The sequence below is a fragment of the Anastrepha ludens genome, chromosome 3 (assembly GCF_028408465.1).
Source record: "Anastrepha ludens isolate Willacy chromosome 3, idAnaLude1.1, whole genome shotgun sequence".
Taxonomy (NCBI): Eukaryota; Metazoa; Arthropoda; class Insecta; order Diptera; family Tephritidae; genus Anastrepha; species Anastrepha ludens.
This window is the reverse complement of record NC_071499.1, coordinates 2,612,195-2,673,142: the sequence shown is the minus strand read 5'-3', so window position 1 is coordinate 2,673,142 and position 60,948 is coordinate 2,612,195. Positions and strand designations below refer to the sequence as shown.

The following is a 60,948-nucleotide window of genomic DNA, read 5'->3' as shown; positions in this document are numbered from 1 at the left end:
TGAATTGAAGCCAAGAGACGTTGAACGCCGTTTTATGGCATGCGAACAACTGCTTCAACGGCACAAAAGAAAGGGTTTTTTGCATCGAATTGTGACTGGCGATGAAAAGTGGGTCCATTACGACAATCCAAAACGTCGGGCAACGTATGGATACCCTGGCCATGCTTCAACATCGACGTCGGCGCAGAATATTCATGGCCTGAAGGTTATGCTGTGTATCTGGTGGGACCAGCTGGGTGTTGTGTATTATGAGCTACTGAAACCGAATGAAACGATTACGGGGGATGTCTACCGACGACAATTGATGCGTTTGAGCCGAGCACTGCGAGAAAAACGGCCGCAATACGCCGATAGACACGACAAAGTTATTTTGCAACATGACAATGCTCGGCCACATGTTGCACAAGTGGTCAAAACATACTTAGAAACGCTCAAATGGGATGTCCTACCCCACCCGCCGTATAGTCCAGACCTTGCGCCATCCGATTACTATCTCTTCCGATCGATGCAACATGGCCTGGCTGACCAGCACTTCCGTAATTACGATGAAGTCAAAAAATGGATCGATTCGTGGATTGCGGCAAAACCGACCGAATTTTTCACAAAGGGAATCCGTGAATTGCCAGAAAGATGGGAAAAAGTAGTAGTAAGCGATGGACAATATTTTGAATATTAAATTTGTAACCATTTTACGTCAATAAAGTTTCAAATTTCGAAAAAAAACCGCACGAACTTATTCATAGTCCTATTATATAGGTATAAACTTATACATATATATAGACATATGGTGCATTTACAATATATACATATGCGCATATATATAGAGTTTTGTTTAGGTCCAAAATTTCAGCTGTTGCGTAGGTAGGTAGGCAGAGGTAGGCAGGTAGAAGTGGCAGTCGGTCTTTCAACCAACTCACTGAGACCGTTGCCGATCCATTATGATACCGCAGTAGCAGTTTACCTGCTACTCCTCGTTAAACCATTTTGATTTTAGTGTAAACCCATTGACCCAAGATCATCAACATCATTCAATAACGTTGAGCCAAAGTATCTAAAACTAGTGGCATGCCAAGCAGAACAGTGACAGAGAACATTTCTGACAGTCTCTTCCTCCTCCTCACTCTTGCAGTTTCAGCAATAGCCGAAAAGGGGTACGTTCAATATTTGAGCATGTCGACTTCGGAGGCAGTGGCCTGTGGTCAAAGCAACTAACTTAGGTACCTTTTTCCTTGACTGACTACGTAGCGCCTTTGAGCGTCTGCCATTCCATTTTGGTCATATTCGTTTTGTGAAAGCTTACTATTAATCTCATTTTATTAATTTTAATAATTTGCTTAGATTTCATTTCCTATGCGTTACGAAATCAATGATTTGTGCTCGACGCTACATGAAACTTAAATGCCTACGGAGCTGGGCATCAGCAGGCACATCTATTTGATAGCGGCATGAAAATTCGTTTGCAGGATAAAACGCAGCATAATTCGATGCGATAAACGTGCCACGCGGAACGTAATTATACATTTTGCTAACAATAATTGGTTTTATTTTGAACTTGCCTAGGTCTGACCTCACTCTATATCTACCAAGATATTTTTACACAAACCCCTCCTCTTTAGAATTTAACGTTCAGATACTTTCTTGCGTTTTTTTCGTTGCTAAAACGATGCGGTCAAATGTATCCAATTAAATTTTAATGTTCATACAAGCCTCCTTTTTCACTGCGATGTGCCACACATATTTATTTATGCGGGTTATTTGTTTACGCATATACATACAACTCCCACCCATGCAAACATATGTTTGCACCAATCAATACATGGCTATTGTGTTATTTTCTTGACTTTTCAGCATCTCAAATGTTATCGTTCATTGAAGCAGTTGACACGTTAATCTCATCTGGAAAATGTATTGGCCACGCAAGCCCCGTATCCACGTATTTATGTACATACAAGGAATTGAACACACCCGCACACATACATATAGGTATGTGGCGTACTCAAAAGCGCACTCAAGCAGCAAACATTACTGGAGGCCGAGTGGGCAGTGAGTGAAAAGCCTTTCTCTCCGCTTGACATACGGCAAAGGGTTGCCCAAACTTCAAAGTTTACTGATAAGAAGATTTTCCAGAGAAATCCTTTTTTTTTGCCTTTTAACTTTAGAATAACTTCGTTGGGAGCGGGGTGTGGGGATACCTTTTTTGGTCCATTACGGTGTTTCAGTTTGCTCAACTCAAAGGTGTTTAAGCTTTGGAAACGTTTGTATGTATACGTGTGTGTGCTTTAGTTTTAGGTTTTGTGTTTTTCACTACGCTTGTCGAAAGATTGCATTCGTATTTTGCAAAATACCCTGAAAGATTTCCTGGACTCTTATGTTGATTTTGCTCTGTTGATGCCTCTGTGCTTTGCAGAAGCCAAAGTTTTTGACACATCAGCAAAGCTGCAGCTTTTGCGTGCATTGACAGGTCGTTTGTCGATTAGCTGCATTGACAACTCAGCGTTCAACATGACGCAGCGTGTGAAGGCGGGAATAGGATTTGAGTTATTGTTACTGCCTTTGCTTGGTCATGTGATTCGGGTATCAAAGGCTTAATGGGGGTTTGTTTCGTTGGCAGCATCGGCGCTCCCTCTCGCCATCTCTTATTCATGGTGAATGGACAGGGCAGATAGATTGGTTTTATCCATTATTGAAAACGTACACATGCACACTGTACAAGTATATTGAAGTCGAACAGTTGAAGGATTAGTTTTCTTTCAATGTAATCTTGCAACTTTCATAGAAGATGAGGATGAATTGAGTACAAATACATAGTTTTGTTTATGAAGCAAATATGCAAAGTGGGAGGCGGCCGAATGATCTTTGTGATAAATGATCTAATAACGCCAAATAAACTACTAGAATGTGTTGTACATAAGTTTGTTTTATCTATCATTCATAGCAGGCATTTAGTTTTTGATAAAATCAATGGAAATCTCCTCTTAGTGTTCTTATAAAAGTTACTATTTTCGCACATAGCCATGCATTTGTATTTCGTTGTTCATTATGCGCGTATTTTTATTTATAAGTATTAGTTTAGGTATTTGGTCTAACTCCTCCTCTTATTAGTGGTGTGCGTCTTGATGTTGTTCCACAAGTGGAGGTACTTACTGTTTTAAGCCGACACCGAACGGCAGATATTTTTTATGAGGAGCTTTTTCCAGGCAGCAGGAGATTCTATAAGCGCCACTGGGGAGAATAAATCAGACTTCACTTCCTCTTCTTTTGGTGGTTGCAGAAAAAAGCAGTTTTGGGCCAGTTGCTGTTGTGCCTCCGCCCGCGTCAGTTGGTAACGCTGAAATTCCTTAAATAGTTGCGACGGCTTAGTTGTTTCTAGCAGTGAGCGTGCATTCCATGTTCCTATTCGTACAAAAATCATTTTACTTATTTGGAATTATCGAACTGCACTTCATTTGAAGGTAGCAAGTAGATGTGGCTTCTGTGGACTACCTGTTGTTAATGAACGCCTACTTGTAAAAATGAGGAATAAATATTTATTTATTACAAATTTCTGTATTTTGAAACTCGTCGTCTATTTACCTACTAAATCTATGAGTATATACGTTTAAGGCTTAGTAAATAACAGCTTTTCGTTCACAAGATGGCGAGTTGCTGAATTCCGTACCATTTTGCATTTCAGAGATTAAAATGGCTTACAACTTAATGACTTTTGGTTGAAAACAATTTGGACGAAATTGCGAGAATAGTTTGTTTTCAGAAAATGCAATATCACTTACAGTTACTACCTCTAGCAAACCTGTGCCATATTAGAAATATTTGAAACGTCTCACACATATGGAAACGACTCAAAAGCAAACGCGATGGATGCCGTAAGAGTTGAAGCTGAGTGCTGTGGAAAGACGATTCTTTGTTTGTGTACAGTTGCTACCAAGGCAAAAATAGAAAGGATTTCTATATAACATTTTAAAACTGAGGACAACACCTTTACGGGGTTGTATTTGTCGTATTTGTTGTATTCTGTAAATAGTGTTAATCACAGGAAACAGCAGAGGCGATTCTGGTTGAATGGCTTTTTGTAAGCAGTCCTTTTCTCATAAATACGGTTCCAAAGCAAAAAAAGTTAATTTTTGATGTCTCGCCAAACATAGATGAAATGCGCATTTTTGCGAATAACACAACGAACTTCAATGAAATAAAATTAGTTTTCTAAGGACCCAGATCTTGCGCTACTTGACGGCACTTTTAATTTGGCGATTTTTTCTTTTAATTGTTGAATAAGCAAATTTTTTGTTTTACCTCTTTCTTCATGCTGCGCAAGCTCTGTTTAGCTGCTTTCAGTTCGCGATTTCTACCGTCCTTTTCTAGTTGGTTTTACTTGTTTTTCGTTTTTTTTTTTAGCAAATCTATAGAACTTTTGGATATATGTAAAGGCAAAACCAAAATTTATGAAAGGCTTTTCGAGGAGTTTTTCGCGACTAACTTGCCTCGAAAGTTTTCGAAACACAACTACATATTACAATTTTCGATAGTTGTTTTTCGAGGGTGTAATCTTCTAAATTTCGAGGCGTTTAAGGAAATATCCTAACTACATAGGATATCCTGCTTCATTTAACAGCGACATTTTTTTTACTAATATATTTCTGGATAGAAAACCCGTTAGCCCTTTCAAGTGCAATGTTTGCTCCATGAACTTAGCGATGATGTTTGCTTTTTTTAGGCTAAATTTGGGAGCTAATATTTTAGGTGCATGACAACTATCGATATCGCTAACTATGGTTTGACAGCTGAGAATGGCAAACTTTGTTGACATTTCTGTTCAGTAGTGAATCGTTTAACGCTAGGAAAACCCTTTCAAATTGTGGAAATTTACTTTGAAAAAAAAAATAAAATAAAAATCTGTTCGCGAAGTTCACAGAGCACTGGCGGCATCATCGGTGCTTATTTCTTTCGAAATAGGGAAGAAGCTGCCGTTAAGGTGAATGACGAGCCCTATCGAGTCATGCTGACTGAATTTTGACATCGACGTCAAAATCACTTAAGCGGTTATTGCGCCAATCAAGAAGAAGAAGAGTCCTTTAACGACATTTGGTTCTACCAAGACGACGCAACTTGCCATATAGCGCGCATAACTATCGAATTATTGCAATATTCTGGCTAATATTGACGCCATACGGCCAGATTTATTGGAAAAAGTTGTGGAAAATGGGACTAATCGAATGGACCATGAAATTCATAGACGCGGCAGACACGTGCCGGAAATTATATTGCAAAAACAAATGCTATGAAATTATCTACCAGACGATAATAAAAAAAATAATCATTTCTCTATTATATTTTTATTTTAAGTTCTCAAGTTCTTAAAAAAGCACCTGATAGATGTCTAAATAGAATATATGTATAAGTCATCATCATTATATTGGCATTACAGTCCCGGGTGGACCATTTCCTCCTCTACAATACGCCTCCATTATTCTCGACAGCCCGCTTTCGCTCTATGTTGTGAGACCCTCATCTTTCGTATATGTCTACGTCTTGCAACCATCGCCGCCTTGGCCGGCCTCTCCTCCTTGCTCCTTCAGGATTTGCTTCAAACACTTCTTTGGTCGCTTTTTCGCTGCTCATTCTTAGGACGTCACCATTCCACGGTAATCTTTGCGACTTTATAAGCCGCTTTGCAGTTTTTCTCGCTATTGAAACACTGAGCTCGTGGTTATACCGTATACGGTATGTACCGTCTTCTAATTCTATTTATACCTATATTATCGAATATTTTTCTGGGATTTTTTTTTTCAAATCGCATCAGTAAATGAAGACTTCAAGTTTGATATGGCCAAAGTATACTCTATTAGGTGACTGAATATGGTCTTACGGATTTATGCTGAGTACTATGCCTAAGTAAAGGGTGGTTAAGTTTTAAGGGCCTGTGTTGATTTTAAAAAAGATACAATTTTTGTAGGAAATTATTGTCATTTCTCTTTATTATGATAATCCTGGTATGGCTCAAATGGCCGCCGCGGCACGCCTCCATCCGATGGTCCAAATTTTCGATGACGCTGAGGCATAATTGAGGCTCTATGCCGTTAATGTGCCGAATTATCTTATCCTTTAGCTCTTGAATTGTTGCTGGCTTATCGACGTTTACCTTTTTTTTTTCAAATAATCATTGGTTTTTCGGCAATCACTCTTGGATTATCATTCGCCCAAATGCGGTAATTCTTCTTATTGACGAATCCATTGAGGTGAAAATGTGCCTCATCACTGAAGATGAAGTGCGCGATATGCATTTTGATTTGAACGCCTGTTTTCATAATAAGCCTGAATAACTTTAGCGCGTTGCTCGATTGTTTATCATTCAATGGTTCAAATTGAGTTAATCTGAAATTGAAAAATGTCAAATGAAATGCACATGGTTCACATTCAACATCGGACCTTGAAATTTAACCACCCTTTTTTTAAACTCTTTATATAAGTAATGAGTGCGATTTGACACAATATGGCGGATGAAAAGGGCACTTTTTTCAATTGACAGTCATTATCTGAAATCTTCTCTCTATGGAAACTGCAATTAACCAGTCGTACTTTTTTTTTATTTATGTTTTACTGATACGAATAATCTGGTGTCCCAATGATTGTATCATGCGATGATATCGAGAACAGCGTGGTCGAATTTTTTATTTCCCAAAATAGTGGAAGAGAGCATTCGTTAGGTCAGCACTTTCGCACTTGCAATCTGAGGGTGGATATGGCGAAAGAGACGGAATTCAGGTTATGAAATCAGCGAAATTTTAAAATTCTTGATACCAATATTCGTTGCTGTTGACTACATTGACGATTTACTTTCGTCATGTCTCGTCATGCATTTGCCATGACGCCTTTTGAATTAAGATTGACCCTCCTTACACCATTGGTCACTGACATTGTTTCGATTTTAATGTTCACTGCTACTCACTATTTAGAGTTTTGCGATTCAAAGAAATCTGCCCACTACAAAAGAAAAATGCCCTGGTTAACTAAGTGACATTGACTTTGTGCAATCACATAAGTCGTGCACACATATGGGAAGGATTATGGCTGGTGCCACTCTTTTGTATTTGTATAGCACCATATATCAGTTCTCTAGGTGCTGAGAGAATATGAAATAATCCGTTTTGTGAAAGTCAGAGATGTGACAACAATAGACATTTTGAGTATTTTCCCCTTCTACCAAGACACATTTACGTAACGCAGAAAGTGTTTTAGATCGAGTGAAAATGCGAGTTTTGCAAGTTGGATTGTTTATTTGCGATAGAGTAACTTTGAAAAATGTTAGGGAAATAGAAAGTTAATCCTCGACTTTCATATTGAGTCGAACTGCATACTAGTTTTGAGTAATTTCTCGGATATATAAATACGAGTTCTCCACGGAATTGACCTTATTAGTCAACTACAAATATTAGTGGCAATTTTTTAAAGAGGATTTAATTTATTGCATAATTTTTGTTCATCAGAAATAGTCCGCTTAAAATGGCTCCTATTTTTGAATCGAATTTCTCAATACGCAAAATTCTTGCGAACAATACCACTGCAAAATCTGAAACATGGGATGGGAATAATCTATCGCTAACACCACCACACCCTGAAGCCATGACTGATTCAGGCGACGCGGGATCACCAAACAGCGAGCTATTGGATCAAAGACCTGCTTTTACCTTCAGTGCTTTGGTGTCCATGGCAATTCGGAGTAGTCCGGAAAAGCGTTTGCCATTGAGTGCAATTCAAGACTGGATCACGGAAAACTATCCTTATTATCGCAAAGACCAACACGGCTGGCAAAGTCAAGTGCGTCATACTCTTAGCACTAATTCTTGCTTTATCAAAATGCCGCGACCTCTGGACGACCCCGGTCGGGGAAATTATTGGGCCTTAAGTCCAGCAGTTGAAGGTATGAAAGTAAATTCCGCAAGTGGTCGCCTACAGTTTGATCAAAGCAGTGCTGCACGTGCACATTTTGCTATTCATAGCTATGGGTATCCAATAAATCACGTCATGGCCCACGGCGTAGCGATGAGCCATCCACAAGCACCCACCGCAGTTTACTTTCCAACGCCAGCCGAACTTGGACAAGCCCGATATGCTATGATGATGCAGGCTCTGCAAGAACAACAAGCGTGGTTTCTTTTTCATCAGCAAAGAAAACAATTTCTACAACAACAATTGATGCAAGCGCAGCAACAACACCAATTTAATAACACATATCATAAAATGTACCAACAAATGACATTCCACCAACAACAATGCGAGTTCTTGATGTCCAAAAAGTTGCCAATGTAAGAAAATCATTGGAAATATTCGCAAAAAGAGATACGTACAAATGTATGTATTAAGAAAATACATACGCATATTCATTTATATATAACCACTTTTTTTAAAATTAATTATTTTATTTTAATTAATTATTTTAATTCAATTAATTTATTTACAAATGTTGCAGTTTCAATATAAATAAAATTAAAAAAATAAATATATAAAAAAGCTTGCCCTTCAGTGGGTGGGTGAAAAAAGCCCAATTGCAGTTTTATTTACAAGTGAAGTTACATAATTAAGAACAACCCATGCCCTCATTCACAGAATTGTCTACAAATTTGTACAGTGTCGTTCATGCGCGCAAAACATTTTTCAAAGTCATGGAACTGTGGCGAAAAGATATTTGCGTCTCTTCCCACAACAACGTGCGAGAATGAAGGAAAAAGTAAGCTGGTATCAAAAAAGGGAATAATTTGGAGGTACAATTGCATTAATTCATGCGATTAATGCAGCTTGGTCACGTTTTCTATAATCCTATTATGACTTTATTCGAAATGTCATTTTCGAAGTAACTGCAAAAGTAATTGAAAGAAAGGCGCATTATTAAATAAAGTGAATAAACGTTTACAACAAAAACGTCTTTTTATCTCAAAACTTTCTCCATCCGCTTTAATAAAATGAATCAAAAATTGTCTTTTTTCCAGGCAAAGGTTTTAATTTAGCGGAGATTTTTTTAAGAGGATGTTCTTAGCAGTCACTTTTCTTAGAACATCATAATTAAATTATTTGCAAAAACTATATTATTTTTTTTTATTGACGACTCTGAAAAAAAATTGGGCACAATTACAAACGGAAAGTATTTGGCTTTATTCATGAGAATGGAGTATACGTATCTGTAGCGACTCAAATTCGCCCTTTGGAAATAATTTTACAAAAATTTGCTGCAAACAAGCGACGAGCCGATAGCTTATAATTTAATAGTTTTTCTTATTTATAGTATTTTATTTATTCCATTGTAATTTGGAGGATGGTTCCATGTGTAGAAGTCCACGCAAGTGGGGAAAGTTACTGATCGCCATTCACTTGGGAATGGCCAGGACGATTCTTCTGCATATGGTTCAAGCAGCTCACAACGGCCGGGATTAGCCCACGTATCCTCTGGGTAGCTTCCGAACACCCGTTCGGGAGTGAGCTAACGTGAGAAGGCGAAACATTCCAGGATAGCTGGTTGTGCGTTGGGTTTGGGACCCGCCACTTAAAAATCTCCCCCAATGAAAAGTTTGAAAAAGCCTCGGATGAGACCTCCCTATACTACGACCCCTGCAAACGAAATAAGGAATATGATTTGAGGGCATGCACCTGGAATGTCCGGTCCCTTAATGGGGAAGGTGCCTCTGCCCGGCTGGTTGATGTCCTCGTGAGAGTAAAGGCTGACATCACTGCCATCCAAGAGATGCGATGGACGGGGCAAGGTAAGAAAACCATAGGACCTTGCGACGTCTACTACAGCTACCATGTAAAGGAGCGCAAATTCGGTGTCGGATTTGTTGTGGGAGAGAGACTTCGTCGCCAAGTACTGTCGTTCACTCCGGTGGACGAGCGTCTCGCAACAATCCGCATCAAAGCCCGTTTTTTTAACATATCGCTAATTTGCGCCCACGCCCCGACGGAAGAGAAGGACGATGCGACCAAAGATTCTTTCTATGAGCGCCTGGAACGCTCCTATGAGCGCTGCCCCCGCCAGGGTGGGCAAGGAGGGAATTTTTGGTCCCACAGTCGGAAAATTCAGCCTGCACAACGAAACATCCGGTAACGGACAGAGGCTGATCGACTTCGCCGGGGCCCGAAATATGGTAGTCTGCAGCACCAGATTCCAGCATAAGAAGATTCACCAAGCCACCTGGCTGTCTCCTGATCGAAAAACACGAAACCAGATCGATCATGTTGTGATTAATGGAAGACACGCTTCTAGTGTATTAGATGTACGTACGATCCGAGGACCCAACATCGACTCGGATCACTACCTACAGCCAGAAGATTCGCCACTCGACTCTCACTCCTGCTCTCAGAGAGTACTGCCCAACAAACCGGCATCCACGAACAATAGAGCAACATTTCTCGTTCTCTACGTACCGCCGCCGAAGAAGAAATCGGATTCCGGCGAGCCCGAAAAAACAATTGGTACGACGAGGAATGTCATGCTGCCGCAGAAAGAAAGGATGCCGCCTATAGAGCCACGCTGCGATCGGGCGCAACGCGAGCCATGTGGGATCGCTACAGAGAGCAGAAAAAGGAAGAGAGACGTATTATCCGAAAGAAGAAACGAGAGGCCGATATACGTGAGTGCGAAGAGCTTGAGATGCTGGCCAACAGGAACAACGCCCGAAAATTCTACCAGAAAGTTCGGCGGCTTACAGAAGGTTTTAAGACCGGGGCGTTTTCCTGTAAGAACAAAGACGGCGAACTGGTGACTGACGTACAGAGCAATCTTAAATTATGGAGGGAACACTTCTCGAACTTATTAAACAGTGACAGCTGCGCATGTCACCGAGAAAGTGAAGATCCCGATACCCCAATCGTTGACGACGGAATTGTCGTTCCGCTACCCGATCATGACGAGGTGAGAATAGCGATAACGCGGCTAAAGAACAACAAAGCCGCGGGCGCCGACGGACTGCCGGGTGAGCTATTCAAACATGGCGGCGAGGAGCTGGTAAGGTTCATGCATCAGCTTCTATGCAAAATATGGTCGGATGAAAGCATGCCTGCCGATTGGAATTTAAGTGTGCTCTGCCCAATCCATAAGAAGGGCGATCCTTCAATTTGTGCCAATTACCGCGGGATTAGTCTTCTAAATATCGCCTATAAGGTTCTAGCGAGCCGCAGAACTTAATCGCTCAGGCACAATTTTTTATAAGAGCGTACAATTGCTGGCGTATGCCGATGATATTGACATCATCTTCCTTAACAACCGCGCTGTTAGTTCTGCCTTCTCCAAACTGGACAAAGAGGCAAAGCGAATGGGTCTGGTGGTGAACGAGGACAAAACGAAGTACCTCCTGTCTTCAAACAAACAGTCGGCACTGTAGACAGTTATAATGACTGTAGACAGTTATAATTTCGAGGTTGTAAAAGACTTCGTCTATTTAGGAACCAGCATTAACACCGATAACAATGTCAGCCTTGAAATCCAACGTAGAATCTCTCTTGCCAACAAGTGCTACTTTGGACTAAGTAGGCAACTGAGCAGTAAAGTCCTCTCTCGACGAACAAAACTAACACTCTACAAGACTCTCATCATGCCCGTCCTAACGTATGGCGCAGAAGCTTGGACGATGACAACATCCGATGAAGCGACGCTTGGAGTGTTCGAGAGAAAGATTCTGCGTAAGATTTTTGGACCTTTGCACGTTGGCAACAGCGAATATCGCAGACGATGGAACGATGAGCTGTATGAGTTTTACGACGACAGAGACATAGCGCAGCGAATAAAGATCCAGCGGCTACGTTGGCTGGGTCATGTCGTCCGAATGGATACAAACGCACCGGCTTTGAAAGTATTCGATGCGGTACCAGCTGGTGGTAGCAGAGGAAGAGGGCGGCCTCCTCTGCGTTGGAAAGATCAGGTGGAGAAGGACTTGACTTCACTTGGTGTGTTCAACTGGCGCCGGTTAGCAGGAGAAAGAAACGACTGGCGCGCTTTGCTAAACTCGGCCAAAATCGTGTAAGCGGTTATAGCGCCAATTAAGAAGAGAAGAAGAAGATTGTAATTTGGTTTTAAAAAAAGTTATTTTATTTTTGTTTTATTACAAAATATTTTTTAGAACATTCAGAGGATTTTATGCAAAACCCTCCGAAAAAAAGTCCTGGCCGCGCGTCTTGGTGCCGTTTGGAACCGCATAAGGAATATTTTTGTTTGTACTCCGAAATTTATGTATTTTTGGATCCGATATATAGTGAATCAAAAGTAAACTGCGACTCTTGTTTGTTCTGATCTCAATACGTTATAACTTGAGAGCAGTTCAGTTCAATAAATTTTCATAAGGCAAAAGCCAATATAACCTATTCAATTCCAAATTCTATTATAAATATCGGAAATAAAAATTTTTAAATTATTTGGAAGTTTTCCAGTAAAAGAAACATAAACTTAATTTTACAACTCAAACATAAAGTGGGACAGTAACGAAAATATGGAAATAAAGAAAAATGTATGAACTAATATTATATTTTGTAAAGTATCCCTTTCCAGTAATTACTGCTTGTAGACGTCATTACTCGAAGCCTTCTAGAGTTTTGCTGACATATCTTGGCATATTTTCCCATATCTCTTCCATGGCTGATTTTAGGTAATTTTTACCACTAATCTGCCAATGCGATTGAGATCTGGTCTCGTTTATTAAATGTTTAATCCTTCTTTTAATTTACATCTGAGTTAATTTTCGAAACTCTTCCAGTACCACTTTCCCTAAGAAAAAATTGGTTCTCGTTATATTTTTTCAATATATTAAAAATACTGTCGACTTGGGTTTTTCAAAATATCCACGGTTTGGCTCAAACTTTTCCCTTCGGAATGGTATTTCACCATAAGTTCTTTTAAATCACTCGATGTTAGTTAGCCGATGGCAAAATGTGCGAAATAAAACTTCTTCTGCAGTTCAGTTATGAAGGGGCTCCATTTTTTATTTGTTAGTTAAATAAACGGAGTTACCGTTAATAATAAAAAAACAGTTATGCATATGGAATAGTTAAAAATGAAATATATTCAAAGCAAATGATTTCTTACAAATTCGTGAATAATTTCTTTAAATTTTTTGAATATTAGTGACCCACTTTCTCTTTGGTGCACTTTATGCACCTTTCATTATTCCCATGAATGTAATATAGCTGATACAAATGTATACTGTAGAATGTATGCACCACATATTGATAATAAGTTCTGCTTATTTATTTATTAATTTTGTAATGTCAATCATTTTTTTTTATAAAAATATAGTTCATACTACAACAAGAACTATATAAAGCAAAGTTTCATTATCAAATAATTTTTATTCAAAATTAAAAATTTATTTTTGCTCGATATGATCACCTCTCGCCTTGACTATGACCTCCAGAAACGGATCGCAAGCTACTCGAATGTGACTTGCAGGAATTTAGGCCCACTCGCGGACAATGGTTTTTTTCAGCGCCTCGGAATGTTTTTTTTTTGTCATTCTTGGGTCTCTCGAGCTTTGTGAGACGGTGCCGAGTCCTGTTGAAATGTTCATGGACTGCCACCGAAAAGTTTGTCTGCCAATGGCTTCAAAGAAACCTCCAGAATACTTTCCCGATAATATTTCGCATTTGCCTTGACGCCAGGCTCGATGAAAACGATTGGAGAGCGCACATCTGCGGTTACAGCGGCCCAAACCATTATCTGTGGCGGGTGCTGCCTCGTGGTGGCCAATCGATGACTCAAATTCTCGTATGAACGGTTGGTCAAATAAACCCTATCGTTTTGGTAGTTTACGAATTGCGCAATTTGAAAAATTTTCTCGTCAGATAATGTTCCGAAATTGACCGCTTTCGGCCAAGCGAAGCAACTCCTACGCTCTCTCAAGTCAAGCTTGATGCTGCTTTGATGTGAGACCATGCGCCTTTTGGATCTTGTAGGGATTGACTTTCAGATTTTTCCAATATGCGGCGGAATCTACGGTCAGATACTTTCAGTTCTTTCGCCATTTACTTGGCACTTCGTCGAGGATTTCGCTCAAGTCGCTTCTTCACTTTTTGAACCATTTTACGTGACGTTGCAGTCTTTTGACGACCACCTCCATGACGTTTCGTGATGCTACCAGTATCATTGTAATGAGTAATGGTGCTATAAATAAAAACTTTATTTACTTTAAGGTACTCGAGCTCACGAACAATCGGTGATTGTGATTTTCCAGCCAAATATAATGCAATCACACTATTACGTTTGAAATCCATTACTGATTTTTTTTTTTGCGTTTACTCTCGGCAAAATGCGTCCGCGTGCTTGAAACAATATTCGGACTGTCATTTAGCCAACTAACAGACAGCTTACACTTCGAGTGCTGAACCCTGTATATAAACATTTCATGAGCCTACTTCAAATTTTTTTAGAAATTGTGAATAAAAAGTTTGAACTTTGTAAGAAACTTTGCACGAATTTTTATACGAAGTGTGAAACTTTGCTCTATATGGTTTTTGCAGTAATATGAACTATACTTTTGTATAAAATTAATTAAAAAAAGAAATATAAATAGTCAAAGCTTATCAATATATGGAGTACACTTTCTTTAGGTTACCGGGAAAACCGTCCTAGAAATTTGAGGACATTAATATTTAAGCCATTCCTGATTAATTTGGTTGTGTGACATGATATCCAAAACTTAACCGTTTTTTAGATATTTGACTGTAAAATTATTAAAAAAAAATATTTTTTTTGTGCTTCTCACTATTTTTACATTTTAGTTCTATGATCTGTTTATCTATAAAAAAAATTGTTTAATAATCTTAATTTTCTAATATCTCGAAAACAAACACATTTTCCCGGTAACTCTGTATAATCGCAACCAGAATGCACGTTTATCGTTATTATTATAGTCCACCTGCGACTTGGGAAAAGTGTCTTGTACTGCTCAGCATAAATCATATACATACAAATGTACGTACGTGCATCCGCCTAAATTTAGTATATACAAATGTAGCTAAGTGCTTGCTCATTTCTCGCTACATTTATAGTTACTGAAACTGCCTTTTGATGACTTCATATGCACGAAAAGTTGATGGCGGTGTTATCGGCGCAAAATTGTATTCTACCGCTTAACCTTCGATTTGTGGCTTTTTCATTTCCTTTTTGTCGTATTTCTTGGCGGACTTCTTGATGAACTTTGGGACGTCAAAGACGCCAGCATCTACATATAGCTTGCGGCACAAGTTTGAACAAATCACAAAACGTCAGCTAACATCAACAAAACCAGTGCGGCTACGAGTAAATCACAAGCATCACAAACGTGAGCGACTTCCACTCCGACAAATGAACTGGTTTACTTTTGAAAACAGAAAATTGTATTAATGATGGCTTGTCAAATGCCCAATGTCCAATGCCCAATGCCCAACATCTAATCATGGCAGACATTCAGCGGCAGCAACTAACGCTTGAAGAGCGTACCGCCACAATATATAAACCTATAATTAGATCGCATTAGTAATCGTAGTGTTGGGCTCAGCTACTCTACCTATTCGATTTGGTTTCTGCCCGACTGTTTGCTTTCCCTTAGCTCACTTCCGAACTAAACCATAATCACACAATAATAAATAGCTCGCGAAAATCAATCCATGCACAAGTAAATACCTAATTTAGTCAAAGCCGACACATTTCTTTGGGTATTTATGTATGAGCGTGAAAATCTGTTTATATATTTATGTGTACTTATGTATGTATTATGCATTTCGGATCTTTGGAAAATGCTGCAAGCAGTAACGCTGATCAACCTATTTGTTTGACGTTGTGTGTTCGAAAGAGCATAGGTTTATGAATAGTTTTGCATATACAGCAGTAACGCGATTTAAATGGCTGCATTCCTTTGCAACGGATTTGCAACCGAACAGTAGTATTTAAGCGCATTACCGGAAAAACCACGAGCCAAATAAACTGATGATTTCTGAGTCCTCTTAGGACGAGCTGGAGCCAGGGATGCCATTTTGATATAATTCCAGCAAAATTGGTAACTTTTACCTTCACAAATTTGAGTTGGTAAACGTGAAAATACAGAAGAAAGAGAAACGATAAAAAAGCAATTCAAAGAAATATGCCCGAAAATTTTGAACTAAAAGTTCTAAACGCCATAAATCCCAGATTTATAATCACCAATATGACATTCAAACATGAGAATGATGAGCGCATATAAGAAAATAGAAAACCAATTACAGTTGTAGAAAACAGTTACTTAAAAATGGTTCAACAATATGAAGTGAAAGGAGGAAATACTCAGTTTTTCAATGCTATAATTGAAATAGATTTCGAAACCTTCCCAAAAGGAATATCGCTGAAAAAAATTAGTGTCACATGGGTGGGGTGTCGAGCGCTTGATGGTACAGAAATTTTATGTTGTTTCAAATGCAAAGGTTTTAATCATAAGGTCGCTGAAAATAAACTGTCTTGTTATTGAAATGATGGACAGAATGAAGAATTTATGTAGTTGTCGTAATAGACAAAAATATGAAATTTATGAGTACGTCGAACATACGAATATGCAAGCAATTCGGAAACAAGATTGGTTTTCTTAAAAAGATGCGAAGTAAAACCGGCACAATAATTGCAATAAATATTTAAAATGTTATTATTAAGCCACATTTTTAATATTTGCAACCAAACACAATTAAATATATTAAAATAACTACAAAATAAAGGGATGGGATTTAACATCTACAGACCTGACAAAATAATGCATGAAATGCGAAAATAACGAGTTTTCCAATAAGAGGTGTTAGGTAGGTAGGGTGGTTGTCGTAAGACACACTTAGACCTTCGGCAGGTCCATTGTGATACCACTGGAGCTTATCCTTACTCTACGTGTTCCTTTTCAAACCATCCGGTTGCTTTAATAAACGAGCAGAGCTTCGTTAGTTTTAGATGGGCTATGTCCGCTACATCGGTTAGAAATGCTGTATCGAGAGTGCGCAGCCTTCTCATAGCTAGGCTTTCACACTCACATAAAAGGTGTCTGACTGTTTCCTCTTCTTCTGTATTAAGACAGCTTCTACAGAAATCGAAGTAAGGGAGTCCTAACCTTCTAGCGTGGCTGCCTATTAAACAATGACCAGTTAAAACACCTATAATTTTTCTTATAGATTCTCTGTTGAATCTTAGCAAGATCTTCGATCGACCGCTGTTCCAGTTCGGCCATGTCTGTCTGCTTAGTTCGCATGTTGTGAGGTTTTGCCAGATTGTATTTACCTTTTTGATGGTTTCCCTGTCTATAAGTAATTTACAAGTGGCTATGGGCATGGGTATCAGCGTCTTATCCGGTTCGAGATCGAGCTTTGTACCGGTTCTTGCAAGTTCATCCGCCTTAGAGTTTCCTGCGATGTTCCTGTGGCTTGGTACCCAGATAAGGTGCACCTTGTAGCACTTAGATACGTCATCTAGTAGTTTAAAACATTCTATAACTGTTTTTGACGAGTGCGTTTTTGATTCCAGCGCTTTTATTGCTGCTTGACTGTCCGAGTAAATGAAGACTTCATTTGCGGATAATACTCTCGTTTTTATCTCTTTAAGTCCCTCTTTTATGGCAGTGACTTCCGCCTGAAATACACTGCAATGATCAGGCAAGCGAAATGATTGGAATACTCCGAGTTTGTCGGAGTAGACCCCTCCGCCTACTTGGTTGTCTAGTTTTGAGCCATCTGTGTAGATGTTTAAGTCATGTATCTTGACAATGAGCCCGTTATCCCATTCCTCTTTGGAAGGAAATACTGTGACAAAGGATTTATCGAAATTGATGTCCTTGGTCCTACAGAAATCCGTTGTGCTGGGAATGCAGGGGAATTGTTCTAAAATTGAGGAGTGCCCTCTTTGGTACGTTCTGAGTAGGCCGATTTCTCTTAGTCTGAGAGTTGCTTTGGCAGCTGTTTGCTTACCGTACTGCTCTATTGGTAAAATGTTAAGCATAATATTTAGTGCATCTGTGGGTGTGGTTCTGATGCACAGACTGACCATTCTTTGTACGTGTGCCATGGTTCTTTTGATGTACAATTTATCTAATATGCCGTATGTTAGGATTGGTCTGACAATTGCCGTGAAAAGCCAGTATACGATAGATGGGGAGAGACCCCAACTTAGTCCTATCAGCTGTTTACAAGAGTATAGTGCTATTGTCGCCCTTTTTACGCTATCTTCGACATTTGCCTTCCAAGTTAGCTTTCGGTCTAGTATTAGACCTAAGTAGCGGGCCTCATTACTAAATGACAGTGCCGTTCCACCTAGGGTCGGAGGAGCTATATTTGGAATTTTATGCTTCCTGGTAAATAGGATGAGTTCAGTTTTGTTGGGGTTGACTCTTAGCCCATTTGCTTTTGACCAGTTTTCAACCATGTTTAGTAAATCTTGCATGACTTCTCTAAGTGTATTGGGGAATTTCCCTCTTACTACCATTGCAACATCGTCCGCATATGCTACGACGTGTTGTCCTCTCTCCTCTAGGCTCTTTAGCAATGAGTTTAGTGCCAACACCCATAGGAGAGGGGACAGCACACCGCCTTGAGGTGTTCCTCTGCTAACTTTTTTCTTGATCTCTGAGGCCCCTAGGGTTGCGATCACAAATCTGCTCAAGAGCATGTTTTTGATGAACTCAACCAGAGCGCCAGAGATCCCGAAATCCGTCAGTGCCTTTATTATGGTATCCGGTAGGATGTTGTTGAATGCGCCCTCGATATCTAGAAAGGCTACCAGTGTGAATTCTTTATTATACATTGACTTCTCGATTTCTGTAACAAGTGAGTTAAGTGCTGTTTCAGTTGATTTCCCTTTACAGTACGCATGTTGTGAGATGCTGAGCTTATTAGGGCTGATGTTAGCCTTAATATGCTCTTCTAAAATTCTTTCTAATGTTTTTAGCAGAAAGGAGCATAGGCTAATTGGCCTGAAATCCTTAGGTGTTGTGTGTGAACTTTTTCCCGCTTTAGGGATAAAGACCACTTTTACCTCTTTCCATACTGATGGGACACTTTTCAGTTTCAGAGCAGCCTTAAATATGGCCGTCAGTAACTCCATGATGTAGTTGAGTGAATGTTGTATTTGGGCCGGGAATAATCCATCTGGGCCCGGTGATTTAAATGGTTTGAACGTGTTCACTGCCCAGGTTATCCTAGTTTCAGTGATCATTTCTTCAATGTCAGAGTTTGGTCTTTCTGTACCATTGTTGATTAACACGTTAGATGATTCGTTGCTGGGAAAGTGTGTGTCCACTAGCAACTTCAGAGTTTCATCACTCGAAATAGTCCAACTCCTGTCCGGTTTTTGGAGGTATCCGGTGGTATAGTGTTTTTTTGAAAGGATTTTACGCAGTCTGGAAGCCTCTGTGGTTCCTTCGATTTCTCCACAGAACGTTCTCCAACCAGACCTTTTCGCTTTCCTAACTTCTTTTTTGTAAATTTTTAGCTTACTGTAGTAGCAGTCCCAGTCTTTACTCTCTCGTGTCGCTTTCGTTCTATTAAACTGTCTTCTGCTGTCGTTTCTTAATGTAGACAGGTCTTCTGACCACCAGGGCGGCTTTTTCTTCCCCTTATACTTAATTAAGGGGAAAGCCTTGTTTAGCGCAGTTCTACAGACCTCCGTAAGGATTTGTACGTGTTCGTTCAATGATTCTCTATCGTCAATAGTAATATTTTGGGAATTTGGAAGTCTTTCTTTAAGTTCCCGTTTATATATATGCCAGTTGGTCTTTTTCAAGTTCCTGCTGGCGGGCGGGGCCCGTGAGTTGTTTCCCCCAAATTTTATTTCTATATAGCGATGATCGGAGTAAGAGTGTTCATTCAGAACCCTCCACTGCGTCATCTTTAGGTAGAGGGTTTGACATGCTAGCTTAATATCAAGAACTTCTTGTCTATTGCGCGTAATAAATGTAGGTTCGTTGCCTTTGTTACACACTAAAAGCTTACTACATATAATATAATTAAAGAGAGACTCACCTCGTTCGTTTGTATCCGAGCTCCCCCATACGGTATGGTGGGCATTGGCATCACCTCCTAGGGCTAGTTTGCGGTTGTGTGCTTTGCAGTCTTCCACAAGGCTTCTTATTAGCGGCGACGGCAGTGGACCTGTGTCGTCTCCGGCAAAATAGAACGAGGTTAGCCAGATGTTGCTTCCGCTCACTTCCTAGCTAACCGTCGTAGTATCTGCGTTACTGAAATTTTGAATCATATATATATTAAGATGTGCTTTTGCCATTATGCGTGCTCTTTTAGTACCTTCACAATTGGTCTTGTATACCTTATACCCTGATGTCCTCAGACCGCAGATTTCGCCATTCCGTACCCAGGGTTCCTGGATGAGGACTACGTCCGGCTGATCTTCTGCCATACGCTCCAGGAGGGCAAGACAGGTTTATCTGTAGAAGATGCATCAGCTGTTAGCGTTATGTCTGGGTCTTCTTTGCTTTTGCATAAAAGTTCCCTTTCGGAATACTTACGCTGTTGTGTGTAATACTTACCCTCCCGTTCGAAGTACAGCCTCCCTAAGCCCATTTCTGAGCCTGAAGAGGCGTATTCTTCTTCGGTGGGCCGGTCGTCTTCGCTCATTGGCTATGTTTCGCTCATGGGTTCTAGTTCGCCCATGGGCCTTTCACCTTCCTTAGTGGCGAGGAACTCAATTGCATCCATGTCGGTTTTATAAATGTGAAGCTTCACCTTTACAAAACCGTATCTCAGTTGCCCATCGCATTTCGCTAATGGTTCGATTGAGTTCTCTGTGAGGAGCAGGAGAGCCTGCATGGTGGCGCGCTTCTGCTCTTTCGATTCTTCCGCGCTATTTTTGTTGGTAAGAGTTTTGACATACCTCCCTTCCTGCGTTGGGATGTCCGGATTGCAGACCCGAATGAGCTTCATAATCTCTTCCGGGTCTTCGACGGTTGAAGGTAACCAAACCCTTGCTCGCGGCCTGGACGGAATATCCTTCCTGTCCACGACCACTAGCTTGGCATTTGGGTACACTTCGCCGACTTTGGAGATGGCCTCTTTATACAGTTGAACCGATCTCTCATCGTCGCATGCAATAATTTTTATCTGGCCTTGGTGCCAGCCTAAGTCTTCGGACGCAGGCGTGGGGCCGGGGTTCTCCAGAATAACCTTCAGTGCCACTTTCGTTAGCTCGGCCTCGATCCATTTCCACTGGGCCCTGGGGATCATACCTTCCGGGTGGTTCTCGTCAAGGACTCCTATGATAAGGCGGTCTTTTGCAACCTCCGCAAATGATCTTCTGGGCGTCACGCCCATTGATTTGTATCTTTTTGCGTTTGGCTTATTCTCCTCCAAGGACCGCTGTCGTTTTGGAGCCGATTGCGTTGGTTTGAAGTCGGGGTTGAAATCAGGAATGATCGCTTTCGCTCTTTCAATCGCCTCTTTCAACTCCTGTAACATTTCACCTCCTTAGGAGCCTAGCTGCGTTTCTGCGATCCTGGTAGCTCGCTTTCGCTGGGTCTACCACCCTCACAAGCGGCCATCCTTCGGTACTGGAGCTAGCAGTAGCATTGCTTCCGGTCGGGACCGTTTTTGGGGGCTGAATCGCAGTTGACTGCCGGGCTAGCGCCCCCCTACTTGTACTTGGACCTATGTCCAGTTCTGAGTGTGTGTCAGCTGTCCTCGCTTTCGCTGAGGCTGTCGCTATATGTTTCGATCGACTTATTAAGCCGATGGATGGCGTTTTCCTTGAGCTCGGTGCGACCGTTGCTCTTGTTGCGGAACTGTTTGTTCATGTCGGTCTATTAGAAGGAGGACCGATCTCCTTTTTTTATTTATTTTTTGATAGTCTCTTTGCATTTTGGACCCACGAGTGTCGGAGAAAGGATGTCCGCCCGTGCATAGCTCCGAACTGCACGGGTAAGGCTAGTTATTACGGAGGGCGCCAGTTATCCGTAAGCTCCGTTCGAGACTTGGTTATTTATTAGAAGGGCCCCAAGTCTGACGGATTCTCGGCACGGGTCGCATCACACCTTAATCCAGCCCTTCACCCCCGACCACGTTAAAGGTACTTTGAGTAGTGCTGTACTATTGAGGAGTATCGAACCCTACCCATAGTACCCTTAACTTAGCTAAGTACCGCCTGAAAATAGGAAAACTGTGGTACTTATTACCAGCTGACACCCTCGGGGAGGGTTCAGTGGAGGATTTTCGCCAGCCGGAGGTGTTAACCGGAAACTTTTCCGGTAAAAGATCGATGGTTTCGTTGCTTGTGTGGCACGTAGCGCCGTCTTGTTGAAAATAAACGTTATCCAGATCAATACCATCCAATTCCGGCCATAAAAAATTGTTAATCATCTCTCGATAGTGCAATCCATTCACCGTAACTGTTGCTCAAGCTTCCTTTTCGAAAAAGTAAGGTCCAATGACTCCGCCGGATCATAAACCCCATCAAACAGTCCCATATCCGACAATTTAGCTTGTTAACGAAGCCACCGTGGGGGAAATGGGCCTCATCACTCAAGATGATTTTTCGATGGAATTCCGGATCATGTTCATGCATTTCACCGACCCAATTAGCAAAGACACGACGTTGTTGATGATCGGCCAGTTTGAGCTCTTGTGTTAACTGGGCTTGATAAGCCTTAAGACCCAAATCCTTATGCAAAATAGGGTGTAATGACGTTAGTGGAATGCCTAATTCAAAGAACGACGGGGAATGGACAAACCTGGGTTTACTTCAACACTTTCACCTACAACAGCAATATTTTCGGCTGTTCTTGAGCGACGTGCACTGGTTTTATTCTTCACATCGCTAACTTGTCCCAACAGCTCGAATTTTTTCATCAATTTCTGTATTGCCATCCGACAAGGTGCTTCACGATGACACAAAAATGTTCGACTTTTACGAACCGTCTCTGCCAAATTTTCACCATTTTTATAGTGAATTTTAATAATTTCAATGCTTTGTTTGAGCGCGTATCGTTCCATTTTAATTAATGGCGTAGTTTCTACTTGTCAAATATCAAAAAATGACAGCTTCAAAAGTGACATCTACCGAAATAGCGGGCTATTCAAAATAACACCTGTTATTGGAAAACCCTTTAGTTAAATATAACACGAAGACTGCAATAATACTTGAATGATGATATTGAAATGAAGAATAATAGTGTGCCAACTTACCTGACTGATAAAGTTGAATATGTAAAGGATGCGCAAAAATGCCTCCTTACTAACTCAAATGATTTCAAAATATATTCAGAAGAACTTGAAGAATAAGTGTAAAATAGAGTATAAAATATACTAATAAACACTAATTATTAATAATAATAATAATAATATTTCGCTACTTCTCCTAAAATTTCCAAATTTATTTGCCTGTAAGAAAGTGTCAATTGTAACGCAATTGTCAGTTGTCGACAACCTGCGGTTCGCGAGCCTCATGTGGCTCTTTGGACGTGAAGCTGCGGCTCTTCAGTTCTATACGCAAATATTATTTATTTTATCAAAGAAAAACATTTCAAAATCTTCACTCTACCGTCGTCAGTGTAAAGAATTTATAAACGAAATGGAGGCTCAGTACTCCGACCTCTTTCACGTAAAGTGCGATGAAAAGGGGACTAATTAGCCTGAATGAGAGAGCGACAAATGGTTGCAAAAATTTTACTTTATGGTGGATATCACAGCGAAATTAAAAGAGATGAATCTGAAACAGCAAGGGAAGGGAAACTCAACCTATGTTTTGGTAGAAGAATTGGTTTACTTCGAAGAAAAATTAAAACAAGCGGCTTGCCATGATATCTTTAGAGTGATTATGCAAAAGCCATTATTTTTTACCTCACGTTCATGATAAACGATCTACGCGTTCCATTAAGGAAAAGTGTTTCAAAGAATGGGGAGAAGAAATTCGCGCGACAATGAAGTAGCAAAAGTGAATCAAATTCGAAAATGATTTGATGACGACGGTAAACAAAAAATAAAAATGAGCTCACGGAGCATACATACGAGTACATGGGTACGAGGGTTGTTTGAAAAGTCCGTGAAAAAATAAATCCACTTAATTATTATGGTGTAAACCTTTTTTATTTTTAGACATAGTCTTCTTTAAAGTTTATACACTTTGTCGAACGCTGTTATAGTTTGCTGATCCCTTCCTAATAATAAGATTTGCCAAAGTCTGCAATCAGCTCCTCGTTTGAATATAATCTTTTTCTCCCCGGCCATTTCTTCAAATTGGGGAACAAAAAGTAGTCCGAGGGATCCGAAGTAGCCAAGTCTTGAAAATAGAGGGGGATGTGAAACGAGTTGGTACCTTATTTTCATAAATTTTGCAATCACAACTGCTAAGACGTGAGCTGATGCTTTTTCGTGATGGAAAACGAAAATCCCTCGACTTCCTCGTTTCAGGCGTACGCCAAACATAAAGAAATATACCGATTTGGCTTAAACTGGGCGTGTGTTCTTCCAAGAGACGCTCCTAACTATACATAATCTCGATACGCGCCAGTGGTGCCTCGCCTCAGAGTTTGCACGGACTTTAGAAACGACCCTCGTATGTACATTGCATTGACAGTTTACAGTGGCTCGATTAACAAAATGTTTCAAACACTTGCGGGACCACCTAATGATTTTTGATTTAGGTGGGATATTCTTGCTTTCTAAATATTTCTTTTGGATATACTTACAAACTTACATAAGCGCATATGCATGCGTATCCGTGTCTTTGTTGTTGACGCTCTGACTCGCTTGATGACTTTTTTCACTATCTAATGAATATCTCCACACAAATGCAATTCGATTCTCAGTTTACAACAATGGCGATTTCGTATACCGTTGGGCAATCATCTACTGCTACTCTTTACAGTTTTTGATCTTTACAAAAAACCTTTTAATTTAAGTCGTTGAACATTTTCGTCATGCCTGGTTATTGCTTGGTTATTACCAAGTCGAGAGGTATGTGAAATGTATTGGTTGTGGTTGCTGTTGTTACTGCTTTTTCATCGATCACTCAAAGTGTGCGTAGCAAATCTGCATCATTAAATGCGTGTGTCATTCCATGTGGACAATCGTCCAACTTTGAGATGACCATTGATGGTTTTATCATTGGTGAAGTCACTGCCGTTGCAGCGTTTGCTGTTGTCGCTGCTTATGGCTTCGACTTTTGTCACAACACAACTACTTTACGGATAAGTGACAAATAATTTTGATTGATTATTAAATGTGACTGTGGGTATCATTTGTGATTTTGCGGAGCAGCTACTTGGTGACGGTTATTCTTGCTCGTCTGCGACACGAGTTAGTGGTGTTGTCGCAGCATGTAGAAAACGACTCCAGAGGGGGGTTATTAAGCTGATTACTGATTCCCTGCCTTGACCTTTGATATCTACATACTTGTACATACATTTTATAAATATATGAGTGGGGGGAAAATATCACAATTTGGCATCAAACACAACTTTAACTGCCATAGCCGACCGGTTTGTGCGTGGCTACCGTTCGGTAGAGCCTGGGTTCGAAATCTGCCGGTTTCAAATAAAAACCGCCCTCAGCAGGTATTGGCACAGCCTGAGTGTATTTCTGCTCTGAAAAATCTACTCATAAAAATCCATTTGCCATTCCGAGTCGGCTTAAAACTGTAGGCCCCTCTATTTGTGGAACATCAACAAGACGCACACCCCAAATACGAGAAGAAGCTCCGCTAAGCACACAACAAAAGGAAGCAAACACCTATTCAGTTTATAGGAAAATTTAAATTTTTTGAAAATGCGCCAAGGATGCAAGAAATTATAAAAATATGTGCGAGCTATTGTGGCCCTTCATAAGAACCTGCACCTGAAAATGCAAGACCAGGTTCGGTTGAAGTGGAAGCCGGTAAAATCAACGGCGTACTTATTTCAGAGTTGGAGTCCATTGTGATGTCAAATATGGAAAAATATCATTAGTCTCTTGAAGCGTTTACCTAATTTAGAGTTGCTAAAAGTGTTAAGCTTAGATTCCGGAGCTTATTTCTGCAGCTTAGCTCTCTTTTTAAAATATGCAAGCTTCGTGTTCATTTCCACTCCAGTTTCGGTCTCATTTGTCATTACTAGACTTTATGACTGCTTAGCCATCTCTTGTAGAGATAAGTAACAAGCTTAGAATTGAAAGTGACTGAACTAAGACCCTGTTTGACACCTGATTGTCACCCGGAGCCAGGCTTTCTTTTTAGAAGTTCTTTTCCGTCGCGTTCGTTTAGAGGAATGCTTATGTCTTCTACCACTCGCTAAAGGTCAAGCCCAGAGCTTTTCTGTGCACACTCCACTCCACTTCACTCCAGTTCAGTCCAGGCCGGGGACTCACTCAAAGTGTAGTGTTGTGTTGTTGGATAAGCGAGAGCGACCTCCTGCATTCTTTAACACATATTAATTTGATGCGCGCTGAGGCCACTGCTTTGATCGCTGCTTGACTATTAACAAAATTAGTAAGGAAGTTTGCAGGAGGTAAATCCATCAATTTTATTGTTTTTGCTGCCTTGTCTATAGCATAGATCTCAGCTTGGAAGACGCTACACTGGTCTGCGAGACTAAGGGAGCTATTTAAGAATAATTGTTTCGAATACACTCGCGATCCAGTGCCATTGTCCACCTATGAGCCGTCAGTATAAGTATGGTGAGCACTATCATCTGATTTGACTCTGGTCCGCCAATCCTTTCGGTCGGATCTTTATTCAAATCTATCTTGGGAACCAGATTTGGCCGCCATTCCTTTAACATCAGTAGGTGGAATATGTAGGATCACTTCCAGCGTTGGCTGAAACGTCGGCCGGAGCGCACCTCTTACCATATTCCTACACATGCTAATCGTTGAACTTTCCTGAGATTCTTTAGGTAGGATTGATAATGAATTTGCCATTAAAGTTTTTCCGCTTAGTTAGGCTTATTAAGACCAGCGATTTTGCCCTCCATGAGCTATGGTTTTTGTATTAGAGCCACCCTACTCTCTTCCCCTCCATAAAGAGCAGCAAGTCTTCCGTTACCGATCTACAGTGAAGCAAATTAATTTGCTGCACCTTCAGCGGCTGTGGTTTCATTGCTGCTCTTATTCTTTTCTTCATATCTCAATTGACCGTGCAAGTCTTTGAGAATTTGCTCAGATCGGTGATTGATGCCCAGCCACAGATCTTTGCCGTTTCCCTTATCCCTTGCATGGTCCAATCGTCGGAATGCACTTCTCCGTTCGTAAACACATGGATGGATGAAAATTCTCCAGCGTTCGCGAAACCATCGATTGATTTTTAGTAAGTGTAATAAAGTGAAGTATCTCCAAAAGTTCACCTTTACTATTTTTGCGGAAGTTATGGGCCGATATGAAGAGGTGCATAAACTACCAAAACATTTTATTAGGTAAATTATCTCGTTGGTTTATACGAGTATCTTTGCTCAAAGTAGAAATGGGCGAAGCTACTTCGATTACTCAAAGACACAAAGAGAGTAAACTTTATTCGAAAATGCCAGCAACGATGTGCATGTATCTTTACATATGTAAGCATGTATATGAAAGTGTCGATATAGATATGTATCATACATATGTAGAACCATTCCTCAGAACAGACAACTTTCAAATGGTTAATCTTTTAGTTCCTACAAATGTGGGACTTGCCTAGAAAAATTATAACAAATAATACTATCGAATTCAGGAGCTATGTGAATCCGCAAACAATCGTCAACAGCGACAATCGAATAAATGTACAAGTTTATATTCGTATGTATGTACATGCGTGTATACATTACTATGAATGTGTGAGTACTTACACATACATTTATATGTAGGTATTTTATGACCAACAATAATTTACAAGTGGGCTTGTCGAACAGTCGAATGTGCAAATGCTGAGACATGCAACATGCAACATGCCATTGTTGGAGTACATTGCATAGCGGCGACATCGGCAACAATACAAATGCAGCAACAAAAACAACAAGGACGGTAATACAAAGGTAAACATTAACACCAATCACCCGAATTCGCGGGGCCGACGATTTGTTTGATTGGATGGATGGCGGCAGTTGCGTCAGTGGCAGCAGCATCAGTTGGAGCGCATGTCGCATTTGCATAGATACATACGGAAACATGTTTATGAGGCACACATGCATGCCACACATACATGCACATATATTTGCACTTGAGCATGATTACCATACCAGGCACTCCCGTTTCACAGCTACAAACATACATTTGTATGTGTGTGTGTGTGTAAACTTCATACAAGTATGAACATAAATAATGCCCTTTTTCTGTTTGTTGCTGACGTTGTCCCGCTGCTGCAATGACAACGCCGAACCAGCAACAAGGGAACGAGTGCACAGCCACTGCAGGGAAAAGCTCAAGCAAATAACCCAACGATAACACGAATTTATTAATTTCATAAAGTGGCCGCGACTTGTTTTAGAGTCTGGCGTAATCTCTGTGTGTATGTGCGTGTGTGCCAAAGGGATTACCCGATGACCACGTGAATATTGCAATTCGCGTCTGGGTGCTGTTGCGGGTGACTCTTGACTTGTAACTGGCCGATGATTGCAGTGTCTCCAGCTGCTCATGCCTCGTTGTTTGTTTTTTTGGCATCAACCCCGATTTTTAGAACAGTTCTTGGGTTGCTATCCACAACTCAAATGCCTACAATAACAATACTATTTTTGCGATTGCTTTCTTTAAAATGAGTGCACTGGGAGAGAAGTCTCAAGTCTCAAGAGCTGTTATCTTTTATTCTCAAATGAAAGCAAAAAGTGCATGTGTTAAGTTTTTTATTTTTATTTCAAACATAAAAAACTTCCAAAATAATTAATTAATTAATTCGCTGTACAGTGCCTACTCCCCCTGCCATCATGCAACTGCACACCATAACACTATCACCTTCAAACTTCGAAGTCGGCCAAATGCTCTTCCTTCCTTTCACCAAGTCCACGCCCTTTCACCTGATCTCATCCTCATTAATTCTACAGAACTCTTTTATAAGATGGATCGAGAAGAATCTGACTTTTAAATAATTCTTTGCGTGCGGATGGGTATAATTTCACAAGGAAAAATCGACTTGCAAAACCTGCAATTGCAAACGACAACCGATTGTCGAAAGACCTGCTAAAGTCTTCTTTACTCGATTTCTTCTTGCTCACGGTTATGAACCGATGCAAGAACTCGTGAGGATTTCGGTTCAGCAATGGCCCTCGAAGTTGTCACACAGCCGACAGTTTTCTCGTACCGCAGTATAATATATACATATAGCTCATAAAACCTGCGTTCACTCTACATGGAGGCATAAGTGGCATTAAGCAAAATATATTTCAAATCGCATTTTTGGCATATTTTTAAGTTAAAAAAAAAAAAAACGAATTATCCAGTTTCCTGACATAATTTTTGAGTTAACGGAATGTAAGTGGCGCAACAAGTACGTATGGCAACCAAAAAGTTGGGGTTCAGTTTGTTGATTTTTAAGTCCTTACTTTTCGTCGTTTTATCTACATTTTAAAGCTTTTTTTACTTTTTGCTCAATCTCCATTCTTTTTTATTATAGTTGATTGTTTAACTAGCTCAGCAACTATTGAAAGAACGCATTACGCGTAGTATATAATTTCAAAGAAACCTCAACTACAAAATAGCCAATATGGCAGAGGTTAACTTTCCGTTGTTACGAGACTGTTACTTGAAGAAACCAAAAATAGCACCCTAAGTTTTGCGAAAAAATGTAACCACTTAAAACAAACGGGAGTTTCAAAGTTCTATTTCATCCTCGTGACAAAAACCATAGAGGATTTATTTTTAATTCGATGTTTTTATGGGTGCTCCTTTGTTTCATTTGAGGGTGCAGGTATTGGAACTTTATGACAAGCGACATGCATCCAAATTGTTATATGAACGAACAGTTATGTACATATATGCTTATATACATATTTATGTGTATGTATTTGTGAGTATTTATTTGGGTGCATATTGAACACAGCTTTATTACTTAAGTAAGCGCACATTCACTTATACATACATACATACACATGTTGTCAGTAACCAATGAATTGACTAAGGCCATTTGTTCCATTTAATGGGCGCATTATTGAACATTTCCCCGTGTGGCACCGGTATCGGTCATAGCAGCCACACTCAGGCCGTCATACATACCCTAATATACATGAACTCATACATCCATACATATATACGTATGCATGTGTGTACATAAAACTGCATATTGGCAGAGCCTTCGACTAAGCGATCGTTTCATGCGGTGTGGGCACTAAAATTGCGAAGAGGCGAAATTACATTACGTTGCAGATGCGCATGCGCACGCGCATTACAGTAATGCAAACATTTATAGCTTCGACTTTAATTCGCGCAAGGTTAATGGATATTATGTACTTGCTGCCAGCTGCCAATTGCCCGTTACCAGTTGCGAGTCATCAGCTCCCAGTGCACCGCCTGCTGCCACCAACGACAAAATCGAACCACAAACGACTCCAATTCCAACGTGGATGCGGATGCTGGCATCGTCACTGTTGCCTTGACGGCTATGAAGAAAGCGTATGACTACGACGACGACTAAGATGACTACACCCATTGTAGCTTCCGATGTGGAAACCGTTTCGTGCAACAGCTTCTGCTCCAGCTCAATGCAAGGATTGCTAGTTTGCGTTGCTGTTGGTTTTGCTATTGCAGTTTCTTTTTCCATTACCTTCGGTTGTTTCAGCTCTGGTCTCGTGTGCTTTGGCGATGGTTTGATGAAGCGGAGTAATATTTTGAGTGTAGGCGTAATCGTTTTCACGATTATGTTGCCGCGTTAAATAAATATTAACGTCTATTGGAACTCAGCGACTGGTGGCGACAAGCAACTGGCGACGAATAGCGACGACGGGCGACGGACGACAGGTGACGCTTATTAGAGTAATTCAAGAAAAAACTATTGGAATAGCCGCTGTTTCATATTTTTTTGATGAAATTACCTTATTTTGCGACGAAGTGATGAACTTAACATTACCTTACCCTGCATACATACAAATGCATGGCTATTGTTTACTCATAAAACATAAATTATTTGTGGCAGAAGAAATTAAACAAACATAAAAGTTAAAATATTTTGCGACTTTACACTGGCGACCTGTCAACTGGCGTAGAGCTGTTAACAAAAATTAATTAAAATCTAATTTTCCGTTTAAGGGGACAGATACCTGTATACGGCCATATTTTCCCTGATTTTCATTAAAATTATTTAAAATGAAGAAGTCAATATATTTTAATTATTTATTACAATATATTATTTAATTATTTTAATTAAATTTTCATCAAGTATTGGAATCACCTCTATAATCTTAAATCTTTCATTAAAATTTAATTTTTCAATTTAATTTTATTAAAATTAAATTTAAAAAATTAAAATTCGTTAGACAATGGCAAACCTGCGATGAAAAAGCTCCTTATAAAAAAATCATCTGTCGCTCGGAGTCGACTTAAATATATTTCGTATTTATCATCACCGAAGGTTTGTAAGTTCTTTTTGAAGTAAATATACATTTTGCATAGTCGAACTTAAATATTTCTTTGATTTCCCAATCCAGAGATCACAGGCAGGTTAATCTTTTTTCTTTGATAAGAGATTGGCTTACGATGTTTTTTGTGCGCTGAAAGAATTCCAAAAAAATTAACAATGCTGAAGTTAATAGCGTTACTTAGCGTGTAGTTATATATCGTTCAAAACTTCAGTTATACGATCGATAATCAAAAATTGGTTCCCACATTTGGTTCCAACAAGACGGCGCAACTTGCCATACAGCGCGCCTAACAATCGATTTATTGCAATATTCAAGCCAATATTTAAGCCAATATTCAACCCAAGTCCAAAAATTGGACTGATCGAGTGGGCGCTGTAAGTCATAGCCCTGGTGGACATCATATTTATGGCGCTGCGTGACTACAATTCGGAATTCAGAGAGAACGTAAGTTCGAGTCTCTGTGAAATATCAACATGATGAAAAGGTTTTTTCTTATAGTGATCGCCCCTTGGAAGGTAATGGTAAGCCTAGGAGTGTATTTCTGCCAAAAAAAACCTTCTCATAAAAAATATCTGCGTTCGGAGTCGGCTTGAAGCTGTAGGTCCCTCCATTGGGAGAACAACATCAAGACGCACACCACAAATAGGAGGAGGAGCTTGGCCAAATACCCAAAACGGGTGTTCGCGCCAACTATATACATATTATCTTTTTAATATATCAAGCTCTTAAAAAAACACCCAATATAGTTTTCTATATTATATTTCATATTACAAAATATATTCCTTAATACATATATTAAATAATTTTTATTTAATTTGGGCGCAATGCGCAGTAGCCTAATAATCACCATCACGGCAACCATTTTTACATAGACTTGATCAACATTTTATATCGGAAACTGTTTGGCCGTCAAGAATTCACATTGGCGCTGGTGGAATAAAAGTTGTTGTTGCAGCTGTACGTATTGCTGTTGCATCTGTTGTTGGTGCTGCATTTGCACTAACTGTTGTTGTATCAATTGATACTGTTGCTGGTGATATTGGAACCAGGCTTGTTGTTCCTGCAGGGCCTGCATCATCATAGCGCATTGCGCCCTTCCAAGTTCTTCCGGGGTAGGAAAGTAAACGGCATTTGGCGCTTGTGGATGGTTCATGGGTACGCCATGTGTGATGAGTTGGTTAAGCGGCCCATACCCATTATTGTTTAATTGCGTGCTTACAACGTTGCTGGTGTCGAATTCGAATCGACCAGCTGATGAACTGACATCGACTATGTCCATAGCTGGGTTTATTATCCAATAATTGCCACGACCCGGGTCATCCATGGGACGCGGTATCTTTACAAAATAAGAATTTGTACTCAAAGTATGTCGCACTTGACTCTGCCAGCCGGGTTGGTCTCTTCGATAATAAGGATAGTTCTCCGATATCCACTCTTGAATAGCGCTCAACGGTAATCTTTTGTCCCGACTACTTCGTATCGCCATGGCCACCAGAGCACTGTATGTGAAACCAGGTCGTTGGTCAATTGATCCATCTGGAGAGGCTGATCCATCGGAGCGTGGTGGCGTCGGCGGTGCGTTATTCATGTTATTTGCATTTTGTTCATTATTAGCACTGCCTCCAAGTATATTGCGAATGGAAAAATTGGATTCGAAGGTTCGTGCCATTTTAGTGTTTTTTCTTTTGTTTTTTTTGCTAAAGTTGATTCCGAATATAGCTTGATTCTCTAACGAGAAGGATTCACTAACTGATGATACAATCCAGAAAAATTACCCTTTTTATATCCACGAAGTTCAAAAACACAACTGAAACGGATAGAGTTGACTTTGCAGCAAGTACAAAAGTAGAGTTGAGTGTATAACTGTTTGACTACGAAAATGCACTCAAATTTCTACCGTTTTCAAACACCTATTATTCTATGCCTACATTTCGCAATGACTGACCTTCGATATAGCCGCAGAGTCAACAACTAATGCTTGCCTCATTCTAAGAAGGTGTTTACTACAAAAATTCTAAATACTCATTCAAAGCAAAGGACAATCGGAGTGCATTGCACTACTTTCGCGCGTATTTGTTAAAGGATTGTAGTCACTCACCCGGCAAAGAATAATGAAACTTTATGAAATATTATGAGTGACTTTTCCTGCAGGAGAAACAGCCATTACAATGCGTACAACAGAAGCAATGAACAAGGGAGGAGGTAGGTAGATAGAGAAGAAAGTCACCAAACTCAATTATTTGAAATCGAAAAGCCAAAAGAAAATGTCCGATAGACTACAGTCAATAAAACAGATCCAGACTTACAGTGATCACATTTTTCAAAAATAAGAACGTTAAGGAGAAAATAGAATTGCCGACAAAAATTGTCGGTGTGCTTGAGATATTCACAACCTCTCCCATCCGAACCTTGCTTGACTGTTTACTTTTCAGTTCAATATAAACTGTAAAACATTTACATTTTCTTCCATCACCCAGAATAATCCAGGGAATAATCCGCAAATAATTATCTTTTCGTTTAATTTTGAGGAAAATAAATAATTTTGGTATCCTGTAAAATTCTTTGTCATTAGAACAAACAGTAAATGTCTTGCCGACGCAAGGTATTATGGACGTAAGACAATTTGAAGCACTGAAGCTTTTTTAACGGGCTTACGTTATAATCTATTCGATTACAATGTAGAAACAATTTGCTTTTTACAGCTTAATAACAATATTTTCTCAAAGAAAGTATCAGCTTAAATCAAACGTTTTTTTCTTGAAAGTTGTAAAATATGATCATTTCCTTCTTTGACTAGAGTTGACTTTGCAGCAAGTACAAAAGTAGAGTTGAGTGTATAACTGTTTGACTACGAAAATGCACTCAAATTTCTACCGTTTTCAAACACCTATTATTCTATGCCTACATTTCGCAATGACTGACCTTCGATATAGCCGCAGAGTCAACAACTAATGCTTGCCTCATTCTAAGAAGGTGTTTACTACAAAAATTCTAAATACTCATTCAAAGCAAAGGACAATCGGAGTGCATTGCACTACTTTCGCGCGTATTTGTTAAAGGATTGTAGTCACTCACCCGGCAAAGAACAATGGAACTTTATGAAATATTATGAGTGACTTTTCCTGCAGGAGAAACAGCCATTACAATGCGTACAACAGAAGCAATGAACAAGGGAGGAGGTAGGTAGATAGAGAAGAAAGTCACCAAACTCAATTATTTGAAACCGAAAAGCCAAAAGAAAATGTCCGATAGACTACAGTCAATAAAACAGATCCAGACTTACAGTGATCACATTTTTCAAAAATAAGAACGTTAAGGAGAAAATAGAATTGCCGACAAAAATTGTCGGTGTGCTTGAGATATTCACAACCTCTCCCATCCGAACCTTGCTTGACTGTTTACTTTTCAGTTCAATATAAACTGTAAAACATTTACATTTTCTTCCATCACCCAGAATAATCCAGGGAATAATCCGCAAATAATTATGTTTTCGTTTAATTTTGAGGAAGATAAATAATTTTGGTATCCTGTAAAATTCTTTGTCATTAGAACAAACAGTAAATGTCTTGCCGACGCAAGGTATTATGGACGTAAGACAATTTGAAGCACTGAAGCTTTTTTAACGGGCTTACGTTATAATCTATTCGATTACAATGTAGAAAAAATTTGCTTTTTACAGCTTAATAACAATATTTTCTCAAAGAAAGTATCAGCTTAAATCAAACGTTTTTTTCTTGAAAGTTGTAAAATATGATCATTTCCTTCTTTGAAAATTAAGATTGCCGAAAAATATTTAATTTCGTTCCGTTTTTGTTGCGCATCCACAGAATTTTATACCGTAAATACAAACCGTTTTTCTTGGCATGAACTTTGCAGCGCAGTTTGGCATCAGGTGTTATATATATATACCCGTTTGGGTGTTTGGGCGAGGTCCTCCTCCTATTTTTGGTGTGCGTCTTGATGTAGTTCCACAAATGGAGGGACCTACAGTTTTAAGCCGATTCCGAACGGCAGATATTTTTATAAAGAGTTTTTTCATGGCAGAAATACACTCGGAGGTTTGCCATTGCCTGCCGAGGGTCTTTTTCATGGCACATATCCACTCGAGGTTTGCCATTGTCTGGCATGAGGTGTTATGACCACATATTTGGCCACGTCGACGTATGGGGTTATATTTCGATGAAGATTCACTTGCAAGTGGCGTTTTTAGGGGAGGCCCTATATCTGCTGACTTGCCTTTGTTTAGCTTTATTCTCCATTTCTTAGCCCATGCAGCAATAAGGTTAACAGCTTCTTGTAGCTGATTCGTTGCGTTTCCGAATTTTTTTATCGACTGCAAATATGGCAGTGTTATACGCAAATGTTGCAGTTACTTGCTGATTTGGCGACGGTAGGTGGTGCCCATCAAATAATAAGAAAAAGTTTTTTCTAATAGCGGGCCAGGTATTGCCTCCGAGTGTATTTCTGCCATGGAAAAGCTCCTGATAAAAATCATTTGCCGTTCTGAGTCGGGTTGAAACTGTAGGTCCCTCCATTGGTAGAAGAACATGAAGACTCACGCCACAAGTAGGAGGAAGAGTCCAGCCAAACACCTGACATAAATGAACGCGACAATTATTTATTGATTTATTTAATGCTTTTGTTGGTCTGAATGTGTGCTACCTTGAGGCTACACCAGTAACCATTTCCAAATCATCAGGAATTTATGCAGACCTTTTTTCAGTAAATGGCCTGTGAAATAAGTATGAATCTAAAAGTTTACAGAATTACATTTACGGACTTCATTTGTACACGATTAACTATGGAAATCGAATCAACACGTCGCCATTATATTTTGATCATGAAGAATATCGGAGTCAACTTCACTATTTTTAATGATTCTTACTGCATTTAGGCATTGTACATGTGTGTATATATGTACACTTATGTACGTGGTTAAACAGTTCAAAGTTACAACAATAGTATATGTGCAAATATAAATACATATATGTATGTGTATAGTTTTAGCGCTAACTAGACTACCCTTAGCGGCATACCCATACAGCTGAGCACGGAGCTGAATGAGAAATGAGCTAACATAAGAAGCCTAACAAATTGTAAGAAATGCATAATTTCAATGTATTCTTAAGTGGTGTTTACATTCCAAAAATTGCGAAAATCCTCCACAGACCTCCATTGTCTAGATGGCAAATAAATTCGCAAAAAAATTATCCATAAGAAATGTCAAAATTCACATTTGAGTCAGTGTGAAATACGGGAAAGGAGGCGAAACTCATGTGCGTGCATTTGTAGATATTCATAAGCCCTTAAACTGTGTTTACGAGGTGTGTTCGAAAAATATGGTGAATTACCATTTTTCTCAAAAAATATTTATTTATTCATCAATTTCTATTTTATCTCCTTCTGATGGTGACAGATGTAATACACTTGCGCCAGCGTTTTTTCCAATCCTCGAAGCAGATCTGATATGTACTTTTCTCTGTCAGCGATTCGGTTTTTATTTCATCAATCGTCGCAAAACGCCGTCCTTTCATAAGTCTCTTCAATTTTGAGAATAGGAAAAAGTCGCAGGAGGCCAAATCTGGTGCATACGGTGGCTGAGGCATGATAATGGTTTTGTTTGGCCAAATAATCTCACACAAGCAAAGATGAGTGAGCAGGTTCATTATCATGATGCAAAAGCCAAGCAGTTTTTTTCCACTATTCCGTACGTGCTTTTCGTATTGCTTCACGCAAACTGCTTATGCGCATAACTTCAAGGTATTACTTCTTATTTACCGTACGGCCTTGTGGTAAGAACTCCTGATGAACTACGCCATGGTAATCGAAGAAAACAGTGAGCAAAACCTAACATTTGATCGAACTTGGCGTGCTGTTTTTGGTATTGGCTCTCCTGCACTCTTCCATTGTGACGATTGAGCTTTAGATTCGATGTCATAACGATATACCCATGATTCGTCACCCGCAGCAAATCTGGATCTTCGCCAACGTCATTCAAAAATTCTTGAGCAATTCTCATGCCACGTTGTTTTCGGTCAAAATTCAGCAATTTTGGGACTGCGTTGCCACATGTTTCATGCCCAAAATTTCCGAAAAGATTACTGCCATGAGGCAACCGATATGTCGACATCCTCAGCAACTTCTCTAATTGTGATTCGACGATACTCTTGATGGACTGGGGCGTCCAGAACGAGTGTCGTCATTCACGTCTTCTCGACCTTCTGTGAAAAAATCGTAAACTTGTAAACAATTTTTTGACTTAGAGTATTTATGCCTCTCACAAACAAACTAAACGTGGTATATTGTTAAAAAAGATATGGAGTCCGCGAAACCGTCACTTTTTTTGACTACACCTCGTATGTGTATATTTGAATGCATGCATTTTGTGTATGCAGCCTAACATCTATACGGGATTGCTGCTGGAGTGATCGACGAATGACTGAGCTGACGAAAAGCGTTCATATTTCAGTTGTCATTTTACAACATTCACTCATTCGGCGATCAACCGACAAATCGTAAATCATATGAGGAAGCACTGAAAGTACAAATACTCTTACACGATCCTGCATCTACCACGCAGTAAAATTTTCTACCTTCAGTCTAGCTCGAAACTAGCCCATTTTGCGGTGGTAGTAGTCCGAGCTTGAACTCCAGCAACATCATATCAAATTTGGCATTCATTTTGAACTACTTAGACTACTCTCCATGCACGCATGTACACCTGAATTTTTCTGCAATTAGATTCCCCGTAAATGTAAATTAAAGTAAAAGTAAAATAATTATTTTTTCTGATAAAAATTCTATGTATTGTAGTAGATCTAAAATAGTATCAAAAATTTTACTGTAGGTTGCCCACACTTACACTCACACATGGGTAGTATATGTGCACATAACGTGTATTTATGTGTGTAGAAAAGATCTTTCAACTTTTACCATTCTAGTAGAGTGGAGTGCCACAAAGTGTGGCCTTGCAACGGGAGGGGGCAGCAGTGTTTCGAGGCGAACGATGATGTTGTAGAATCATCACAATTCATCAAGTGGCCGAAATATTTGTGGACCACACAAAATACAAATTTACGCACTGCGTTACTGTGGAATTTACGACACTGCCCTGCATCGGCCAGAATGCGTCGGGCGAGCGCAGGAGTAGGCAAAGCGACGGGCCCCAAGTAAAGGGTAAAGTGGCGAGCTTAGAGGAATGAAGTTCTGTAATGTTGAGAGATGTCAATGTTTTTGACAGTTTGTAGTCGGTTTATTAATTGCCATGTTAAGTTTGAGACTTTATGTGAGACACGACACGATGACGAACTTGTTGTCAAGGAAGCTCACACAAACTCACGAACTCACTAACGCACGAAGCGGTGTGCTCCTCTGGCCGCAGCAAAAAGTGTGTATAACAACAATAAACGCTGATTCCACCAAGCAGCAGGTGACTATTGTTTGGTTGACCGCTGAGCTTCATTGGTTCATTCGGTGGTTGGCTCATGCTAGGGACGCACAAGGATTCTTAGCCAGCAGCATTAATTTCCCTTCGTGATAAATATTAAAAATGTGTAACTTTTTGATTTTGGTGTGTGTGTGTGTGCTGGTCTTTGGCATTCGCCGCACATCCATCAATTAAATGTCTTCTTGTGCACTCATCATTCGATTTTTCACATGTACTCGCATATTGACGAATGTTCTTGCAACATGCCTCAACAGCGACGATTGGCTATTGTTTTCAAGTCACATGTGCCTGTGGCAAGTATAGTTCAATGGAAAATGTTCCAGCATGACTGTGAGATAGATTCTTTGAGTGTTCATATACAGGTATGTATACTTGTACACATACGCACATATATATGTAAATATACGAGTACTAGGGCTTACAACCTGCAATTGGTGATGTAAGCTGCACGTTGCTCAAAAGTTACTAAATAAATAATATACAATAAACCAATTAAAAAATATATGCTTCGTATTTATCATTACCGAACGCCTCTCTATTGAGTTTGTTTTCAATCCATTTAATTTATTATTGAAGTAAATATACATTTTGCATAGCCCAACTTAAATATTTGGTTGGTTGCCCGATCCAGAAATCAAGCCAAGGTTATTGCTTTTTTCTTTCATAATAGATTGGCTTACGATGTTTTTTGTGCGTTGAAAGAGTTTCAAAAAACTAAAAATTCTGAAGCTAATAGCGTTACTTAACGGGTTGAGCAGTTATACGATGGATAATCAAAAATTTGAGCTAAGCTCATCATCTGCATCTGCATCTCATCTGAGATTTTTGGAGTCCTTGGCTATCTCCATTTTCAAATATTGAAAAACTATAGTTTGACTATCATAATTTAAATTAATTAAATTACAAAATTTGAATGCTAAAGGATCACCAAAACTCAGTCAGCAATTGCACTAGATCCCGATCGATTTTAAGTGTCAAAACAACAAATATTGCAGTGAAAATCTCTTATAATGAATTCGTGGTCGCATTAACCGGGTCCAGGGCCTGATTCTCATAGATTTGGTCGAGTCAAATAATAGCGAGTTCTTTTTTGCCTTGAAAAAGTTTCTATTAAAAACTGTCTCCCATTTGGAGTCGCCACAAAGCTATAGGACAACAATAAGACACGCCTTACAAATTATAAGTAGAGACGAAGTTCGACCGAGCTCCCCGTATACGATACGGGTACATTGAGTCAATTTTGATATCAAATAAATCTCTGAATTCTATCGAATAAGGGTAAATTATTTTTAAACCATTAGCTAGTTTGTGAATTACTTGACGTTCTGTCATGCACAGCTAACCATGTCATTTATTCTTTTTTCGCGGGATACTCCTTTTTATAGCCTTCAAAATCATATGCGGCGAAAATTTAACACATCAAATTTTTACTATAAAAATACTTTTTTCTTGCAAAACTCGGTTTTTTTACATATAATTTCTTACGTGTATTGGGGAACAATAAATCCAAAGTTGACGGTGGTGCATAACTTTTGGGTATTGCGCTTGCAACATCGCTTTAGGGGTGCCTTGAGAATTACTGTATTATTAAGGCAACAACATTAAAACCCCAAATAGAAGGGCAGAAGTATTTAAATATTCGCATGACTTCACTCAGAAAGCCAGTTTAGTTGAATAAATTTTGTGTTTGTCGTGGGCAAGCGCTTCAGAGGAACGGGCACAGATAAAAAGTCAAAATCGGAGGCCTATAAGCAATTCTTATGGAGAAACGCAATTTGACGTAATCGTATGTATAGACGTACGACTTTTTGAAAACAAGTACAGAAATATTCCGCCAAATTGTAAGAGTCAAATATTTCACCAAATATTAAGTCAACGTTGAAGGCTGTGACAAAGAAGTCGACGAAGATGGAAGTACTCGTATGTTAGTTGAAACTTAATTTGATTAGTTAGGGATCGTTTCGCATACGAGTAGAAACTGCATTGACGGAATAAATTATGGTGTAATTACCTTTTATTATATTGTTTACGATGCCCAGTGAAATTTTTGACCTTAGTGGATTTTTCTTTTTTTTCACTCAAAAATGCCATTTTGGCATAAATATTTTATGGAGACCTATAAACTGAGGGAATTTTTCAAATCAAACTAATTTTCGAGTATCATCATTAGTCAGCTTATAACCTACAAGATCTGTATGTACATTAACCCCTTGGGGCACATTTGATTTTGTGGGCAATTAAAAACAATCGATTTTATGCCGGAATTCATTTAGTTCATATTAATCATCCCTATTCCTATATTCTTTTCAGGTCACTTTGGGCAATTAATATTACAATACAAAAAAAATTAAAACAAATGCCCTCAATTATATCTTTTTACTGTAGATACTTTAGAAAAGCGTGCAAAAGCAAATATATGAGACATCTGATGAATTTGGTTGACTTTAATTGAAATTGTTAACTAGACCGCTGCAGTATATAAACATACAAGCAATGGAGCGCAAAGGTCAAGATAATGATTTCCATTAATTTCAATTATTTCAAAAAACCAAATGGTTGATTCATTTTGCGCCCCCTTGTACAATACTTGTTATCCAGCTACACATGACCTAAGGATTGCGTTGAAATTCTAACGCACAGTTGGACTTGGTTAGTTCTAAAACGTACGATAATTAGTTTCAAATCTTACAAGAGCAAAAGTCTTAAGCCAAAATTTGTACTTAATTAGAGATTTTTTTTTGGGAATTTTGGTTTGTTTAGAAAAACATTTTTGATTTTAGATTCGTGCCAAAAGAAAATTTCGTGTAGAAAAATTTATTAGTGAATCGTTTTATTTCAAATCGTTGTGTGTAAATCCAATTTGAAACAAAAAGCAAATTTTTAATAATTTTGAAGTGTATGATATTTTTCAGAAGGATTAAAGCATTCCTAAACAGTTCTTCATTAAAATGATCAAAATCACTACTTCCTTTAAAGCCAAAATAAATTCTCAATTTCTGTATCCCAAATAAGGTCACCATAATACTGAAATTAATTGTTCTGTTGCAACTGATACCAATTACTCCCAAATAAAGAAGAATGAATATGTCAAATTATATTAATATAACCTCACTGGCATTTAACGCCAGAATAACGTTTTTCAATTGTGGAAATTTACTTTGAAAAACAAAAAAAAATCCTGTTAGCGAAGTTCATAGAGCACTGGCAGCGTCATTGGCCCTTATATCTTTCGAAATGACGAAGGAGCTGCAGTTGCGGTAAATCGCGAGCGTTATCGAGCCATGCTGACTGAATTTCTGCTCCTAAAATTTAGTCAACTAAACATCGCCATTTGGTTCCAACAAAACGGCGCAACTTGCCTAACAATCGATTTATTGCAATATTCAAGCCAATGATAAACCTATGAGTGTATTTCTGCCAAGAAAAATCTTCTCACAAAAAATATCTGCGTTCGGAGTCGGCTTGAAGCTGTAGGTCCCTCCATTGGGAGAACAACATCAAGACGCACACCACAAATAGGAGGAGGAGCTTGGCCAAATACCCAAAACGGGTGTTCGCGCCAACTATATACATATTATCTTTTTAATATATCAAGCTCTTAAAAAAACACCCAATATAGTTTTCTATATTATATTTCTATTTTTATATTATACATTTTATATTACATTTTATAACGGAAACTGCTTGGCCGTCAAGAATTCACATTGTCGCTGATGGAATAAAAGTTGTTGTTGCAGCTGTACGTATTGCTGTTGCATCTGTTGTTGGTGCTGCATTTGCACTAACTGTTGTTGTATAAATTGATACTGTTGCTGGTGATATTGGAACCAGGCTTGTTGTTCCTGCAGGGCCTGCATCATCATAGCGCATTGCGCCCTTCCAAGTTCTTCCGGGGTAGGAAAGTAAACGGCATTTGGCGCTTGTGGATGGTTCATGGGTACGCCATGTGTGATGAGTTGGTTAAGCGGCCCATACACATTATTGTTTAATTGCGTGCTTACAACGTTGCTGGTGTCGAATTCGAATCGACCAGCTGATGAACTGACATCGACTATGTCCATGGCTGGGTTTATTATCCAATAATTGCCACGACCCGGGTCATCCATGGGACGCGGTATCTTTACAAAATAAGAATTTGTACTCAAAGTATGTCGCACTTGACTCTGCCAGCCGGGTTGGTCTCTTCGATAATAAGGATAGTTCTCCGATATCCACTCTTGAATAGCGCTCAACGGTAATCTCTTGTCCCGACTACTTCGTATCGCCATGGCCACCAGAGCACTGTATGTGAAACCAGGTCGTTGGTCAATTGATCCATCTGGGGAGGCTGATCCATCGGAGTGTGGTGGCGTCGGCGGTGCGTTATTCATGTTATTTGCATTTTGTTCATTATTAGCACTGCCTCCAAGTATATTGCGAATGGAAAAATTGGATTCGAAGGTTCGTGCCATTTTAGTGTTTTTTCTTTTGTTTTTTTTGCTAAAGTTGATTCCGAATATGTCTTGATTCTCTAACGAGAAGGATGTACGTACTGACACACTCCCGAAAAATTACCCTTTTTATATCCACGAAGTACAAAAACACAACTGAAGCAGATAGAGTAGATTTTGCAGCAAGTAGAAAAGTAGAGTTGAGTGTATAACTGTTTGACTACGAAAATGCACTCAAATTTCTACCGTTTTCAAACACCTATTATTCTATGCCTACATTTCGCAATGACTGACCTTCGATATAGCCGCAGAGTCAACAACTAATGCTTGCCTCATTCTAAGAAGGTGTTTACTACAAAAATTCTAAATACTCATTCAAAGCAAAGGACAATCGGAGTGCATTGCACTACTTTCGCGCGTATTTGTTAAAGGATTGTAGTCACTCACCGGGCAAAGAACAATGGAACTTTATGAAATATTATGAGTGACTTTTCCTGCAGGAGAAACAGCCATTACAATGCGTACAACAGAAGCAATGAACAAGGGAGGAGGTAGGTAGATAGAGAAGAAAGTCACCAAACTCAATTATTTGAAATCGAAAAGCCAAAAGAAAATGTCCGATAGACTACAGTCAATAAAACAGATCCAGACTTACAGTGATCACATTTTTCAAAAATAAGAACGTTAAGGAGAAAATAGTATTGCCGACAAAAATTGTCGGTGTGCTTGAGATACTCATAACCTCTCCCATCCGAACTTTGCTTGACTGTTTACTTTTCCAACTTTTTGGAAAAAAGTACAATGTAAACTGTTAAAAATTTATTTTTATTTTTTTTTTAGTTAAACAATAACGGTTCATGCTTTTTCATTATTCGACAGAATAATCTACGAACAAAAGAGCGGAACAGTCCGGGCGAACAAAAACTCTCTTCCATCACCCAGAATAATCCACGGAACAATCCCCAATAAATTATGGTTTCGTTAAATTTTGAGGAAGATAAATAATTTTGGTATCCTGTAAAATTCTTTGTCATTAGAACAAACAGTAAATGTCTTGCCGACGCAAGGTATTATGGACGTAAGACAATTTGAAGCACTGAAGCTTTTTTAACGGGCTTACGGCTAATCTATTCGATTACAATGTACTCGTAGAAACAATTTGCCTTTTACAGCTTAATAACAATATTTTCTCAAAGAAAGTATCAGCTTAAATCAAACGTTTTTTTCTTGAAAGTTGTAAAATATGATCATTTCCTTCTTTGAAAATTAAGATTGCCGAAAAATACTTAATTTCGTTCCGTTCAAACCACTTGAGTGCGTGGCAATGAGGTAATATAGCTTATTTAATTTCAAGCCAGGCTCTTCTCGTTTTTTCTGGCTTGGGCTTTCCAAAGCTGTTTGGCATCAGGTGTTATGCCCAGAGATTTGGCCACGTCGACGTATGGGGTTATTCACGCATCGATGAAGATTGACTTGCAAGTGGCGTTTTAGGGTAAGCTCTATATCTGTTTGCCTCTGTTTAGCTTTATTCTCCATTTCTTAGCCCACGCAGCAATAAGGTTAACAGCCTCTTGTAGCTTATCCGTTGCGTTTCCGACTTTTCCTATCGACTGCAAGTATGGCAGTGTTATACGCAAATGTTGCAGTTACTTGCTGATTTACCGACGGTAGGTGGTGCCCATCAAATAATAAGAAAAAGTTTTTTCGAATAGCGGGCGCCCCTCGCCAGGCAATGGCAAACCTCCGATTATATTTCTGCCATGGAAAAGCTCCTGATAAAAATCATTTGCCGTTCTGAAACGTCTTGAAACTGTAGGTCCCTCCGTTTGTGGAAAAAAATCGAGACGCACAGCATAAATAGGAGGAGAGGTTCGGCCGTAACAGAAGAGTACGCGACTTTTATTTATTTATTTTTTTATTTACTTTGCTCTCAGCGCATTCGAGAGTTTTGCTGAGTTTTGTGTGGCCAGATCTCTATTTTCGTTAGTTGATTTTGCATTTTTTTTTCTCTAAAAAAAATTATATTTGCACTTCGAAACATTAAATTTTATAGAAGTCGAAAAATTTTCAATAGCACGAAATTTTCTCAGCATAAGTTTTAAATTTAAAAGTAGCCTCATTTAGCCTGTTTTTAATCGTTTTTTTTTAATCACAATTGTGGTAGCTTTGAATTAAAAAAATAACAAAACACCGAACTAAAATATTTTCACATTTTGGGCGGCAACCTCCTGGGCGCAACATTTTTCTATCATTCTAGGGTGGTGCCCAATAATCGGACCTAACCTCAACCTAAAACATGACACCAAAAAATTGATCCAAATAAAAATAAAGGAATAAGGGGACCGGAACAAACAGGCTTAATAACTCCAAAGAGTTCCTGAACTTTAATACCAACAGGGCAAATTCTGCTCTAACTGTGGACAAAAAGGGCCTGAGATTACTTTGTGGAGCACTTACAGGCCACTTTGCCTGCAATAAACATTTCAATACACTAGGACTCCCCAGCACTTGTTTATGCAGGCTCTGCTGTGATGAAGAGGAGTCCATGGAACACTTACTCACCAACTGTGAAGTATAGGTTTTTCAGTAAGAGCGCTTCAACTTTTGAACTTTTTTGAATAAAACACAAACGGTTTGACTTTTTTAACTAATTTTTTTTTTTATTTTCGAGTTTGAACATATACATTTAAGTATGAAATTCGATTTCTTTTGCATGACCACCGCGTGCACGTTTTACGAAGTCCAATCGTTGAACCCAATTTTCGACCACTCTTTTGCATAAATCGACCGAAATTCCAGCAATTTCGCGTTCAATATTGGCTCTGAGCTCACAAATCGTCGCCGGCTTGTTACTGTAGACCAATGACTTCACATAACCCCAAAACGGGACGGCTTGTTAAAAGGACCGTAAAATGGCCGTAATGCTCTTAAAGTAGCAGCAACAGAACGATTATTTTCATAAAAAATTTGCACTATTTGCAATCGTTGCTCAAGTGTGTAGCGTTCCATGATGAAATGCATACCAATGAAGTTTACAAATGACAAGCGAAAAATAAACAATATTGCGTCGTTCGCCCTCCCTATCGGAAAAAAGTTGAAGCGCACCTATTGAATAACCCTATATTAAGCCACACGAGACACAGAATCATGGGCTCGTACATACTAGAGGATGAAGTCTTACAAATGATCGCTCTTGAGAAGTTGGTTCGATTCCTCGCAACACTAAATAATTAAAATTAAGCACTTAGGGGCGCACAATAGATCAATCTGGTCGCTGTGGATAACAGCCTAACCCGTAGGTTAAGGTTGAAGTTTGAATTTGAATAAAATTTTACAAAAACTGTACTTGCTTTTTAAAGAAAGCAAATATTCAAAGCTAACATAGTCCAAATCAAAAAACTGTAATAGTGACAGAAGATTTCAAGGAAACAAATACATGACGGATCTTCATTTACTTTGCTGCATTACCGGGAATCAGATTGCAGCTAGTTTTAGAATCAAAAGCACCCAATACCAAGAAGTTATAGAAATCAAAACGATTTTATAGAACTGCATGTTTTTGATATTTAACCAAGACTTTTATATTTGCCTGAAAACCTAAGACACATTTTAACCTCTATAGTTGACTGAAAACATAGAAGAGGAATTTAACAAATTTTGGTTTTGAATTAAAATAAAAGCCAAAACACGCCCGTACATAACAATAACAGTCGCTCAAAGTCAAAAGCTTGTAATTTTTAAGTCTGCTAGAGTGACATTTACTATAGCCCTGCCTAATTGAGTGCATGCCATCTTTGTATATATATGTATGTATATGTGAGCACTCATACCATACACAACAAACATTTTAAATAGTTGTGCAATTAACAGACAGCAAATAGTCACTCGTTAATTACTTTCCATTGTGCTGTGTCGCCGTGAGGATTATAATCCTTACCCAGCAGCGAACATTGGAAATGGTAAAAGTGGAGTAGCAGGTAGAAAAATGGTGCGAACGGCCTATATGCAAAAACATTGTCAACAATCCTGGCGACCTTTCTGCAGAAACAAATGCACACATCAATTAACAAAATATGCACGCAAATAAAAACAATGAAAAGTCAAGGCTACACCTATTCTTCTCTAATGCTTACGCGGTTCTATTGTTCCCAACAGCATTATCCGCTAACGACAGCGGTAACAGTGGCTGCCGATGCAGCAAGCGGTACAAAGAGATGTTGCACAGCGCGCAATTAACAAGAAGTGTCATGTTGAAAGGTCACTTTCATTTGTTTTCAAATATTAACGTTAAAGAAAGGATTAAAAAGTCAAAAAGTCAAGGTTTGCGTGTTTTGGGTTGCCATTATCAACGGTTTAAAACAAATTCATTCTTGATGTAACATCAGCAAAATTTGCCGGTGACAGATATTGGAAATTCCCATATTTAGTGGTGTCGCCGTGAAATAATCCTGTCTGGTACAGAAGGTAGTCATTTATGTTTGATAGCCAATTGTTGAGGTAGCCAAACCAATACATAAACATGCATACTTTTGTGAGTTCTTGAGTGAGCGACAATACGGCCGAGTACGACAGAGAAAGTACTTAGTAGTATTATATATTTATCAGATGTTTGAGACGCACAATGAAAATTCGGCGGAAAACATACAGTTTTTTTTTCAATATATAAATTTTATACATATAATATTATATTTGAATAAATAAAGTAATATCTGAATAAGAAAAAGTATTTATAACTTTGCACAAAATTGCAAAAAGAAGTCAGAAGAATGTTATTCAACTAAAACTGATTGAAATTTTTGTCTACTTAAGCAACGTGCTTTTTTTATAACTTTTGTTTTTTTATTGTGAAATGTCGCCGTGAGGATTTTAACCCTTAGCCAGCAACGAACATTGGAAATGGAAAAACGGGAGTAGCAGGTAGAAATATTTTGCGAACGGCCTATATGCAAAAACATTGTAAACAATCTGGGCGATAGTCAATTACCAAATATGCAGGCAATCAAAAACAATGAAAAGTCCAGTCTACACCTATTCTTCTCTAATGCTTACTACAGCGGTAACAGTGGCTGCCGATGCAGCAAGCGGTACAAAGAGATGTTGCACAGCGCGCAATTAACAAGAAGTGTCATGTTGAAAGGTCACTTTCATTTGTTTTCAAATATTAACGTTAAAGTAAAGGATTAAAAAGTCAAAAAGTCAAGGTTTGCGTGTTTTGGGTTGCCATTACGAGTATCAACGGTTTAAAACAAATTCATTCTTGATGTAACATCAGCAAAATTTGCCGGTAACAGATATTGGGAATTCACATAATTAGTCGTGTCGCCGTGAAGTAATCCTGTCTGGTATAGAAGGCAGTCATTTAGGTTTGATAGCCAATTGTTGAGGTAGCCAAACCAATTCATAAACATACTATACATGCTTGTGTGAGTTCCTGAGTGAGCGACAATACGGCCGAATTCCAATGTTCGTTTATTGTTCGTACGGGTACGACAGAGAAAGTAACTTACGAGCATATTTATTAGATGTTCGCTTAATTTTTTGTTTACGGATATGTAGGCATAGAGAAGATTAGAAATCAAGTCAATATGGAGGTTTTGAAAATGAGTGCATTTTCAGTTTTACAAGAAGTTTAGAAAAACTAAGGTACAGTCCCATTTATTTAAATATTTGTAACTGCTGAAAAAACTCAAATGCTTAAGTAAATTTCTCTGTAGAAACTATATCTTATATATAGAATGTAGTCAAAAAACTTTGTGACAACACATTACATCAACCAAATCGGATGTAGGTGTGCCTTTGGCGATTTTTCCTTGGGAAAAACTTGCTAGCTCACCTTTAGTAGACGCAAATTTATTTGCTGATTTTCCAATGATGATGTTAGAGACCCGCGCTGTTCTTTTCATCATAATAAACCTTCGTCATTAAACTTTAGCTCCTTAAGTCTTACCTGTGTTGACATAATTCATTGCATTAACACGTTAACATTGATGGTATTTGTCCCACCCTTCTAAAAAATATATACATATATGTGTATATAATTGGCGTGTACACCCTTTTTGTGTGTTTGGCCGAGCTCCTCCTCCTATTTGTGGTGTGCGCCTTGATGTTGTTCATGGCAGAAATGCACTGGGAGGTTTGCCATTGCCTGCCGAGCGCCGACCGCTATTAGAAAAATGTTTTTCTTATTTTTGGTGTTTCACCGAGATTCGAACCTACGTTCTCTCTGTGAATTCCGAATGGTAGTCACGCACTAACCCATTCGGCTACGGCGGTCGCACCTGTGCAATATCACCGCTGAAAGTTATTTTTAACACATCACTAAGTACAGGAGCCTTTTTGGATACCTGGGAATTAACATCAACTACCCCAATTTTCAAAAGTGGAGTGAAAGAGAAAATGTATGTATTTTGCCGTTAAGAGTTTAATCTCACATCACCAGCATGGCTTTGTTGCTGGGCGGTTTACGCTTACCCACCTAGTGGTTTTTGGGGAATATTGCATTGACACATTTTTGTCAGGGCTCCAAGTTGATTGTATTTACACTGATTTTTCTAAAGCATTCATTTCTTCCACTCATCTATGGATTTTAGTCAAAATTTCTAAAGTGGCTGAATTCCTATTTACGTTTAAGTAATAGGAGCTGTGTGGGCTCAAACCAGGAGGTTTCTTTTATTCAATTTATAGCTTCCTCTGGCGTGCCTCAGGGAAGTACCTTAGGACCTCTACTCTATGTCCTTTTTATTAATTACATAGACAGCTAATTTTCGTTTTCTACTTATAGATTCCTACGTTGCGCGGATTAGGAGTTTCGATTATGCTTCTAGGGTTCAAGTAGAAATCAGTAGATTGTATTTATGGTTTTGTCGGCCTCACCTACCAATCAACGTAATCACGTTACGTTCTCTAAACTACGTAACATCGTAAAACCTTCATACAGTATGTCTGGTACTCCCTTCAGTCTGTTAACGAGATCAAAGACCTTTGAAACCCCGTTTTTATTCAGCAAACACTACCATTGATCTTATCTAAGTCCAATGCTGCCTAGTTCAAATTTTACAGATCCCCACACTCTGAAATTACTCTATATATCTTTTGTTTGTCCTAAGCTAGAATATGCTGCATTTGTCTGGAGGCCTCATCACAAATTGTTCTATTGTTAGAATTGAGGGTATTCAAATTCTTTCCCAATTTTTCCACTCCCATCTTTCCCTAAAATTCTTGCCTCCTTTTGCCTTCCTGCTAGCTATCCAAATTCTAATTCCTACGAGAACACCTCGTTTTAATGTTCCTTTTTACGTCAAGATCTTTAGTGAGAATTATGCAAGAAACGCCACATTAGCGCGTTCACTTCGAGAACTCAGCAATATTTCGGATTCTATGTTTTTCTGTCAAGGAAATGATATCTGAATAAAAAATATTCAATATTTTTTTCTGTCAATGGAAATAATTTGTAAAATATACATTTGGACGTGTTTCTTTTTAGAAATCTTTACTATTGATAGAAAAAGGGTGCTTATAGAGACTGCCCTATTTCCAAATTTCAAAACTTATGAACTCATACAACTTTGAGGTACCCAGTCTTTAATTTTTCAAAATTTCGCGTTAGACACATCAGTCAATTCAAATATCGAATCCAGACGATTCTTCTCTATTGAAATATTCATTCATCAGGTCAGTCCATACGTTCGTGCCTATTTTACCCATAATTTGTACGATTTTTGCATACAAAAAATTATTCGCGGATCTATTTATATTGGGTTATTCAATAGGTGCGCTTCAACTTTTTTCCGATAGGGAGGGTGAACGACGCAATATTGTTTATTTTTCGCTTGTCATTTGTAAACTTCATTGGTATGCATTTCATCATGGAACGCTACACACTTGAGCAACGATTGCAAATCGTGCAAATTTTTTATGAAAATAATCGTTCTGTTGCTGCTACTTTAAGAGCATTACGGCCATTTTACGGTCCTTTTAACAAGCCGTCCCGTTTTGGGGTTATGTGAAGTCATTGGTCTACAGTAACAAGCCGGCGACGATTTGTGAGCTCAGAGCCAATATTGAACGCGAAATTGCTGGAATTTCGGTCGATTTATGCAAAAGAGTGGTCGAAAATTGGGTTCAACGATTGGACTTCGTAAAACGTGCACGCGGTGGTCATGCAAAAGAAATCGAATTTCATACTTAAATGTATATGTTCAAACTCGATAATAAAAAAAAAATTAGTTAAAAAAGTCAAACCGTTTGTGTTTTATTCAAAAAAGTTCAAAAGTTGAAGCGCTCTTACTGAAAAACCCTATATATTCGTTGATATATTGTACATTCAACAAGTGATTTTAATCGCGGATGGAAGCACGTGTTGTTAAAAAATAAAATGGAATCTTCGAACGCGTATAAGAGGCATATTGTGCTTTTTTTTATGGAAGTGGTAAAAATGCAACAACTGCTGCTGCAGAAATAAACACTGTTCTCGGAGAGGACACCGTGAGTGTAAGGACTCCGCAAAAGTGGTTTTCAAAATTCCGAAGTGGTATCTAACTGCGACGTGGAGGATGCCCACGGGCCGGTTGTCATGAAGTCTTTAACTCCAACGCCTTGCTCGAACTCGTGGAAGCTGAGCCAAATTTGACAGTCGATATGATAGCTCAGAGGTTGAATTCATCGCATGGAACAGTTCACGGGCACCTGGTTCAGTTGGGGAAGGTTTCAAAGCTTGGTAAATGGGCTACGCATAGATTTTCCGTCGCCAACTTTCAGCAGAGAGTGAGTGTGTCTTCTCAGCTGCTGCAACGGCTTGAAAATGAAAGTTTTTTTAACCGTATCGTTACTGGTGATGGAAAATGAGTCCTTTACAATAATCCTCTTCACAAATGCCAATGGTTAGATAAAGACGAAACACCAGAACCGACCCCTAGAGATGTCCTTCACCCCAAGAAGATTCTCCTGTCTATTTGGTGGGATATGGCCGGTATTGTTTATTATGAACATCTGGAACCAAACCAGAGGATAACTGCTGATTATTATTCCCATCAGCTATCAAGCCTGAATGAGGCACTTAACAAAAATCTACCGTCTTTAGTGAATAGACGCAAAGTTTTGTTTCACCACGACAACGCAAGACCTCATACCGCAAGGCAAACATTAGGCAAGTTGAACGAGCTTGGATGGGGCTTGGTTTCAACGACAGTCGGTTCTACGGTACCGAAACGACCCGGATTTATATCCGGCCAAGGACTGTCACTCCAGCAGCATTCCCCGTATGTAAATATGCTGCTACAAAAACAACAACAGCTTGGATGGGAGCTAATGCTGCATCCACCATACTCTCCGGATATTGCACCTTGTGATTATCACCTTTGCTGTGGACTTCAATCCCATATGAGTAATAAGAACTACTCCTCAAAAGAAGCTATACAAAGGGATATCGAAGCGTATTTTGGCTCCAAGGACAAACAATTTTTTGAGCTGGGAATTAAAAATTTGCCTAAACGTTGGGAAGACATTGTTAATAATTAACGAAAATGTATTATTGATTAATAAATATATACTTTAAACATCTTTTTTATTAATTTTAAAACCACCTTTAAAAAACGCACGAACTTATGGACTGGCCTGATATTTGTGTTTAAAAAATAATGGCATATTAGCAGTAGGTATGGCTGTTTCTTCATTTCGTGAATAATAATTAAACAAACCGAAAATACTAAAATATTCCACCAATCTAAATTCTATGAAATAACCTTTTAAAACAGTATTGACAGCTGATTGCCAATTTTACAGCTAATTTGCAGTATGTGAACGTACTTTTAGTGTTAGAATCCTGCTTATAAAAATATTTTACTTGATATCGGTACTTATACCATATATTTAGATATATACCAAATGTTTTTATTTAATTTATTTATTTACATGAGAACTAATTATGAATAATTAATCCATTAAAGATAAGCGCTGGCTACTAGGGCCTTCGGTTCATGTTACTACAAATTTAAGGTTGTCGAATAAATCTTTCGCCTTTATACCGAATGTATGAAGCGCCTCCGAATGAGTGATATCTGTATTGGCCTCCTTAGCAATTATTCATTTATTTTTAATTTATTGATAAACCATTTGAGTTCCGCTGCCTAAACCTTATCAAATTATGATTTAATAGATTAGAATTGATGGCTTGGTCCAACTAGTGCAACCGCGGCAAATGCGTTCGACACGGCGAAAACGTAAAAAAATCAATTAACACATCCAAGCCAATGCTATCTTCGATATGAAAATTGAAAAGATGTTATTACCGTCAAGAATATCAGACGAAGCCGATCACATAAATCACAATAACCGCAGAAATGAAAGGAGAAATTAATTACAATTCGCAGAAGGAAAACGTGCGCAACAAATGCAACGACTTGGAAGCGCACTGTTGCGGATATAAAACTCGATAAACGCTCAAAATAAAAGAATCCATTTGTGCGAATATCGCTGTTTTGGTTCGTTGCACAAAGCTAGATGGCAAGTGGAATCAAAAATTATTAATTGGAAACTCAAAGTAGCAAGTGGCATCCATTCCAATTTTAAACTATACATAACACGAACTTCCATGAAAATGTCGCAATGTAAAACACCGTAGGGGGTGTTCATGCCTATGCGATAGTTAGCAGTTTTATGAAAGTTTATTTTTGTGTTAGATGCTGTGCTGTCATACACATTTTTTGGTTTTTTGCATCTAATTTGGAAATCTCATAAAAATTTCGGATATTATATTACAGAGCTGTAGGCGATGTTCGCAAATTTGTTTTCTCACCACAGCTCACCACAGCTTAAATTTGAATGTTTGTACTTGTACATCTGTACAACGGATTGCAAGTCGATTTATACGTACGTATGTACATAACATGTAAGTATACATTGTTTTATTGTTTTGCTGTGGTCAGAATACGCCCCCATTTTCGCCAACGATGCTCTGCCCAAGGCGCTGTTTCCATATCGCACTGCAACAATCGATATATTCCCTTGACAAATGTACCAATTGACTGTTGCGGCGATACCAAAAGGCCTCAATACTTCAACCTCCTCCACAAGTAAAGGACAATCAATTTGAAACGAAGAATTAAACTCAATAGCATAAAATGCAGATATGAACATTCATTCAAACAAAGCGTTTGTATATAGGTATTTCGAGATTGCTTAACGCAGTTCACAATTTACGATCATTCAATATAAAGAAAAATTTTTTTAGGTTCGCTGTATATATGTACAGGGTGAGTACAGTATTTGAGGACAACTTGAGAGTAAAACTAATTAGTTTTTATTTTGAAAAAATTTCATGAAACGTCTCACAACATTAACTTATGATATATCTATAAAACTATTCAATAAAATTTCCATCAGCTGCCATCATCATAAAGTCCTAGAGTGTGGAATATAGGGTCACAACGAATTTCTACCGTTCGGGTCTGCATTGCGTCAATCTCTTAACTTCATTTCAGTTAATGGCGGCCCTTGTTAGGTCACCATTCAACAAAGCTGCGGACGCCGACGGACTGCCGGCTGAGCTATTCAAACATGGCGGCGAGGAGCTGGTAAGGTGCATGCATCAGCTTCTATGCAAAATATGGTCGGATCCATACGGCAATCCATAGGAAGGGTGATCCTACAATCTGTGCCAATTGTCGCGGAATTAGTAAAGTCCTCTCTCAAAGACTCTCTAACACTTTAACACACTATAAGACTCTCATCATGCCTGTCATAACGCATGGACGATGACAACATCCGATGAAGGGACGCTTGAAGTGTTTGAGGGAAAGATTCTGTGCAAGATTTTTGGACCTTTGCACGTTAGCAATGGCGAATATCGCAGGCGATGGAACGATGAGCTGTACGACGACATAGACATAGCGCAGCAAATCAAGATCCAGCGGCTACGCAGGCTGGGTCATGTCGTCCGTATGGATACAAACGGTAATGCGGTACCAGCTGGTGGCAGCAGAGGAAGACGAAGGCCTCCCCTGCGTTGAAAAGATCAGGTGCAGAAGGACTTGGCTTCACTTGGTGTGTCCAACTGGCGCCAGTTAGCAAGAGAAAGAAATGACTGGTGCGCTTTGTTAAAGAAGAAGAAAAACATGGCCAATCCAACTGCATCTGTTCACAAAAACTTGTATGGAGCTTGTGTCAGCTGACGTCGCATTCCACATTTCACAACCATAAAATAATGTCGACTTTGATTTGGAGTTAAAAATTCGAAGTTTTGTGCGCGGTGTGAGGCGTTCCAAATTACTTGCAGGGAGCCAAATGCCGCCACTGTCGCTCAAACCTCCTGTTGCCTAAATAGCAGAAAGATTGTACATCTTCGAGATCGATACCATCAATTGATACATTTTTCGTATTTCCTGCGCTTATACGCATGACTTTGATTTTCTGGGTATTGATCTTTAGACCGGCTTTCTTAGATACTTCTCGCATTGCTTGAGTCTTCGCTGCAGGTAATACCGCCCCCAGATGGAGGGGAGTTTTTCATGAAAACTTCCATATTGATGTTAAAGAGATAGCTTGCGTCCGTGTAAAGTGCCCCGACGAGTTGAATAAATTTCGATGGGACCCCTTTGCACTAGAGGGCGTTACGAATAGCGCTGTGTTGTAAAGTATCGAACGCTTTTTCGAAGTCTATAAAGACGAGATAGAGCGGGGTCCTCCATTCAACAATTCAGGCGAGATGTTGTTGTGCCCAGGAACCTGGTTTTGTGAGAGACTTTCTCTTCTCATGTGCTTTGCACTGCCATATTTTTTTCTTTTCTTCTTTAGCTGTAGTAACCTCTTCGATCCGGATCTGGAAACTATGGCATACTCAAGAAAAATTCTCTTTATTCATATTGACCATAACGGTATTAATTGCAGCCCTCGGAGGAAAAATTTTATTATGAGGATGCTCATTGGTTTGACACTCAGCTGCGTTGCCGTAGTAATCCAGTTGGTTAAGGTCTGGTGAGTTAGGAGGTCATAAGTTCTTTGTCTCTGGCGCTTCAGGGTGTTTAATTTTGTCTAGAAGGCGTTTAGATCGGATAACTCGCTGTTCCCGTGTTTGTTCCGATATAAACCTTCTTCTACGCATAACATACGATTTATGCGGAGATCTTCATGGACAACTCGACGGATAATATGCTCAAAAAGATTAAGCTCCCTCGCAAGGACCCTAATTGATTTGAAGGGGTATCGTCAATCATCGTTTGCACTTTTTAATAAATTCTACAGATCGGACAGTGTCAGAACGTTGCTCGTGATTTTGGCGTTTTGTAACAGATTCTGCATCGCCGCTTGATACTTCCAATTCACGACGAATCTTATGAACGAATGAACAGGCGTACTTAAGAAAATTAGAGATTTCTAAATCGGTCTGATTTGCCCATACAGTGGCAGTAACTCCATGACTCTTCATTTCTTGAGTTAAGTTGTAGTTCTCCACGCCTTGTCCGGAAAGGAGCAAAAAGAAAAATAATGGTTTTGGGAAAATGCAGTCATATATACCTTCAAATACCGTATTCACCCTGTACATACATACATACATATATGCACACCTCCTTACATTTTATTTGTGTGGTGGCATTACGAGAGTTGTCACACATTGATTGTTGTGTTGTGGCAGTTTAAGGAGTAAAGCACTCCTACTCGTGCTAAAAACAATTATATTGTTTTGTTCGTCAAACCCTGCTGTTTTCTTTGGGATCTAAGCAAAACTTGTGACCGCATTTTGCATTAATGTAAATTCTATTGTTTACATGAAAAATGCTTTTCGTCAAAAATGTTTTTTTAAACACCAAGCAGTGCTTTCGATATGTAGCCAAAAAAATTGTTTTATGGGTTTCTTTTTTCATTTTTTGCCTGGAAAATGAATGAAACTCATTTTCGTCTTCAGTGGCTCCAAATTAGTCTAGGTTAGGTTCGCTTAAGTTAGGTTGAAGCAGTTGTCCCCTGTGGCTAACGACTGACACACTCAGGTTCATAGCTCATTGCGATGCACCGGGGGGAACTTGTCTTTATCTCTCCTAAAAGAAATGTGTACTTTTCAAAAATTTGCTAAAGTCTTCCAATTCACCCTACCATCGAGCTTTGAGCCATCTCTGTGTGTAAATGGATAGACTCGCTTGGTTTTACATCCTTCCATTCCCACTCTTCCCTGGAGGGTATGGGGGTCGTAAACGTTGTAATGGCAAGTGTGGGCGGGAGTGCATAGTCCACCATTCTGGGAAGCTCCGAAATACCAGCTGGGGTTTTACCGTGGTCTAACAAACACTTTGCTAACAAGGTGCAGCTTTTTGAGAAAATATATCTACTCCAGTGTAATCAATGGTAATGTTGAAATCGATTGACGTATTGCCAATTGCAGTTGCTACTTGTTCCACATGATGATTTCTCGTATTGAGCGTCAGACTAACAGCCACAATTAGTGGCACAAATCAATAATAAAATACAAATAAGATGCTTACTTCCAATGAGATGATTAAAGGATATTAGCAAAGAAATTTGAATCTAACAAGAGAGTGAAAGTCATTAGTAAGAAAGATTTAGTGCGTTTGTAAGAGTTTATGAGAAAAACCAAACCACAAAATTCGTCTTAAAAATTTACCACACTAATACCGGCCACCTTCTTCCAATAAACATTCCTATGCGCAAAGTTACGTGTTAGGCAAATTATTTTGATTATTTTTGTTTTAAAAATACTTCGAAAATATACCTTCTTAGCTATTCGATGCATGTGTGTGAGTAAGCTTCGCTTTGATGTCAAATCTCAATCATAGGGTTAGCCTGTCCATCCTGCCCATTCTCCCTACAGCCATGTCCAACTGGTGACTATGGTTGTTAAGTCATTATAAATGCCAGACCGGCGGTCAGTGCGATCGCTAATTTCGAAACCCTCACATCCCGATGTGGCGAAATTTGTTATCCTCAACGTCACCGTTTCGTCCTCAACTTATTCTCAACTTCGTAGACATCTACCAATTATAGCTGCGCGTCGCCTTGCAATGAAACGAAACTGCCACAAGCACGACGTCAACGTATCGCAGACATTGCAAACACCGTAAAACCTCACATTGAGGGTGCGAATACGTTTTTAAAGGTTATTTCAATATTTTGTTTTTAGTTCTTGTCTGGTTATGATTCTTTTTGGTTGTTTTTATTCCTTTCTTAAACCCAGGAGCTTTAGATACATTTTAATCGTTGTTATCGCTGTTATCCCTGTGTTTTCTCTCCCTGGAAACTGATGCGCCAACTCAACTCAATTTCAATCTCCGTCAACTGTCGTTGGACATTAATACACATGTGTGTACATACATACACACACACACACACACACGCATATATGTATGGAATATGTATGTGTATGCTTATAAGATACCACTGCCACGAGTTGAGTCGCCACGATCACCCGCCTTGGCTTATTCTTGGAGGTGATTCGTCTGTTGATATGTGTGGCTGGGCATACCTTTCAGAATGGCAAACTGCAATTTGCTATCCAAAACCATTTAAAGTAATTTATTTCCTTTTCATGTGTATTTGGCGAAGTGGACTTTTGGAAAAGTACGCACATTGTGTGTTGTTGGAGCTGAATTTGATGTTAGTATGTACGCGACAGACTCAAGCCACACATTCATCGAAAACCTCATATGACGGTGATCGCGTAAATGACTTCTTTTCTGCGCGTATTCGCACCGGAGCATTAGGAATGAACGAGGGGAGTCCGGCAACTGGGCATTGAACTGACAGCTTGCGAAGGGGGAAGTGCGCATCAGTTGGTTTCTTTAGTCTTCCGATCTCAGTGTTTGCTTGCTCTAGCCGTTTACGAGCATTCCTCCTTTTGTTGTTTGCGCCCGCTGTTGTAGTTGTTTTTGCGATTTTATTCTATTTGTTCGATTCCTTTACTTTTGCTGTTGGGTTTGTCGTTTCGTTTAGTCTCTTATTCTTAAAAAATGAAATAAATTAAGAACTCTGCGCATTTATAATAAGTGCGACACGCCCACTTGTCAAACGAGTCGTTTGAGTTGTGCATGTCGCTGGCAGCGAGCACTGCAAAGTATCGCCATTTCGTTGGGATTAAACGCAAAGATCGGTGATCATGACAGGCTCCTCTTAAATTGTCATGCGAATCTAAATGTCAAGCGGAAATAGTTATGGGACCTAGGGGTAAACTTTCCAGTTGAAATTAAAAATAATTAAAAAATTCAAGGAATGACGTTGGCAGTTTCTTCTGTCAAAGATGCCATATACCTGAATCAATATAAAAAATTGAAAAGTTGACAAATATAATATAGCTCCACTGAGTTTATCGATATGATTGTACTTGCTCTCCTATCTATGTATGTACATACATATGTGGGACTTTTATTCACTAATATTATTTTTACTATTTTTGCTACTGATATGTTCCAATATTATAATACATATGGTAATTATATCTATTTATTTATATTTATTTGTTTATGTATCTTTATATGGAGCTTTAAAGTAGCACCTAACTTTGCTAGATCATCAGCCTGCTCGCTGTCGTTATGACTTTCATGTTCTGGTGCCTAGCCTAGCAAGACGATTTGCCTTGCCCCTAGAGATTGAGGACAGTGATGCCCTCGTCAACGTGTTTGGGTAGTTTCAGATATAAATATTTAGAAATTTATAAAAACTGGTTAAAACAAAATGCTGTTTAGTGTTTTGAAGACTTTATGTTAGAGTTTCCGACTATGCTTGGATTTTTTCAACCCTACCTTTATGTGCCTATAACCATTTCGAAATTTGTTCAAGATGCCCGTGATCAACTTCACATTTTGAAGTGAAACCATCTGGGTAACCCTGGTAGTAAATCGGACCCCAAAATGGAGATTTTCTCCCTATAACATTCAATACATTTTACTCCCATACATCCTTGCACTTTTTGTTTGCTGAAACTTCCTTTCTTTGTGAATAGTTTGGCTAATTTTAATCGTTTTAAGGCATATTTTAGTTCTTTCCTTGCGCCTTAAACGGAGCATGGGGAATAAGCAAAACATAACGTACCTAAAAAAAATAAATACAAGACGAACAAGTTCCTGTTAAATACAGATCCTTTTTTAAAAACAACGAAGATAATTTCAAAAGGGCTGAATTCAGCTTATGGCTAGTGGCAAGTGGCGTTAAAAAGCATTTATTGGTCGCAAGAGGAAATTGAAATAAAACCATGCTATTATACCTCTGTACATACATAAGTATTATACATTGATACATACATATGTGTTGCATAAACGCGTAATTGTGGCACAAGATCACTCGACTGGATTTGCAGTTGTAATATCGTAATAAATAATGTAATCTCATTTACTGCGCCAATGTAAGCCTCAGCTGACATGAACGATTCCAACAATTCATATACTGACCCAATTACCGAAATAATCATCAGCCAACCCAACCCAGTCATTATTTACTTCTTTTGGCAAGCAGGTGTATCGTTCAAGACTTTTTAACGCACAATTTGTCCATTTTTGCAATAATAGCAATAATATTGTACATATTTAGCCGTCTTTCATATACTACAATATTTTTTGTTTGATCAACTTTCTAATACGAAAAATCTACCAATCTTTGCATATTCCCATAAGTG

At 39.0% G+C, this 60,948-nt stretch overlaps 3 protein-coding genes across 3 annotated transcripts; 1 reads left to right on the top strand and 2 right to left on the bottom strand.

Moving 5' to 3' along the window:
* The first annotated feature begins 7,497 nt into the window (after positions 1-7,497).
* LOC128856380 (forkhead box protein fkh-2-like) lies at positions 7,498-25,157 on the top strand. The gene is made up of 2 exons (XM_054091678.1): positions 7,498-8,141; positions 24,971-25,157. Exons 1-2 carry the CDS (start codon positions 7,498-7,500, stop codon positions 25,155-25,157), a joined length of 831 nt encoding a protein of 276 aa, XP_053947653.1.
* Positions 25,158-32,349: 7,192 nt separating this feature from the next.
* LOC128856379 (fork head domain transcription factor slp1-like) lies at positions 32,350-33,132 on the bottom strand. Its single transcript, XM_054091677.1, has one exon. It carries the CDS (start codon positions 33,130-33,132, stop codon positions 32,350-32,352), a length of 783 nt encoding a protein of 260 aa, XP_053947652.1.
* Positions 33,133-42,578: 9,446 nt separating this feature from the next.
* On the bottom strand, positions 42,579-43,361 carry LOC128856378 (fork head domain transcription factor slp1-like). The gene has a single exon (XM_054091676.1). It carries the CDS (start codon positions 43,359-43,361, stop codon positions 42,579-42,581), a length of 783 nt encoding a protein of 260 aa, XP_053947651.1.
* Positions 43,362-60,948: the final 17,587 nt, after the last annotated feature.

Excerpts from the sequence above, each read along its gene's own strand:
- LOC128856380 (XM_054091678.1), top strand. The coding sequence starts at position 7,498 with ATGGCTCCTATTTTTGAATCGAATTTCTCAATACGCAAAATTCTTGCG. Across the intron at positions 8,142-24,970 it reads GCTCTGCAAGAACAACAAGC|TGTGCGTAGCAAATCTGCAT; the intron begins GTGGTTTCTTTT and ends GATCACTCAAAG.
- LOC128856379 (XM_054091677.1), bottom strand. The coding sequence starts at position 33,132 with ATGGCACGAACCTTCGAATCCAATTTTTCCATTCGCAATATACTTGGA.
- LOC128856378 (XM_054091676.1), bottom strand. The coding sequence starts at position 43,361 with ATGGCACGAACCTTCGAATCCAATTTTTCCATTCGCAATATACTTGGA.